The sequence below is a fragment of the Aulostomus chinensis genome, chromosome 18 (genome assembly GCF_037954235.1).
Source record: "Aulostomus chinensis isolate RoL2024-O1b breed Wild chromosome 18, RoL_Achi_v1.0, whole genome shotgun sequence".
Lineage (NCBI taxonomy): Eukaryota > Metazoa > Chordata > Actinopteri > Syngnathiformes > Aulostomidae > Aulostomus > Aulostomus chinensis.
The window spans coordinates 6,691,432-6,752,379 of NC_141337.1; the positions used below are offsets into that span (position 1 = coordinate 6,691,432).

Consider the following 60,948-nt stretch of genomic DNA (forward strand, 5'->3'; position numbering starts at 1 on the left):
TGTAATACAGGAGAATCACTCCAACGTCATTCTCTCCTTTGGGGTGCCATTAAGAAGAGAATATTCATAAGATCCTCCTCCAATAGCCCAAATTTAGAGACTTTTAACACGTGAAAATATCTCTCAGAGTGGTGCCTCCCCCACCAAGCAGTAGAACCAGCACTCAAGTGATAGATCATGTGATCATGTATATTTAAATGTGTGAGAAAGTCAATATATAATAGCACCATATACTATTAGTGGGTTGATTAGGTGCAGTACATAATTCAGCTGAAAAGAATCGTGGGTATTATACAGTTTCAGGGGGACATGGCTTTTGTCCCCAATTGCATATCATCTCCAATTAACTGGTTTCCAGTTTGTGTCCCCAAACTCAAAGTGTCTTCCATCACACATTAAGCCAACACCTAAATAACCAAAATTAAACCCAGGAGAAGGAGCAGCTAGATCACCAACACTAGCATTAACTAGGACCTGTGCTCATGCAGTTACAGACGCCATCTATTGGTAGTAGTAAATATGAGCATGATAAAGTAGGAAATCCCATGACATCAATAAAAAGTAAGAAATATTCCTACAAGGGTGTGACAGGAGCAGTGGACCACAACACCCCCAAACACCTACACATTATGCACAACATTTAACAGTAGCAGCTTTGTTATTAACACTGATTTAAGCAGTAAATCCAAGTAGTTCAGAGGCAGCACAGTACAAGAGCAACACATTTAATTGCTGTGTCACTCTGGGAATCCTTAACATCCTGGGAACTCAGGGAACGAGTTCGCTCGAAAAAAAAAAAAAAAAGCTGAATATCGCAGCAGCTACACAGAACAAAAATACCAAAGAAAAAAAGAAAAAAGTGACAAGTTATGGAGATCAAATCTGGGAAAAGTTTTTGGAAATGGTATGGTATGGTATGGTATGGTATGTAATGGTACGGTACGTCATTGGTTTATATCCTGGTTTTTATCCTGAATCCGGGTAAGCCTTTTTGAATTTTTAAAATTTTAGACGTGAGGGATTCTGTACTCAACGCCTGTGACAGTGACCCCTGTCAGAATCAGCCAGTATTGAAGCTCCTGAAAAGGACACAGTAGAATAGATGAATTTACAGAATTGTAATATCCTAATTCTCATTGAATCCTAATTGGTAAATTCTACAAGAGAGTTTATGCTGTTTTCCCATTGATCTCCCGTCTTACTGCTAGTTGTAACACAGAGGGTACCTGTCGACAGAATCAATCAATCATCAATTGGCTTACAGCACTAAAGAGTCTCATTTTATTTTGACCAAACAACAGAGGAAACAAGGCTTTGCAGGAAAAGAAAAGCAATCCGTTTGCTCCAGTGGTTCACGCTAGATAGATGATTCCTCCAGGTAGATTTTTTTTAGTTCAGCTGAGCTGCATTGATTTGGCAGCATCGGGTGGATGTCACACATGCACTGAACAATGCTCAATGACTTTGCTATCCTATTCCCATTTAAATTGCCTCTACGTTTCCTTTCTGACACCTGTTTAAATCAATGCCTTCCTCTGCAGGTCATGGGCTGAATGTACTAAGGCGCACACCAGCCGCCTCTCAAATCCACTAAAATCAACACAATAATTGAAATATTTTCAAGCTGATTACACCGAAGCCCAGGGCTTGGATGGTTGCTAAGAGTATGCTCCCTAGTTGCTAGGGGGAGTAAATCATCTTGCATTATTTGATTTTTGTTACTGATATGAAACTGCTAGTCCCTCGATTAAATGTCTCACAGTCAAACACCTTGGGGATGGACAGGAGAGAAAAAATAAAATAGTCGCTGCGAACCTGTAAAATAGCATCTCTAACTTCTCTTTTCCACTGGGCTTCAACACAAATCTATCTGCTTGTTTATGTTTGTTCCTGCTGAAATAAACAAAGCTCAGGTTCCACTTTCATTGAGGAAAAATAGAGAAGACAGTGGAATATCCAAAAGTCCCATATCACGCTCAGGTTTGGTAAATCACAAGTAACACATCTTCCCCCTCTTATCAAAACAGATCGTTTAGTCAAATCCAGGATTTTTATTTCTTAGTAGCGGGAGCAGTGGTGCTGTCTGGTAAATAATAGCCAGTCAAATGCAACAATGGAAATATTGACCGGATAATATACTGTCAAAAACAATTCAAGGGTAAACTAAGAACCATTCAGGCAGACCATGCCTCCAACAAGGAGGCTACAGAATACAAGCACGGGATCATCATCATCTGCCTTCTTCACATCCACCAAAAACAGGTCCACCGGGTCACCGATCAAGACCACGATCCATACCATCTCCAGCAGCTAGCGCATGGCTTCAACATATTTCATCGAGGGCTCACTTAACTGGATATTGAACATTATATTGTAAATTATTCCTCTGAATTACAGATTCATAATGCAATCAAGATTATTTCCGAAGTTGAAATATTGTTCTTTCAAACATTTCAAGCGTACTCAAGGAGTTTAATCAAGATTCCTCGATGTGGTACCCAGAAGAACATCGCTAATAACTTCATCCTGTGAATGGCTTCAGGATCCAGGATCTGTGTTGATTCAGATTGTCTGCAATCACTTGTTCTTTGTAATATTACATATCTTTCCACCAAATTTAATCAAATTCTTTGTATGAATTTTCTTCTCTATCACCAGCTATACATTCTCTGGTTTAACAATATCCATACCATCCAACGGAGCTTAACACTTAGCACATAGCTTCAACCAATTTCATCAAAAGCTCACTTGTTTGTGAATACTCCTTTTTTTCTATTTTTTTCTTGGAAAACAGGTCTTTGGAGCACAGATCTGGAAGACATTCAAGATGATAACCAGAATCAGACACATACCCCTTTCAACCAGTTCGCACTGACTCAAGAAACTGATTGAATGAGTCTGTGACACATCCAGAGGAATACCACTGTGAGCAATATCCTACCAACGACTCCTACCAGACCTCAGGATCCAGGATTTGATTCGGGTTCAGCAAATTCATTGAAATCTGTTCATTAATTCCTGAAATAACAAACAAACAAACAAACAAACCAACAAGCGGATGCAAGCCGTTGATCCCAGTACCCCCCTGATCGCATTGAATTGTAAGAATCTTGGAAAATCCAATCATCTTGGAGGTAGACATCTTCCTCTGTCGGGTTTTATATTCAGCAGAACTTTTTGCATGCTGAGAAAATGAAAAATTTCTCCCCAAACAGCTCAGTTGATTGTAACAAGCTCTAATATAATTATTACCCTCCTTCAGCCTTTAACAGAAGAGGCCACAGTCTACTACACTTCACTCTTGGATCTAATGCTCACTGATTACAACTGGACCTTCACTCTCATTCCATTTAATATTAATACTGCATTGAGGAGGATTTTCTCCAAAGACTTGTCAGACATTGAGGGCTGCTCCAGCCGGCCTTGTCAAATGAGATCAGTGCTCACCATAATGGTGAGGTCAAGTGGAGGGGCAGCCTCTCAACTCCATAACATCCTGACAGCGAGCACTATATTATGCTCTGTAAGTATGAAGCGCATAAAAGTATGTAGTCCTACACGTTATAAACTACAGATGCACTTGACGCATATCCAAGGTGTGTCGTATCATTAAAAAAGTGTCAACATAATCCCCCAAATGGGTGTCAGTTAAATTAATCTACTTATGCTACATTAGATTCTATCTATCAAAGGACTAAACTCCCGTGGAGAGAATACAAGCCATTTAACAATATTCCTTGACCTCGGCTATGAGCTGGCTCCTCTGTAGCCAATAGGAGAAGGCTGGCTGACAGCTCCACTAATAGCAGGGTGAGCGCTGATCAGGGCCTGGCTGCTAAATAAATGCCTAACCGTGGTCCAAAGTCCCTTCATTAGCTGGCCATCAGGTCTGGCCCGTGTTGGATCGATAAAGCAGTCCCTCTCTTCTTTTATTTACCAACTAGAACATCTCTTGTCGCTGAGTTGTCTTTAAACTGCGCCGCTGTTTAACTGCTTTATTCAGCCTCTGTATGAGGCCATCTGGTCCCCTGTCCTGTAAGTCTCTTCTAAAGCCCAGGCCTGACAAGCAAGAGATATGTCAATGCAGTCCTCAACACAAAGCAACATCTGCCATGCCTGACGCCCACTATTGTATGGCCATTTAATCTGTCCCCCTCCTCCCCTTAACGGCACACAACAGTTCCTGGTATTATGTTTTGCCACTCAATTAGCATTATCATCCCGCTGAAATAGAAGCCAATTTACCTTTAATGACGTGATTGTTAGATGAGTGACAGCAGTCGGTGCTGCCACTATCGCTAGATAAACGGAGGACTGCCCTTGTTTTCCTGACTGGTCGTGCAGAGGGCTGGGAAGTCAGAGCCAGCCAATCACGACGGCCTGACTTCACCCCTTCACCACCAACATTGTTTCCTCCAGTTCATAGAGGCAGTGTGCTGGAAAATTGAGTCCAGATTCATTAGGTTTTCAGTGTGCCGCTCGAGTCAGTTAAATTGATACATTTCCTAACAAAATTGAAGTGCTTTTGTGGTGCCTGCGGATGGCTGGTGACCCCACTCGGCCCACTGAGCAACCGAAGCAAGCTGATGGATCCATTAGACCGCTTAGACTGCTTATTCCTCTCTCTCCATCTCTGACTGACACTGTAAATCTGAACCAATTTCAGACTCTAATCACCATTACAAACCCCTTCCACTGTCCATTTGTTACTCTGCTATTCGAATACACTACCTAGATTGGTTCAGAAATACCAGTTTAGAGGGGCCCTCCTGCTTTCCCATGGTTAAATGGCTCATGACTGCTGGTCCCTTCTCTCAGCTGAAGCAGAAAAGCTACGGTAAGAGGAGGGTGTGTGTGTGTGTGTGTGTGTGTGCGTGTGTGTGTGGTTGGGGGGGGGGGGGGTGTCTCTAAACATACAGTGAAACAAAAGACGTCAAACAATTCCCAAAAGATAAACTGGAATTAAGAAAAGTGATAGATAAATGAATAAATACGAAGGGAGGAAAAAAAACAGAGTGTGAAATTCAGTGAGATGACAGACAGGCCTCAAGGCCACACTGCCGGGCTGTGGTAGAGGGGTGTCCCTTGAATAACAATCACCGTTACACCTCCAAAACATTTCCTCATCCACTAGCCATTTTTACTCGAGCTTTTATCTGCTCAGTCAACCGCACCGCACTAGCGAAGCGGCTGGAGGATATTATTTCCCTGTTGGCCTCAGTCATATAACTCTGCTTAATATGCACTCTATAATTTAAGAAACTTGAATTAGAACCCGAATATGCCTTGCTTTATATTATCTATCTAACCTTCAACTTTGTTCAACTTTGAATTAGCGACTCTGAACATTTACACATAACAGGTAAAAATGCTTGAAAAAAAAAAAAAAGTCGAAAAGTAAAGCCTCACATGTATTATTCATGGCCTTAAATCATAGCAGTTCAATTGAAGGGCTTACATTGAAAACCGGTGAGTTCACCCGTCAGTCTCTACATCTAATTAACTGCTGCACCTCATATCCTCTAAGAGCAGTGGAAACTCATTTTAATTGATATTGAGATGTTTATGCCCTTAGAAAGTAATTAAGATTTTCAATTAATCCTGTCTTATTTCTGGACATCTTGGTTCTGTGTCCTTGAGCGTCCAGCGATTAATTCCCCAAACCTTCTCCAAATGAGGGAACTTCAATTACTTTGCACTGAATCACAGCCCTGTGACTGACCTCCGAGGCTGCATCATCATTTGAATTAAAGGCAATACAAACCCAATTAAATCATATGAGGCTGATTAAAAACAACACCTCTTTGTACCTCAGTGGATGTTTATTCCATCTCACATGGTTAACAGAGGCGTCTCCTTAATGTTTCCTGAGGGGGGTGTGTGTGTGTGTGGGGGGAGGGGGGGTATTGGTGGGTTTAAAAACCAGCTGCTTTCAGGTTATCAATAGCAATCAATTAAAACAGCGTTTTCACAGAAACTTATGTTCCCTTTGGGATTGGAGGAGCAGCATGTGCCATTTGTGCTGACCTCTTCTCACTCCCCCATGTCTCCATTTGCTTGCTTCCTATATTGCATCCAAACATGCACTGAACTACAAAAATGTTTGCTCAGACGATAGGAAAAAAAAAACAAAAAAAAAACAGACACGGACTTTATCAATCAACTCAAAACTGTTTGTTTCTTATTCCCAGATATACCCTCACTGATAACGGTAAAAGGCAAGGCCTGATATGAAAACATAATTCATCTTCTACAGTATTTTTATACCACTGGAATGACATCTTCCCAATCCTCAAATGTGTACATACAATATGATAACACTCTGACTGTCCAAACCTCTATTGTCATGGCTAGAATAAATAATAATTTCTCCTTGCTGCCCTTGCAGGGCTGTTTTGCTCACACACAGAATCACCTGCCCATCTAGGCAACAAAAAGCCTGCTTGGGGATTATGGTGACATAATCTTAGCAGTGGCCTGTGAGTCGGGGGCTGAATGGGTTTGAACCCGCTATGCCATGCTGAGATAACATTTGTCACCGGGGTTCCTGGGTGCCCTATTCATAGATTAGTGGACTGTCGCCTTTTCAGAATGTGAAATGGCTTTGGCACTGCTGCATGTTTATTTTCAAAACCTGCGCCTCCAAGGATGAGGAGAGCATCTTGTCCTTTTCTCGAGAGCGCCACTGCTTGGCCTCGTACAAGCGAGTGGTAATCAGTGCTCTCTGTTGTCTGTGAATCAACAGTCAATACTGAGGGGTCCGGTTATATCTTGTTTTTACTCAGTGGCTCTCAAGAGATGATACGTGATATGTCTGAAAGACTGTTCTGTTTTTAAGCAAAAGCAGCCTGTTTTTATGTGTCCTTCAAAATTGCACGACGAACAACACTCAAAGTTCTTTTAAAGGGATAGATTGGCATTGGTGGGGAATGTGCTAATTGCTTACTCAGCAGACTCAGATGCCACTAAAGACAATTTATAATGAGACAAACAAACCACTTAAGGAATAATGAATAGAGAAATAATGGCAGTTGTGTGACACATACAGTATTTCAACCCTCTCACCAAAAGGCCACTCATCTGCAGATCAAACATATCGAACCAAACATGCTGTCGCACCGACAGAGCACCAGATCTGTCGACTGTACTAGTGAGAAAAAAAATAGATACAGAAATCCCGCCCTAAAACCCCTCAGAGACACATGATCAGAAGCTCTTCTCATTTTAAAACTTGCTGAAAAGTTATTTTATAAAACAAACGCCGGCCAAGCGGGATGCAGAGACGTTTCTACCATGAAACGCTGCAAAAGCAAATAGTTCAAGAACAACCAGTGGCGGGGGGGGGGGGGGGGGGGCATTTTATACCTTTTTTGCGGTCAAAGTCATTGACTTTTCAAGCAATTTGTTTGATCAGATATGACTGGTGCATCTACGTGTGGTTTTTAATGTCCCAGTGACCAGCAACAGTGCCATATTTTTCAGCCCAAAATAACTGCCCCAGACATCTGCAGTGCAGTGGCTGGCCTAGAAGGACTTGATAGCACTCTTATATATGTCATTTAACTGGGAAGCCACTCACCTTAGCTCAGACTAAAGACTGGAACCAGCTTGTAGACGTTGCCAATAAAGACAAACCTACCAGCGCCTCTAAAACCAGCACACGCCAAAATGTTGCATCTTTGTTTAATCTTTAGGAAAACTGAATTATTTTGACAGCAATTCATAATGGGCTATTTGGTAGGCTTGAGTAACGTCACCTCTGGTTGCTTGGCAACCACCTCCCAGCAAAGAAAAGAAAAAAAAAACTCCCTGCAAAAAGTCAGATTGTGCCTTTTGTACTTTAGTTTTATGTAGATTTCACCGCTAAGATAAATGTTGTTAATTAGTGAGATTAAGACACGAACCAGAAAGTGATGTTGTTTTGGTTTTGTTGTTGGACAAAGTGAGGAGAGTTGTTTTCAAGCTGATCTCCTGCTTATGGCTTCATATCATTTAGAAGTACATCAATACAAGAAGTTTCATCCATTGAAATTAATACAGAGGAAAAGATTTAGAGATGTTTCCCCACCACTGCATCTCTGCTGTCCCTCCCTAAACGGCTACTGTTTATTACTATTTGAGCACGCTTCAAGGGATCTCTAATCAGTCCAAGCGGCCCCCACAGTTAGCATTTATAGAGAATCTTTGCATCACAAAGGGGTGGGATGTGTAAATGAGATGTGACATTTTATTTGTGCGGGGCTACGCAGCAAATAAATAAATATCAGTCCATGACAGACAGAGACTGCTGGGAAAATCTCCCCGACATTGCACTCGCTGGTTAACTGTCACACCATTAAATTGTCTTTCACGTTGACATGTTGCCTTCTGACTGGTTAGCAGATGTAAAAAAAAAAAAAAAAAAAGAGGAAACACTTGCCAAACAGTTTCCAAGACCATGGAATTGATATCGTGAATCATATGTGACAGTGACTCTTCTGCCCTATAATTGATCTACATTAAGACTACAAGGCTACAGCCTGTGATTGGAAAGCGAGGCACATCATGAGGCGCTGTGTATCCCTGACTGGCAGCTGGAGGAGTATATTCTCGCACTGGAAAGATTACATCTTCAATTTTACCTGGGGTGTATAGACCTCAGTGGGCCAGCAGATATCTCTCTATAAGTGGGACCTTACTTATTGCTCTTTCAAGTGGTAGATCTATCCATTCACTCTAATTAAATTGAGCTTTTTAATCTGGTTCTTCTAATCCAGAGTCAAGTGTGTTGGGACTTGGATGATGTGATTTGAAAGGGAATACTCTTGATTCGCTGAAACACTGTTATCTCCTCTCTACTATTGAAATAAATTTGAAAATGAGGTTTGTGTACTTAAGTACCTCACACTTAGATGACCTGAGCTGCTTTAGCATACAATGTGTTCCAAGTGAAGTAGAGGGGTAAAAGCTTGGAATTAGCCTCTTCAAATGAAATGAATGAGATAACAAAAAGCAAGAATTGCAGAGAACATCATTTCTCGCAATAACAAACAAATGTTGCTTTATTATCTGGCATCATTTCTGCCTTTTTTTTTTTTGAAACACTAAAACTGAAAATCCCCGGCCTTGCCAATTTCAGTGACATTATTGAGGGAGAAAAGTCAAATAAATAAACGTTAACGAGCAAGATGAGCTCTCCTGCACTCCTAAAATCCATTAAAAGTAAGCCCCTCCATCTCCAAAGTAGTAAAGCATCAACCCTCATATATACAACATCCCGCTGTGGGAATCCATTCAGTTTGGTTTTAAAGATCCAGATCATGAAAAGGCTCGATAAAGCTTGTTCTGGCTGAGCATCAAGACGTAGGGTCTCACCTATTTTCATCATGATCACCCTTATCTTTGTTGAGATGGACTCCCTTGGCTACTCAACGGCCCGCTGTTTAACCCTGGCTGTTCAGCACCAAACACAAAAAAAATCCCACTCGGAGCCAAGGAAGCCTGTTTGTCAGGGATTAAAGGTATTTTCCCTGCCTTTGTTGCTGCATCCTTATTTGGCAACAGCAGTCCTCTAATTCAGGTCATGGCGCGCGCCAAAAATGTAGGCTTTTTTCCAAGTTATAAACCTGTGTAAATCGTGCTGGACTAATTTCAACAAAGCCAACCACACAAGGGAGAAAAATAAAAGAAGAATACAAAACATAAAATGGTTGATATAGGTTGATATACACTGTTGATATCTGCAAAAATCATGAGAATTAAAAGAAAAAAAAGTCTGGTTGAGATCAAAACTATGGGAGACATTTGCAAGGATAACTGAAAAGAACGAGACGATGAATATATTTTAGGCAATTACCTCAGAGAGCAAAGTTCCATAATTTAGGTCTGCCAAGATAAAAGTAATCCACAACACAGAAACTAAAGAGCTGATCTCCTAATGGATATTTTAATCAAGTCCCTCGAAAAGAAAGAAAAGCCTATTAAATTCCAATTTTAATTTATGAATAAAGAAATGATTTTGCACAGTAGTGAAATTACTGAAGGCATCCTGCACGATGTTGTGCTGTGTTACATCAAAATACGTAAATGCAGTTGGTGTTTAAACAACTTTTATTGAAAAATATACATGTTTTGACCCGAATGCTGCTTGTGAAACAGAGAAAAATGTTTTCCAAAGCCAGTATTCATCAATATTTCATGGAGGTATAAAAAACTCAATAAGACCTGCTATGGGTTGAAGTGTTGTCACTATGGTAACAATATATCTAGTATATTTACATCCATGCCCCCCGTGGGAACATGCAGGTGACCAACCCCAAAAGGAATATCACAGTAAACTAATCATGGCTAGCTCTGACGCCAGCATCTCTCACGCCTCAGTGTCCCAAAGTGGAACCCTCTCCTCCAGACTAATTGCCAACTTTAGCTGTGCTGCGCACATCCACCGAGACATCGCTCAACATGTCTTCAACGCTTTATTAACATTTATAATAAAAGAGATCATCATAGCAGGGTTTTTCTTTTTTTTTGCTCTCTGGTCTGGTAACCAGGGATCTCTTCTTAAGCCTCGATTTGCATCACAGACGACATCAATTCAACCACCCTGATTCCATCTGTTTAGGCTAACATGCATTACTGCTAAAATGGCCTAAATGGATGTCTAAATGGCAGCTTGTAAACAAACAGCAGCGGGGTGGGAATGGTCTTTGCTACAGAGTAAAGCACGACACTCTGGGGGGTTGCAGATGGGATCTCGCCATAGTGACAGGATGTGATCAGAGACATCCCTGCTGAAATCTATCCAGGTTACATGATACCCACCGCAATGGAAGACAGAATTTATATATAAAACTGTGTTGCTGTTGACCTCAAATGCACGCATCCTACAAAACCAAAACAACAGCAATTCAGGCAAAGACGTAACAAAGCCAGGGCCTTAGAGAAAAGCAGGATGATGGTAGAATATGTGTGTCTTCTGGTGTGTATTTGTCTACGTGAGGCCAAGTGGGAGATATAAATGGAGAGATGGGGGCTAAAAAGAAGGGAAATGACAGAAGAAGGAGAGGAAGTATTGGGGTCATACTGATGGACACTGTGAATTGAATGAACTCATCTTTAAAAGACGCCTGTGTATTTTCTCTTTATTGAGAGAATAGCCATATTAACATCCTGTTCTCTTTGCGAAGTCGAAGCCATATCCGATGATGATTGGGTTTGGGAAATGCTCTGATGGAAAAAATAGAGCTCATTTCATCCACATCACCATCTCACATCACATTGGCATATGCGGCTCACTGCTCCCCACTTTTGGCCAAAATTGAAGAGCCTGCACAGAGGAAAATAAATAGATGGTTGAATAGCAATGGCCTCTGCCACTGAACCTTTTATCAGTGGGAATCTAACAGCCATGCCGTTTCAGAATTTCAGTTTAGCTTCCGATTACGGTATGTCCCGGCATTTTATTCCCTACATCTCTATGCTTCATAGCCTTCAAACACTTCTCGGTAACTGCCTATTATCCAACAGTTCCACTCCACTGACCCTGCCAATAAAACTTTTCATATCCTTATAAATGAACTCAATTGCCGCGTTCTAAACATTTACACTGCACTAACAGATCATCTCCACACCTTGGAATTGGCTAAATTCCCTTTTCCTTATGAATATATAGGAGGAGATTAGAGATATGATAGCTTTTCAGATTGCTGCACCCAGTGAAATTAGTTTAGTGAGCATTTACAGACTAAATTGGAACCATTAAATAGCGGATTGAATTGATGGCACATTCATTGTCTCTCCATCGGTATCACTGTAAAATCAATTAGCCGTCACTTTTCCATTCTCAATAAAGTATGATTGTCAGCTACGGATGAATAAAGAAGACCCTGACAGCCACTCAGACCAGAACACCATGTGAAAACAAATCTGTATGGGCCCGGAGCTGGCAAATGTGATCTGTAATTGTGCAAAAAGGAACAATTGTCTTCATCAGTAGGGCACTATGCATAGGATGGGCCATTAGTTTAAAAATATACCACATCAAGGCGATATTGATGAAAATCTGCAGCAATTTTTCAATGCAAGGATAAGCTTATTGAATTTTTATTATTCATGCAGAAATGCTCATTATTATTTTATATTGTAGATAATGGGAAGGTCTCCTTCAATGGATGGAAGAAGTGCGATTCTGTGACATGTCACAAATGAACCTGTTTAGATTGTTCAAATGGTCACCCCACTACATGATGTAGGTCTGCATACACAGCAAAAACAATACACTCGCGCACCAGTTTATTATTGATACTCCTAGGTAATACTAATATAGTAAAATAGAACCCTTCTGCAATAATTCTCCCTTTATGGAAAATAAAATCTTAAGATGTTATTCCTCTGTCAAACATCAGCATGTGTCTGTCTTTTGTTATTTTGATAGTAGGATACTTCTAAAACACCACTGGACAGTTTTTGATGAAATTTGGTGGAAAATGGTAATATTACACAGAAAAGGTAATTAACCTCTGGACATGATCAGGATAAAACTATAGATCCTGGATACTGCAGGCTGTGAAATGGTTGGAGGAACAACTTTTCTGTGCCTGAAGAATGATCTCGGTTGTGTTCTGGATCGGTGATTCAAATTCACGTCATATATTTTAATTGAAGAGAAACGTTTTACGCTTCCAGAGATGGAATGGATCAAATTCTGGATAGACATATAGTATTTTGGCGATTGGGATGAACATTTTACAAAGGATTCAGATGATACTATGTTTACATTCTATAGTTTTCTTTTGGGGCTGTGCAGGCTGAGTGATTTCCAGTTAAATGTCTTTCAGAAATGTCGAGTTTTTCTATTTTAACTTGTACATATAATAATTACCCCCACGGAGGGTAATATGTTCTATGGTGCTTGTCTGTCTGTCAGCAGGATTGCACAAAAAAAAAAAAAATTGGGGTTGCATTTCACCAAATTTGGTTGAGGGGTTTCACATGGGCCATGGAGGGTGCCGTCAAATGTCGAGGCAGATCCATTTTAAATAGCTTGAAATGGCATTTTTCTACATTGGGTGTATTATTTCTGTTTCAGTTTACGCTCTCCGATGCCCTCCAGTTTCCTTTAAGATATAGAGGTGTGAAATGATTGGGAAATGAAAAGGCCTGAATCTTCACTGAGTCACTCATTCAGATTGAAAATTGTGATTGAACATCCAAGTCTGTGCCCTGTATATGAATTAGGAACATGTCAGTATAATGTGGTAGAGCTCAACAGCCACAGGGATTAGAGGCTCCAATATGACCATTACATTAAATCCTCAGTTCTCTCAAATGATTGAAAATAGATGAAAATGTATAACTGCGCATCAAGTTAAGGTCTGTGTCTGCATTCGTTTTGTTAAGGTGTAGTTAACTCGTTGGAATGCGAGCGTACAGTTTATCGTCACAACAATAAAATTCTGGTTTTCTGACACGTGATATCCATCTGACTGTTTTCTCAATCCATAAAGAGAATATAATTTGTTTGATCAAATGTTTTGTTTGTTTGATGCTTTCATCGGCAGTCAGCTGTTTGGTCTTGGCTGCAAATAAAACAGCATTATGTCTGTCAATTTGCCAGCGGCAGCGCTAAGTGTCCTCTGAGATCAAGACTTTCATCTAATATTTCCTTGTAATGAAATCAAATAGGGTCTCCCAGTATCCCTCATCACACGGCTTTGTGCTGGGAGAGCCTCTGCTGACAGCTGAAGCCCCCCCCCCCCCCTTTATTTTACTTTCTGTACAGACTAACATATGAACATGCATATGAAAATTACCAGAGGCAGCACAATCACATATGTTATTACGCCATAGATGGCACAATGGAAACAACGCCAGTTTTTCATTAAGCCATTTTGTTGAATTGAGAGAACAGCTGAAGTGTTTTTCTTGATTGGCCAACAACAGATTAAAACATTGTAGCCAACATGATGAACGGACTGCAAATAGTGGATAAGTTTTAAGGTCTGCCAAAAAAAAAAAAAAAAAAAAGACGAGCCAGGGCTCCAAACCACAGATGCTAATTATGCAACTTTATCGTTCGTCTGTCATTTTAGCATTGAATTTTTTTGACAAAATGTACCACATTATTTAAAAAAGTGAGGCGAGAATATTGTTTGACACCAAGAAAAAAAACCCATTTTTCTTAGTCTTGAATTTGACTTAAAATAAACATGGGAAAAATATGTTTCGCCAAGGCCAATGAAGATCTACACCTTTTCATTCCCAAATAATCTCACAGCTCTGAGAGTCCTAAAGGAAATGATTATATGCAGCTAAAATGCAAGCCATGCTGGGTAGATGATTAAAAAAGATGTGCCATAACATTTACAGGTATTAAATTCACTGTCAGGACCACATTGCTCTAATTTATATTAAAAATAAATAATGAATCCTCCTCTCCCTGCTGCAATTACTCTGCTGTTCATTGTATTGGCAGAGGACTGGTTATCTCCACACAAAGTAAAGGGCTTTAGGATTCTCAGATGAAAGGTGAGATGGAAATGTGATCCAGTATTATTGCTTCATGGTATCAACACTTCAGCTTCCAGTATATGTACTGATACATAGTAGATGCTCATCTCAGAGGTAAATATTCTGATTTCATGAATACAAAACGGTTTTTCACAATAGGCAGGGTAAGAATTCAGTCTATATCAATCTGATTCAGCGACTATTCTGCACCCTTAGAGGAGAATGAAGGGATCCACCACCAGCATTCAGATACGAGCTCAGTATTTGGTCTGAGCAAAGGTATAATAAACCGCCTGTGTATTTTACAGTTGGCCAATAGGCGCTGAGCACTCAGGTATGGTGTGAGATTGACAGTGTTTAAGAAGGCAGGCCAAGCAGGGTCGGAGGATGTCCCAGGTAGTAGATCAACCTCAGACCAGCAGAGGAGCTTTTTAATGTTCAGGAAGTAAGTGGAAGGTGAGAAAGGCTTAAAGGAAGCTTTCTCATGAACTTGCCTGACCTAGGGGAGGACTGTGAGGGAGGCCTGAGGTTTGGGTGCAAAATAAAAGAAGAGGAAAAAAAAGACAGATGATATTTTGGTAGCAGGTGGGGTGCTGCTCTGTCCACAGGTGCTGCACAGATGCCTCAGAAGCAGAGCGAGCACCAGTTATCTGGGGACACTGGGACACTCCCGAGTCTCCGGATCCAGTCTCACCCACAGCCCTGGCATCTGCTCAGCAATTCTCTTGGAGTAATTAAACATGGCACTGCTACGGGCACATGATGGATGCACGGAAACAAGGACTGAAATTTGACTTAAAGGATTCAGTTGCATCACATTAGTTATTTATTTTCATCATAGTTTGAATGATATTTCGTATGCAGACAAGAGGTCAGGCCCAGCTGTTCCCTTCCGAGGAGAATTTTCCCGACTATTTCAAAGGGATAGTGGAGAGTAAATGAAATGTACGAGGAAATGCTGTCCAATTGGTGTCATAATTGCTATTTGGAGGATTCATAATTACAGAGCGCTGCCATCAGATAAAGGAGTGCAGATAAAAAGGAGTTGGGCTGGTAATGGAAATCTGTTTGGAGAGGAATAGTTTCTAATAAGTAATTTTGCCTAATAAACTATAACCGATTTAATCTCCACCTTATCAGGCCAAGATTTCACCACTTTCAGTTTTAATTGGCTATTTTGTAATCCTGATTCCCAACAGAGCGGATGGTCTGTCTCTCTCTCTGGAGACTTAGCATGAAATCAGTTTGAAACACTGTGTCAATCTCATTCTGAAGTGGCCATCTGGCCAGTGTACAGAAGCTTGGGATGGCATGCTGAACTATGGGGTCTCTGTGAGGCAATCAACAGCAGATTTACACAATGTGTTAATGCAAATTTGATAGAGACTTCCTATCAACCGCTTTAATCTTCCATGTGTTCTCCGTGTCGGCCCGGCTGAAACCTACAACACACCAGGAAATCATAGTCATCGAGAGGGAGAGAAAATTAAACTGTCGGGTTTCAGGTCCAGGTCATTTTATTTTATTTAAATAAATGTGTCGTGTATTTATCATGAGAGAAATAGCAGTGAGAGGAGGCAGCCAAGTTTCAGACATGACAAAAAGCATTACCACTATGCCTTGCAACACCATAAACGCTAACTAATGTTAGTAATTTCTTTATGTGCAGTAATTAATTACTGTACATCTGATTATTCACCCTACTTATGAAACTGTAACCTGATTGTTGACCCACTTGAGCGTTTTGCTTGAGGACATAACTGGTCATTACACTGTAAAACTAACTGCTTTATGACTGAACTAATGTGTAAACGTTGGTTCAACCAGGCTGCTCAAGTCCACTCACAGCCAATCGGCTGTTTACAAAGGCCTTCCCCACCAATCACGGATGTGCATGACTACAGGATGACTTCTTTAGAAGCAATGACACGCCGTCTTCCCCAGTTCCTCCTGTAATTATTCCACCAAGGAGGTAACGTGAAGGTGTTTGTTTATCTGTCTGTTGGCAGGATTTCACCAAAACTATGAGGCCAATTTTTAGGGAAAGGTGGTGCAGGAGGTGTAGCATGGGCCAAGGAAGAGTCCATTACATTTTGGAGCCCATACATTCAACAAAAAATGGCCTCAGTGGAGGTATCTGCTCTCTGAGTACCCTCTAGCTCTATTTTCATGAATAAATAAGCGAGATTGTTTTTAAAAACCTCAAGTGTCCCAATTAATCCTTTCAAATTTCTGTTTAGCATGTGTAGTAATGGTCTTTGTGATGGGCTAAGCTGCAAATGAAATTGCCCTTCGTGGGATCAATAAAGTTGTCTGAATCTGAATCCATTTAAGTTTCCTTCAAGTAGTTTTTATATGCTTTCCCCATATCTACCTACTTTTATGTATTGCTATTAACATCATGTCTGCTGCTGCTGGTTTGAGAACAAAGTTGCTGCTCAACACACTCATACTTCCAAACCCAGACTTTTAGCAGAAGTCACCCAAGCATCTGCCATAGGTAGGCTTCAGCTGTAACGAGCCTTTTAACCGTTTGTCCCAGCAAACACCAGTAATGCGGTGATATCTTGGAGACTGATATCATTTTGAGTCAGTACAAGTGTATAATAATTTCATCCAAAACATGATACAATCTTCTGTGAGAGAGTTGGCCAGTAACGTCTGTGTTGGCTTACAAAATTATGTCAAATCCCTCTATTCATTAAAGCAGAATATATAATACAGGGTCATTGCAAGGAATTCTGGGATGCTTAAAAGAATATTGCTCTGGGCCCCGTTTAATTAATTCATACACCCCACTAAGATTTTTATGTTCCCTCTCCAGCTGTGGGCCCGTGATATTATCCCCCACCTTTCATCGCACTGCAGTTGCATTGGGTTGGATGCATTGAACAATCTTTAATTTCAATTAGGGGAATATTATGTGTTTTAATTGTTTTCATAATGAGAACAAAATTATAGAGCTTCTAGAGATGCCAGAACATGTAAAAAAAAAAAAAAAATCAGTATCATAAAACAAGCTCATACTTGGCTTAGGTGGATTATTAAACTGGCATGGTATGTGTTTCTCTGTGACACCTACGTTCAGAACACACACAAAAATAAATGAAATATAATGTCACATGCTTTTATTTATCTAACCATGTTGTGTTCTCTGAGGAGGAACATTTTCTTGGTTTTGGAGAGAATGTTTCAGATTAGATTGGAAATATAAAAAAAAAACGTGCATTTCAGTGATGAAAAAGAAATAAACTGCAGTCCAGCAACATGGGGAACAAAGAACTGCCAAAAAGCCTGAATTGTGCTTTTTCCAAAAGTGGAAAAATGTATTCTGAGCACCAGAAATGATCCTGACCGTTCTGGCAGTGACCTTTTTTTTCCACACCATTCACTATTGAAGGGCAGGTCAGTGTGACATCACAAATTTCGTGGGTATGGAAAATCCACCATTGTTTGCAGAAATTATGGATTCTGTTCTTTGACACAATACAATAGCACAAACAGAGACACAGCCCTAAAACTATATTCATAAAATTGGTTTTGTTTGTATTTTTTTTAACTTATTGGTTTTGTTTTGTTTTATTTTTTCCTTTGAATATGACTTTTTTTTTTCCTAAAAAAGAAGTGGGAACCAAAAATCAAAGTCGTGATTTTCTACAGTATAGCTTTACATAGCCATTAAAGGATTGAAGTTGCAGAGTTCCCGAAAATGCCAATACATTTAACCAAACAAAAGCATTTTGTATTAATGTTAAATATTAGCAGCTTAAAAAAAAATCTAAAAAAAAAAAAAAAAAAAAAAGTAGATTGAGTTGCAAAGGAGCGCAGTCGTCTTATCCCGCAGCCTTTGAGGGAGCAAGAAGTTATTTCTTCAGGATTTTGCGACAGGATTTTCTCTGATTACAGTTGATTTCTTTCATTGTTATTTATTAATAGCCCACCATGTTTCTGTATCTGTTCATTCACCAACAAGAGAAGATTAGTTGTAGCACTAGAAAACAATGTTGCTCCTCACCAAATGAGCATTTTGTGCTTTTGTTCACATGCAGTTAATTGACACTGTTTGTGTTCCACGCTTCAGCCCTGTCAGGTCCTTTGTTGTGTGATAATGCAGCACTACAATGCCACTAGACCAGTCGCATATGCACCACCAGTCTCTAGTGGGGGTAATTGTTATGTAAATGATTATTAATGAACTACCCTCAGCCACCGTTGTTGGAGATGCAGCAGGCCAACAGAGGACATTCTTTCTGTAAATGTAGTTTTATTGACAGAGGTGGGAGACTTGAGACTTGCTTGACAAAAACTGCAAAAAGACTCATCTCGACTTTGTATTCATGAGTTGAGACTCATTTTAGACTTCAGTTAGATTACTTAAAAGGACTTTATAATAATGATTTTAAATATTTCAAGATATTGGATTTTTTTTTTTTTTTTACTTTTGAAACATGATGCATGTGAACCTGGTAACCTGGCAACCACGTCCCAGACCAAGGAGGGCCAGAGCTTCAAAACAAATAATTTGTTCTGTCCTCCTTTATCATCCTAAACTAAAACTCATTCAAGCCTATCAGACCTATGCCAAACAATACCTGTACGCCTCAGAGCAACATGGTTTTTTTTTTCTGTGCAATCTAGTTTAAAGCTGGTCCATACATTCATGCAGCCTTCTTCGGGGACAATTAGGTGTGTCTTGCCATGATGTGCCGTATCGTAACATAACATATCGAATTGGATCACAAGTATGGCATTGTACTCTATCGTACGGTGCTGTACTGAATTCTGTTACAAGGCACCACTGCTGGTGGAGGCCGGCTTCAAGGAAATGTCAATGACAAATATTAAGTATAGTGTCCGCAGGTCAAAAGAGTGACAGGACCACCATCCAACTTCCTCCATCTCGATAAAAAAACCCAAAAAACACAAGTCTCTCTGCGGCAAACTCACTGGCTGGTGAGAGAGAGAGAGAGAGTGAGAGAGAGAGAGAGAGATTGCATTTTATTGAGAAGACTTACTACAAATGTAGAAAAAGACTGAGGGACTGTGGCAGATCATTAGAGTCGTGAATGACTGCCACGTGCTTGAATCTCCCCACAGAAACTTGCTGACAAATCAACCGATCTAAAAAGCATCATGAATGAAGGCAAAAGGACCTCAGCATTCATAGCTGGTTTGAGAAAATGACAAACATTCCCTAAACTTACTTGAAACTATCTAATAAATTAGTTTAACTCATGACATCAATATTTGTTCTAATCAGTTCAAATATTAAATGCATTTTTTGTTGTTGTTGTTTTTCAACACTCAGAACATTCCAAATTTTATTTTGCTTTCATTAGTTGGACCTCTTAGCTTTTAGGTACGCTCAAATAGTTTTGGTCACGGTGAATTCTGAAGTAATTAAAACAGTCAGACGCACACAGAATGGTTTTTAAGAAAATTACAATATCATATCTGTGTAAGACAGGGGACTGAATTTCTATGAATGGCTAAGAACAGGTAAATAAAAACCTTTGATTTCATTTCAGCTTGAGTGTTTCTTAACAAAAGAGACGTGGCTAAAGAAAGAAAATGGATATCAAAATGGAAATTTCCCTGGCTGTTTAATTGGATGCCCACTTCTACTCAACTTATCTTTGCAGTGCAACTCATTCAATGGAAGTGAGCATTTCCAATTAGAGAAAATAACTTCTAGTTTCAAAACTATGCGTTTTACTGTGGTGTTTAGTTGTGATGGGATGTACCAGGGTAAACAAATAAGACAGTTTAACTCCACTTTGCTGTCAAATTTGTTGGGTTTATAAGGCATATGTCATTCCGAATCACACTCATCTGAAAAATGTCTGATAACGGAACATATTTATAACTCAGAAAAATCATTCTGGCACCAACAACCACCCTGGAGATGATCTCTTCGTGAGTCAATATGGCATGAATCATGATGAGAGACACTTTAAATGACACACAGTTACAATCTTAACAACACTGCAAGCTGCATTAAGAACAAATGATTTCATCCTGTATAGCCTCAGAATAATGGAAAGAGACCCGACATTATTGCCCATTTGTTCTAGGAAGCTACAGAGACTGACAGTAATCCCAGCTGTCTGTAAAATTGAAGCAATAAAAAACACAAGCAGTGGTATCAAATTTCGCCATGGCAATGCTCTTCAAAAATATCGATCCACAAATAAACAATGATATACTTGATTGTTTCAGTAAAGATTCCTGGACTCTCTGCATTCCCTTTGTTGTTCATGAGAGAGACGTTACACCAACGGTGGAATATGACCTCATTTGCTGAGGAGACAAAATTTAATTAACAGAGCAAACTGCGTCTGCCTATATGCCTCCATAGAGACTGCAGAGGAGGGGAAATACCTTTAACAAATACCTAGAATACACTCTTGAACTGATACTATCATTTGTTTATCAATTATTCACACTAGTTGTTCTGAATTCATGAAGAACTTATTTTCTTCTACGTGACGAATTCAGTAAAAACACTCGCCACATTCAGTTGCTACGGCTAATGGAGAACCAAGTTTAGCAACAGCAAAACTACACAAAACGTCCCTTTACAAACACCCAAACACAGAGTAAAATATCATCGAAGTGTTCTTTATATAGTCATATTCTCACGACTTCTCAAACACTTTGGATTTGAGCTAAAAAATAACCCTGTTAAACTAGTTCCAGTTGTATGCCCATGCTCTGTTGGAGGCGCTTGCTGGCTATGTTGTCCCCGATGAGTTGCCTATTAAATATGGTTCTAGCTAACCTTAAAATGACACATCCAAGTGTTTTGTCTGTCGGGGATTCACAAACAGGTGCCGGGGGCTCACAGATGTTTGTTTTTTTCGCCTTATTTCTTCACGACGCAAGAATAGAAAATGAGCTAGTCACATACTGTACATTTAGTAAATCCTGGCCAGCAATGACTGACAACAGCAAAACTGTCACACAAAAAAAACCCTCAAGTGCACCATCAAATTTAATGCACATCTTCATTATCTGGCCACCCACGACCACTTTGATTGAGCTTAACACCAATATAAAGCTCATGTTATGAACAAGTTGTTTCAATCGCGTGCTTGTTTACGGCAACCCTGGCTTCTTTATACTCAAATTACAGTGTTTGTGCATTACTGCGCTTAAGGCTGGATAAAGAAAACAGGTTTTGCTGGAAAATGTCTTTGAGACTCAGGAAAACAGATGTTTTCAGTAGTTTTGCCATTTAGTTTCAAGCTAAATACTGTATATGCAACTATTCTGAAGTCTCAAATAAGTATTACGGGGGGGGGGGACTCTTTTTTGAGCACAAGACATCTACATGTGAGTCCTTGAAAGGCAAGATACACTGTTGGTGTAAAGTATCACTTTATCACTTAACTCTGCAGTTCAGAAAAAAAATACTCTTCTTCCTAATCACTGTGACAACCTCTCATGATATCATGGCCTATTTTAAGGCTGCTGTCTTGATCTGAGTTAGTGGATTGGCTACTGAACTTTAAGATCCACGTGAAGCAAGTGGAAGCATGGCCCTCAATTGTTGTCATAGAAGAGAAGGTAAATATAGTCACAAAAAAAGAAGAAAAAAAAAGGACTGGCCCTTGAACAAAGGCAAAGCCAATCATGTACCAAAATAGACATTTTCTTCTTTCTGTTTGGCTAATTGGATGGTCACATTTTCTTCACATTTGCCCCTATCACAAACACACAGTGTGGAATAATGATGTCTGATTGAATAAATGTATCGCTTTTGAACTTTTCCAATGACAACACGTGCTGTCTTGACCTTCTGCTGCCTTTGCAGAGTGCAAACGTCTCACAACTTGTGTGAAAACAACACGTTTTACGGAGAAAGTAGCAATGATGCTCTACACCTTTAAACAAAGAAGAGTTAACTTCACCGCAACTCTTCTGTTTAAACAGAACTTACTTTTTGGCTCTGGAAATTTTTCATGCGCTCGCAAGAACAAATAAAATACACAAGGAAAGCTTGGACTTGTTGAAAAATAGAAATAAAAGAATAGATAGCCCCGCTAAATGTCACCATATCTGTTTTTCTATTCTTAGTCTTTAATGCAGTAGCATAATTGGTTTCTGTGATATTAGTTGCATAGCTAAAGCAGCATCCCAACTTCAGTAAACAATTTTAAGCCTAATTTGGTGTGAGACATGACTGGCCCAGTGGCAGTGTGCAACTCCAATTACGATAAGGATTAAGCACATGCACTCAAATGATAGAACAAGATCATGTGCAAAGATACACATTAATTGCAATTAATTGGAAGAGCATGACACCCTTCCTGCAAAAGATGATGTTGCAACACATCATTAATAACCAAAAATAACAAACAACAACAACAACAACAACAACAAAAACAACAACAACCCAACAACACAGATTTCTTCCGGCTTCCTGCTTGAGAATCTGCTGATTTGGAGTTCACCACATTGGTGGTCACTGTCTGTACCTTCTGGCACAAAAATGACCAAGTTCACACACTGATTAAAAAGTGTTGATGTCAGCAGTCGTCATAACGTGACAAGCAAAATTAAGGGCAAAAAAGAAACAAAAAAAACAACAACAATTTTTTTATGAATTTGTTTGTAATTGTGGTTCATAGAAGGTACAAGGTGGCATGTGTAGACATATTTAAGGAAATATGTCCAAGCTCCACATCTAATGAAATAGATCTGAATGTCTGGTTGAATTAGCATATGAATAATGTTAGTTTGGTGGCTTTTTTAAAATGTACTTTTAGTTCTGATGTGTCAAATGCCTGTTAGTTTTCTTTATGTTTAGTTGAGGTTTGGTGGACTAAAACTATGAGTGGTTTAGTCTATCACTGTTGCCTTAGTCAGAGGAAAATGTATTATTTTATTCTGGTTCTAGTCAATGAAAACCGAAAGCTGCATTTTGAATATGCCCTTAAACTTTTGTTTTACTCAATCAAATGTGAAAAACGACAGTCAACATTTCTAGTCTAGTTTTCAGTGTTAAAACTGGCGCCAGATGCAGCGCCCACTTTGATCCTGATAGGCTGCCTTGTTTCATTGAAAAAAAATTCCATGACAAATGTAATTTTCACTTTAGTGTACAAAAAAAAAAAAAAATGGCTTCAGAGATGTGATCGTGATGATAACATATGTTGAATCTGTTTGCCTGCCGACTGTCCAACTGTTAGGAGAGATGATGAGATTAATTAGGAGTGGGATGGCTACTGAGGGAGAGATGAAGCTGTCATTATACAGTAGGTGTTGAGTAATGATGACTGTCTCGTCTGTATCCTCGCCGAGCTGTGCTTTTAACTCTGACCCAATTAATACCCCAGGTAAATAGGCGCCTGCTGTGGTCACAGGCTTATTCCTCCTGAGATCAGCGGTGAAATGAAGCTGTACATTTTATCTGTGCATCATGGTTGGAAAGTCAACTTGACAGAACGCGGGGCACTTGATAAACAGTCTATCTAGGGCACACACTGTATAGCAGGTCTCTCAGGAGGGCTAGACAAAACCCAAGACATTACATAGAAACCCAAAGCAAATTATCCTGACATGGATGAAACAATAGCAAATTGGACAAATGATATAATTTGAGTCCTATAGGCCCCAGCAGAGTCTGGTTGTTTCTTGCACTCGGAGGGATTTAGAAACAAGAATAGTGTTTGATGGTATAGGTCAGGAAACAAAGGTGACTCCCTGCATGCATGGTTTCCAGAGTAGGAAGAAATGTCATCCCTGTGCAACATCCCTGCAACAAATGTATTCATTATTTTGTTCCTGTTTAGTAATGTGCCTCACATGGAAGGGATACTGCTTTCATTATTCAGGTGTTTTTCCTTTGGTCTTTGCTCAAAATACAAAGAGATTTGAGGGATTGTTGAAGGAAGGGAGGGGATCTCTCATTTTCTACACGAGTATAAATCTTTCTTTTATATATTTCTGACACCATATGTGCACCAAATACCACCCATGCTGCGGCTTAATAGATGCTAAAAAAAACACGTGCGTAGTACACTTTTAAATTCTGCGCATGTTACTCAGCTGATTAGACATGATTAACTAAATTAAGTGATGTAAATGTGACTTTCCACTTAAAAATCAATTACATTTTTGAGAACAAAGGTGTTAGATGTTCAAGGGGATGAAGAACTCTGGGGTTTTAAAATGCCTCCACTACTGTATAGGTGTTTCATGGTAAAGAAATGGCTGGCTGGTTGATTGGTTGGTTGGTTGGTTGGTTGGCGGCGGTGGTGGTGGTGGGGTCTTAGTCTAGACTGAGTGTGCACTTTTCAGCAGGAGGGAGCTGCAGTGAGTCATTAATCACCTGCCACTGACACTGAAAACCTTCTGCCCCTCATAAGGGCAAAATAACCTCTAACAATGAGAGGAAATAAGTGGCCGGAGACAATGGGATATTGCGTTGTAGTTTATGTTCCTCTCATAAGCAGCCCAGCCAGCCTCAGAAGATGGAGCAGCCATTCGATGCAGCTGCCTGACACAGCAGCGGGAGGGACATTACCTGGCCTGGGAGAAGCGGCCTACAGATTCAAAGTGCATAGTGGAACGCCCGCCATCTCTCACAATGAAACTGACCCCTTTGTAGCATCATTACATCACCATTTGAGGCAGGCAAATGTGGAAAACAAGACATTGCGACGGGGAAAGTGTCGTGTTAAATGGCACGAAAAGCGTTAAAACGTTCAGCTGAAATCATTAGGCACAATTCACCGTTGCTAACATGACACCCGCATGTGGGTTTTTTTTTTTTTTTTTGGTCCGTACTTTTTTATTCATTGCCGCTATCAAAGATGGGAAAAAAATGGTAGAGCGAGTCAGATCATTTTGGTCGGTAAAAGGTGTGAAACCATCACTTAAAAAAAAGCCAAACAACAAGAGAAGTTAAATGAGCAGTGTGCAGCATATGATGTTCATATAATCATTTTTTTTCAATCCAAGAATGTTTTAAATCTTCTGAAATGAGCCTTCACTCAAAGACCTTACGCTGACAAGAGACTAATTGATCGCTCTATTGCAACATTGTGGCACCGCAGTTTCTACCATTTTGGACTGAAAATCCCAAATGGGCAAATATGTGGTAACTCATCAAAGAAATGAATGACGCTACTTTTGAAAGCGCTATTTCTTCTTGGTCATCTTGCCCTTCATTCATAAATGTTATTCTGTGCTCTGTCTATTTACACGTTCCGTCCAAAATGTTTTCCTCTCTTGAGCTTCTATATTCTTCGCCTAAATCCTCTACGTTACATCACCACAACAGTAGCCCAGAAGGTACAAACCACTCACATTTTCTCAAGTCAGAATAAGTGGTTGTTTGTTTTGTTAAAATTTTGAGAACCCAAATGTTGACATCCAACCAAACCGGAGGCAACACAGGGAATCAAACCAGTGGCGCTTGCATTGGGAGGTGATGCCATTCATATCTTTGTGACGGTACAGGAAGTTACGTGCAGGACAACTTTCTGCTACTGAGCAACTCCAGGAAATCCACCTGGAAATTACAAATCACTTCCTTTAAATTAAATACGTACATCCCGTCCTCGGATGCGGATGCCGCTTAATTTTTTTTTATTTCAATCACCGCAACGCCAGATTCTGAAAACATATTTGCATCATAATAGTTATGACACGATCAAAGCATTTCATTCTGATCAGACAACAGAGGCGAATTACATTCCACACTTATCATGTCCCTTACCAGTTAAGTCCATATTAGTTAGCACAAACAGCTGTCACCAGAAAACAAAAGGGCTGAGTTTGTTCTCCTCTCTAAATTATGTTGTCAGTATCATCATAGTGAGCTTCTCCAGTGAGAATAAACTGAGGAAGGGGTGATGACAGACTTGACAGCATGAGACACCGGAATGATTTTAATGGAGGACGTTCTACTGCAGCGAAAGGGAGAAAAAGCTTATTTGATTATAAATCCTCACAGTCTAAAGTCATTTCATTCGGTTGGAGGGATGTTATTTCAACATTTGATCAGGTTTAAATGTATTAAACTTCATGTTTGTCACAGAAATTTGGGACATAAGACACGTGTGATTAAAACAAACAACAAAAAGAGAACACCTAAATGTGACCTCCAGTGATTCCGCACATTTGCATCGCAGATCTCACCGAGGCCTGAAGCTGATTGATTAATAGAGACAGAGCATGCCAAGCCCTATCAAGGCCCCTGCGCAGGTTAAGTGGTGCTAAGATTGTTTTATATAGTCTGTGATTAGAGGATGAGGCTGCTGAGTTTGATCTTTTTCACTTCTTGACCTCCTAATCACTGAGGGTCTTTTGATCCAATCTGCCCCAACAACTTCAATCAGACACACTCCTGGGAGTTTGAAACTGTCAGCTTAGTAAAGGAAAGGAAGGAGCTGTACATTTCCAGGATTAGTAATTATGGGAATACATATGCAGGATAAGCATTTTGTTATCAATTGGGTTTTTTTTAGGGTGTTTGCAGGAATAATTGCCATCATCAGACATTTTTTGCGCCGACATGTAGGATTCAAGTTGTTGTATAAGTATCTGGGGTCATTTGTTGTCATCGATATAACATCATTTATTGTGTAACCTTAAGTAAAACTGGATTTCAATATCTTCTAAACATCTGAAGTTAGAATATATTACAGTTTTTGGGATATAAAGCTCTGCTTCTCCGTTTCAGTCAATCTTGACGTAGAGGTGGGTGACCCAACTGTCGGATGATATTTCACGATATTTTTCACGGTCAAAGAGTAAAATATGAAAATCATGTTTTACAGTGTCTTTATTTGGCCTCAAATCTTTGTCAGCACAGTCTTGAGGGTCATGCATAGACATAAAAAATGGTCTTCTTTACTTATTGCAATATAAAAATAGAGTTAGAATTTGATTCACAAATAATCACAAATGGGTTCACAACTCCAATCCCAGGATAAATGTATGAATATGCTTGGAAAAAAAAACAACTTTCCATCTGCTAAAGAGCAAACAATGTTTAAGTAATACATCCATCCATCCATTTTCTACCGCTTATCCTGTTAAGGGTCATGGGGGGGTGGAGCCTATCCCAGCAGCCTTTGGTCGAGAGGCGGGGTTCACCCTGGAGGGGTCGCCAATCCATCGCAGGGCCAACACATATAGACAGACAACCATTCACACTCACAGCCACACCTACAGTCAATTTAGAGTATCAATCAGCCTCGTCCCCTCTTGATGTCTTTGGACTGTGGGAGGAAGCTGGAGTACCAGAGAGAACCCACACAGGAACAGGGAGAACATGCAGACTCCACACAGAAAGATCCCGAGTCGGGGCTCCAACCCGGAACCTTCTTGTTGTGAGGCAACAGTGCTGACCACTGCACCACCGTGCCTCCAACAAAATATATCTTATGGCACAATTCTCATTACTTTCAATTGCATTTAACATTACAGTATGTGTCAACCTCATATGAAACCGAGATAGCTCAAGTAGCTGGCAAATACTTAAAGTATTTACATAGTTGATCAGGTTTTACATTTTTCCTGTGATTTGCCTTGTGCAAAACTCTCCAGAGTGCCACATAATTATCAACATCATCAAAAGCAATTATAGATGCATAAATTAAATGCATGTCTACATCCCATTGTCCCCTTGCATAGTTGTCCCTTGCACTGATAACGCGACATTAACATTATAATGGAGAGGGAATAATGGAGTTGCCCAGCTGGGGTTAAAGGGACATGACAATGAGTGTGACTGCCTTAGTCTGAAGCTTGGTGCAAAAATAAAAAAACAAAAACAACCTTCTCATCCTATTCAAATGTGGGCGTGTCGAGTCAAATGAATCACACACGTCATGGCTGCAGAGGCAGAAACAGAAACACAGCTGGAGGTGAAACCTGTCCAAAAAGCCACAAACAGTTGCATCTGCTGCTGTAAAGTCAGTCTGGAAGGAGTCAGTTGAATTAAAGCCTGCTTGGACTCTCCAGGATAGTCCTTGTGGTTGGAAGTGGGCCCAACTGTCATTATTTGAGAAGAGCACCACAGGTCAGCTCGTTTGTCATTCACTAAGGGAAACACAAGTTGTCTTTTTTCTCGTTAGTGCTCGTAGAAGTAGTTCTTTGGCATGGGAGGGATGGACACGTTCCACACAGCAAGAAAATTAACATCATATTCAATAATATGATAAGAGTGAGTGAACAGAAACTGCTTGCTATTAAATAAAATAATTTCTAAGCTTCGGGGAGAGCCAGAATGTTTTCACTTGTTTTATCATAAGACCACATTCCTCCATGGACCCTTAAAAAATAAAGAGTTCCAAAATGACAATATTACTAACTACTAACTACTGAAATATTCAGACACGCTCCAGTGACTTCAAGTTTCTCATTATTTGGAAGAAAAAAAAAACAGCTTTACATTGGTATTTGGCTGGATGCCAGTTCTAGAAAGAGTTTGTCACAGGGTAGCAGAGTGACCAAGTCGTACCACTGGTGGTCGAGTGATGGTGGCGAGGTGTTTTCCACATGCTACGTCATCTGTGGGCGTGCAGCGACTTCAACGGGGGCCCTGTTTGTTTTACAGATTCGCATCGGCAATTAAAATCTCACATTTCTTGAGATATTCCACTGTTCTGCAGTGTGGTTTTGCGAAAAGAACAGCGATGGTTTTATAATTAAATAAAGTGCAGCTGGTATAATATAGGATGAGCACTGAAGTCACAGGAAGTCATATTGTAGACACACTGGCTCCCTTTGTGACATAGTAGCTACGTTTTTCCAAGCACTGACCATACACGGTCCAGCCATGCGCGGAGTTTTTAACACGAATGAAATGAGGAGTTTTCCAACATCTATTGATACTGTGATCTAAAACCTTTATCCTCAATCAACAAGGTGCAATAATTGTCTCCAAATCCTTCATCGTCGTCATTACGTTAGCCCGCTGCAGTGGCTCACTTTGGGCCTCTTTCCTGAACTGCAGCTGACACACCAGGCCTTCTCCTCCTCAGCAGAGACACTCCAAGAATCCCTGGCAGCTCATATATCAAGGGAGATCCTCACAGCAGTACTCCTCTTCCTTTTTCAATGCGCAGGGTAAGTATTTTAATTAGTTGGCTAATTGTCTAAGTAATTGGAAGACAACTTAGCTCAAAGAGTAATCAATCTCTACAGGGCTGTGTTCTATCACATCAAAGGATCTGTAATTAACACTGCAAACCATGGGATGGTCTTTGACTAAGCTCAATAGCGTGGGAGTGTATGATCACAGATAACACGGAGGTTGAGGGGATGGATCTGGGAGGCCTCCGATGAGCATGGAGAGGTGTTATCATTTAGACTCAGACCCAAACACTTAAAAGACAGAGACGGTTAGACCCTCGAATACACTGACCTGATGCAAGAGTTGCACTCTGTAAACAAAAGGCAGATGGAGTGTGTGAGCCCGCGCGTTCAGGCTGACATGCATCTCAGCATGCCTTTTTGTTCTTTGAAATCCTGTGAAACAATATTTGTATTGTAAATAAAAGAAACGTCTTACTGCAGAGCTTGAATGTTCAAATGTGCATCCCTTAAATTTCCCTTAAGAATATCTGTTATCTTGATTTGACAACAGAATTGGCAATTCATTAAATGTTTTCATATACCGAGTATCAGTTTCACTTTGCGGCGAAGCTCACGCCAGGCGTTAAAAAAATTACACATTTGGGATGAACAAGACTAATCATGTCTCAGATTCATCCATTTGAGGCCCCTTAATTTCCCCACTGTAGAAAACAAGACGTATAATGAACAATTATACATAAAGTCAATTTCAGTGTTGTGCAGAAGACTTAATTAAAATTACTAATGAAAAAAAGGACTGCTTACAATGTGGAAGTTTACTCATCAATCTTAAAATGCTTTGTCCTCATGGACTGTAATGAAAATGACCTAAATGGCAACACACTCTATTTTTCTGTTTACACACAATCATTATGAATAAAATTAGTTACCACAAATGCATCGTGTTTTTGACATAATTGGCCAAATTGTGCGAGGAAACAGCAGCTAAACATCAATACCATTATATTATTTCAGGACCACATATCACATTATCAATTAACGAATGTATTAAAAATGCACAAGTAACTGTCATGCTTGTGGCAGCAGCCTAAAATGGATAATTATGATGAAACGTCCAGAGGAGAGCAGTCACTGCAAGACATGATATTCCCTGAAGTGATTCCCCCCCCCACACACACACACCACCACCACCACCGTCCCCTCACTCCCTGCCGCAAGGCACAATCTGCACCGTGGCACTGACAGATTGACAAATAAGGTTAATAAGTACTTTCCACCTCTCCTAAAGGCTAATCAAATATTAATCCTTAAGGTGTGGTCAGCAGAAGAAAAAACAACAAACAATTGGAAGAGGGGAATTGATCGAATTGATTCTCGCTGGTAATGCTCCGGGGTTGGAGAAAGGGAGGAGGTGTGTGTGTGTGTGTGTGTGTGTGTGTGTGTGTGTGTGTGTGTGTGTGTGTGTGTGCGTGTGTTGGGGGGGGGGGGGAACTGTGGGAATTCATTTGAGGCACAGAATGAGATGGACAAATATTTGGATATAAGCGCAATTTCACTTTTTAATCCATCTCCACATTCTAGTGGCTCCGTGGGCAAAGTTTATGTGCTGCATGCTCAACGTTATGTAGGCGTGAATCTCATAGGTGGCCCCCCTGCACAGAAAAAAACAATGTTTTTATATCACTCTCCATTGCACACTATAACCCTTTCAACATGAATACCATGAAAACGGTCCTTGGAATCAAATTTAATAAAAAGGCAGAGAGAAAAAAATGGGAGAACAGATAGGTCAATAAAATATTTTTTTTAAATTCCACATACTGTATATGCCACCTTGTGCACACAAGGCCAAGATTTTTTTTTTTAAATGGACCCTTTCAAAAATATACTATTAGTGGCAAATTTGCATTTTACGCACATCTCCTCACCCCCTTAAACAGTTTTCACTAATCGGAAGCCCTGGGACATCTCGAGGCCTAGTGGACCATGTGAGCGGAGCCACACACTCATGTACTGATAGGGCAAAATTGGATCCAAGTGAAAATGCAAAGACGCTTATCAAGCGACACTTCCAGGCAGTGCTCTCCGCTAGAGCATATGTCAACATCATTTATTAGATGTGGCCAGGGACTAAATTATGTATGATCACAAAACGAAAAAAAGGGGGGAAATAGGATCACACACAGCAGGTGGATAGAATAATATTTGGAAAGAATATGAAATTATTAAAGGAGTTCCTTAAAGGGGAATATTTGTTAACATTAACTGGTGGATCATTTATAAAGCTGGGAGGCTATCATACTGTGCATCTCAGAACTGGGTGTGGGGTTAAGTGAATATTTTATTTGCTCCTTTGTTTTGAGAGATCATATCCATTTTACTACTTACACTCACGTGCCAATTCATTGGGTACAGCAAAAAGCAATGTAACATCCCTGGGAAGAAATCAAGAGGATTATAATGGTCAGTTATTCGTGATTTTGAGTTTTGGAGGCTGTACTATGTGGTAACGTTGAACTGATTTAGACTGACGGGTGTTTCTACTAGTTTGTCATTGCATCTGCGAGCTCAAGGGGAACAGTTGGCTCTAAATTAATTCAAAGAGTCTGGTTTAAGACCTTTTTTTTACTTGTAAAGTGTCGTGAAATAACTTCTCATGTGATTTAGAGCAACACAAACAAAAGTTGATTGACTAATTCATAAAAATGGGAGGGACGGTTAACAGCAGCAAAAAATCGTAGCCTCCAAAGAGACTTTGAAGTCATTCATTTCAAGAGTCTGACATATTGTTTGTCAAACAGGATAGAAAGGCGGGGAATGACGTTCGGATGAATTTGATTGGACGGAGAAAAGTGTGCGTATCCAGGCGGTTTCCACATAGCTCAAATTTGTGCTCCATGGAGTTGCTGAAGCAGTCCTCTGTAAAATAAATTCCTTAATCATAATCTGGGGCCGTCACATATCCCACTTTCCTCAACATTAATAAATTCAAGCCAGCAGGCCTGTAACCATGATATTTGGAGAAAGAAAACAGATCTTGAGGTGGTGAACAACCAAAGACACACCGACGTACCATTTTGATAGCAAGCTTTTAGACATACATGCTGCTACAACTATTGATGGATTATTGCTTGAAAATGGTTTAGCGGGCAGCACGCTTTGTTTTAATACGACAGTATTTTGATATACAAACACAGAGAAAATGATTATTTCCTGCATTTTTCTGATTTTGTTAAATAGGTGCACAATGTAACAAAACTGAACTAAAAACAGCCTTTTTTATTGACTTTAAACACACGTTCCTCCTCCAGATTCAATAAAAACGGCACATTATAATCCTTGTGAAAGGAGGATTTGTTGCATTCGTGTTACAGGTCTATCTAATATATTGGCAAGCGAGTGTCTATACCAATGTGTACTGATACAACAAGGAATGAATCACACTCAAAATTATTATTTTTTTTTGAAAAGTGCATGAGGAATTTAAAAGCATGTTGACTGTGTTTCCGTCACTCCAGCCAAATATATACTAAGTAGCTTTAATATTGCCAGATGAGCAATCTCTCAAGCAAAATACTCTTCAGAGATACTATGTAATTGACTCCACATCTAACAGTATGGAACAAATCCCACTAGCAGAGGGAGTTGACAAATTGCATTAAAAACACTCAATTGGGCCAGGATTGGATAGAAGCTCATGTTCCTCCTTATCCCATTAAACATGAAACAGTTTAATCTCTAAAACTTGCTGACATATGGGAAAACGCTTAAGCGTACAGCCTGTGTTTGATTTGTAGAAGAAAACCAAGGTGCAACAACATGGCCTCTGAAGTGCCTCTGCTTGTAGACAGGAGCAAGAATTACCTAAACACAGGAATAGCATTGTTTTAATCATTTAATCGCACGCTAAGAGCAAAACACGCATGTTATTTGTTTCAGCCTCCTTAAAGTGGGCAATATTAAAGAGCCTCAAACTGTCAAATCATCCAAGTTTCTCCTTCAATAGCTTACCCGATTTGAACATGTTCCGCTTCTTTTCATGACATGTAAACAGGTTTTGACATGGGTCTAGTTAAATGTGTAAGACATGCTGGAAAAAAAGGGGAAGGGAAATGCCTGCACGAAAAAACCCAAACCTGTCAACACACAGTATACCTGCTTTAAATCTGTTCCCCATTTCAGGCAATCTGTGGGAACCAGGCCTGTGGAGTCTAATCCTGTTTTCATCCGTACCCCCCAACGCCCCCCTCATCTGTATCACACTTTCAATTCCACTTGCTGGTGCCTTTGTGCGATTTTCATTTGATCTCGCTTTTAAAATTCAAAATCTATTCAAGGTTTTTTTAGTTGGATTCATGCTGTTGCCGTGAAGCCCTATTTATGTTCTAGATTTGGAAGTGCAAATCAAGAGTGTGTGATTTAGCGGGGAATGGAAGTCCAAAATTCCCTGGCATCACCTTTTATGATTCTGTAGGTTTAAAATGTTAACAAGGGTGTTTTAGCAAGCTGATTTGTGCACTACCAGTATGCTTCTGAATGTGTTTGTGTTTGTGTGAGTGTGTGTGTGCGTGTGTGTGTGCACAAACCTATAATCATAGGAAAACTTAGTCTTTGAACATAATAAATGTATCCAGAGAACAAAGAACTATATTATTTTTAAATCCAGGGTCTAGACATACGCTGCATCCTATATTCGTATCAAGCACATGAATGCGCTGCTTTGTATTTTCCACACAGAAAATATTCTTAGATCTTTTTTTATTTCTGCATTGTATGTCATTTCATCCCTACTCGAAGTGGAAAAATTGTACTTTAGATGATCTAATTTCTTCTTTACTGCCAGCTTTTTATTATTTCTTTTTGGTTCATGTTCTCATACTCGAAATTCATACTCAATTTAAAAAAAAAACCACAGAGCCAAAGTAAGGAATAGCAAACAAAAATACTCCGCCACCTAAGAAGTTGCAACACTTCTTGTCAGCTTTTCACAGCTTCTTCACTTCAGTTAAACTAAGTGAGTCCATGTGTTCTCCAAATATGGACAAGCTATGCTCAGAATCTGGACAACAGGACATGTGGACGTGAGACGCGATGCACTTTGTTTTGTTTTTTCATGGTTTTACCAAACATGCAGGTGTACATCATGACGCGCTGCAGCTCCTGGGACATTGGTGACGCTCCCTCAGCTTACCCATGTGCCTGATCTTCACTCTCTAATGTTTCAACAAGCTTCAGGATTTGCGGCAGCATGTGACAACAATGAAGCGAAGCACCGAGATAAGAACAGGTGATATTTGGCCTTGACGGTTGACGATACAGAAGAACCTTTGGACAAATGTCAGCATGATATTTCATGGAGGAGGAACATCTGCATGAACATCCATCTTGGATTATTTGATCAAAAGAATAAAAAAAGACTTTATGTCCGTACGCAACATAAAACAAACATCCAAGACAACATGCACTTTGGATTTCTTTTTTCCTTCCGAATGTTACGATGACAAAGACGAGACAATATCAGTATTGACCAAATTAATAACTTCCCTGTTGTGAAGGATCTCAGGGTATCCAAAAGAAATGAATACAAACTTGAATAAATTCCTATGAGCAACTTATGCAAAGAAATTTAATATTGAAGCGTCGACGCTGCAAATAAATGGTTACTTCTGCACTCAGATACGATTTTATAGAGCACGTTATAGAAACTCCACATTCATATTCCTGAATCGTGGACATTCACATTCAAAAAAGGTACACTTGGTACACTTTTTCAAATGTCAAGCCATAATAAACAACAGAATATTTTCAGGCGTATGTCCCAGTGGTCGAGGCATGAGCTTCACAGAGGATATGTGATCATGTTTGTTTGGAATACAATAGAAGTGATAATCATGTTATAGGGAAGCAGTATATCTGCTTATCAAAGAGCAGTATTGGCCTACTCCATGCCCAATGAGGGATTTAGGTAAGTATTATTACCTCAGCCATAAAAAGCTCCACTTCCTGTGATTATCTGACAAAAGGTGCTGACAGACACTCGCTGTTGACATTTCTGTTGATATTGGCGGTGAAAAGGACAGCAATGGCAGGGACTTACAGTGCTTACAGGACACTTGTATTTTTCTCTTTGTCAGCCTGTGTTGCAGGACTTAGCGCTATCACCAACAGTTGAATAAGCGGCGGTACTGACCTGTCGTGACAGACCAGGATCACACATCAGGGTTGTTTTCTCCTCCAGTGTGGTCAGGCCTGACACCTGGAACAGCTGAAACATCACAAATGCAAAATGTAAAAGCCCCATTGTGGAGCAGCATGTCAAAAAGTAGCATGTGTAATGGATAATGGATCACGGTGTCACTGTTTTTCACGTCGCAGTCTGATCCCGACCTGATTGGTTTCTGTTAGAACTTATTATTAGACAGGCCCTACTTACCATAAAATTACAGGTGAGGTTAATGGCAAATAATTTGTTGCATTAAAACCACAGTTTTTGCATCTCCCTCACTTTTTTTTTTTTGCCCTAATGGATTTTATCTCAATATTCTCTGAAAGCATACATAATTCTGTGTGAAACCAAATCTATTTTTCATGAATACAAAGTAATATTAAAAGCACAACTTAAGATACTATGAATTAATAATTTTGCATTACTGAACATGAAAAATGCTCAATTAAGAATACTTTTTCACGCCCTCCTGTGTGGCAGCATAGTAGATGATATATGCTCTGGGTCTCAAACAGTCCTCATGAACCCGGGAGTTTAGATGATGCAGTGGCACATTTGGAAATATCTGTAGAAAACATTACCAAAGACAACAATAAATGCAATTCACTCCACAGAAAAGCCCTAATCACTAAAATACTTACTAAATTTTCATCGGTGTGTCTCAGACCTACTTCTTTTTAAAAATAGCAAAGTTTCTCTTCCCAAGTCACAAAAGGCCCCCTCTATAAATAATAATCAGTCAATGTGTGCATAAATAACAGTCCAGACAATTTTTTACTTCCCCTTTCCAATTCACTTTAAAGGTTAACTGGTAAAGATACATAGAAATCACTAATAAATAAATCACTCTTATGCACATACTATTGAAAACGTGTACTGCAGATAAAGACTAACCCTTAAAAGACTAGGACATTCTGCAAATATGGATCTCCTGTGCTCGTATTATTTATGGTATCATAGTAATGAAACAATGAAGGTGCATTTGCTCATCTTAGTTTTCCAATGACGCATTTTTTTGAACATCAAGACTTCAGCTGCACAGGAAATACTTTGCTCAGAAGGATCGTCCCATTGCTAGATGTTTTGATGATAAGAGAAATATTCCCAGAATGATTTTTTTAATCTGCAGCTATCTAAGTAAGGTAATAAAATATTAGACAGTCGCATTTCTATGGCATGTCAGCAGGCTAAATCATGAGGAGCCATGGGTGGTTGGGTGGTGCAACACTTTGCCTCCAAAAGCTTTTCCTGTCTTTGGATCAGACAGATTTACACTTGTATAAAAGCCCTGTGGCGTCAATGTTTGCATGCTTTATTATCTGCTATACATATATTATATATCCTATATACCATATCCTGCATAGTCTGACACCAAGCTTTCCCTTTACCTGAGCAGAAACTGTAATGGCTGTGGCACTGGCTTTTCCCATGACATTTGGAGGTTAATTTGCACTGGTTTCATGGTCATTTATCGATGGACGGCTCAGAAATTAACATTCACCACGCTTCTTATTGACAGAAGTGTTTAATAACCCATCAAATCAAACAGGATAGGCAGCCAGGAAGTAGTTCTGTCAGTGCAGAGAAAATGTGCTCCGTTCTAACAACATACTTTTTTTTTCTTTTTAGTTTAAAGCTGCGTGATGATTGAGCTCACTGAATTCATTTTAGTATGACATGCTATTGGATTTATGGCAAGGGAAGCTTTGCGGTAAATATTCTGTAGAATGCCTGATGTGTGTGGAGGGATTTGCAGATGATGAACCTGCGTGAGCTGCTTTGATCCAGATGAACCTGGTCAGTGTGGTCGAGGCAGAGAGGGAAAAAGGCGCAGCACAGATTTCCTTTAATTTAACATATTTACCGCCTTTCTCAACTGTTATATCTTGCTTTCACCTATGCAACGCGCTCTTCCCTGCACACCGCTTGAGATGTACAGCATTTGTTACCTTTCACATCCCTGTACTGCAACTTTTATCACATCCCTCTTAACTATTTTTTTGTGCTTGAATGAACGCCGTTTTTTTTTTCTCACAGGCTGCAGAGGAAACGTTGAGAACAATGTACACGAACACACTACATCTGGAGAGCACAGACGAAGTGCTCAGCTGTAAAAAGCCTAAAGATTTTTCTTGGAAATTAGTTCAAGACCATAAAATACATCGCGCATGTGTATTTTTTTCTGTGACCTCCCTTATAATTCCAAGTCTCTTCCCTCCACCCTTATCTTCCTCTAACCACTGTTGTGTTCAAATGTGTATAATTTCACATGCACAGATTCACACGACATGTCACCAACTCGGAGTGAAATATACTTATGTTCAAAGGAGTCCTAATGTGGAGTGATGGGTGGGCCTACAGTAGCGTCAGAGCCGTTGACACACAGCTGTCTTTGCTGTAAATCTTGCAAATCCACTCAAGAAAAAAAAAAAAAAAAAACCTCTTGAGACTTCTTTGAGGGGTAAATTGCTTCAGCACTGAAAGTAGTAAAAAAAAAAAAAAAATTGCATGTACACCACTATTGAGCAAATCATTTTAGTCGATTGCAGCTCCAATAATGAAGAGAAATTCTTTTAGATTATATGTGCGTGACCAAATGTAAACAAAAGTGACTTCCAACGTATAGTCAGTGGACAAGGTTAATCCTGCAGGTTAATAAATACAATGCATCCTGGCTTTAATAGCATGCATGGGCTTGTCAGGGTTCCTTTATCTGCTTTGTCTGCACTGCTGTTATATAATTATATCATTGCATTTGTCATTTGTGTTCACCCTTGGGCTGAAGAACAAATTAAAGCACTGCTTATGTTAGCTTTATAAGCAGTATGTCTGCAACAAAAAAACATAACAAAAGTTCATATTTTCTGTGTAATGAGTGTTCCATTATTTATGCTATAAATTATGGATGAACTTGAGCAGACCTGCGCAGCCCCTGAATGGGATGGCTTGTAATCAATCCTTGTCTGATGGACCTCTCCAACAAATCCTGGGGAACTAACTGCTACAGTGTAATAATATTAGCTATTATTACCTGCACTCATGAGCTAAATTTCGCTTTCAATCACAGAAAAATTCATTGTGAGTAATTTGGAGGTAAATATAACGGTATTGTAACTGCGGCGACTTAAAGGTTGTGGCGACAGAGATTAAGCAGCACACTGATTTATTGTCATTGAAAGCCTTATTGAGGCAGATTGTTAATACTTTCACAAAATACTAAAGAGAATGCACGTTAAATGACAGCATCCTTTGGATTAATACACTTTGTAACTTCACAGGCAGCAGCGTAAGCACTGAGCTGAGATAGGGAGGAAACATTATTCATGGTGTTTTTCATCCTAACTCTACTTTATTAGCTTATTTGATTCCCCATTCTCCTCATAGTTGATTCAATACATTCCCTATTTGCATAAAACTGTCCGGTAAGATTATCTTCACTTATTCGATCTATCCTAAGAGTCACCTTGTTCAGGATCTTATATGAATAATGAGATTTTAAATTGGAAGACACTCACACAGAGAATGAGGCATTTACAGTTAATTCATCTCATTGAGTTACATTGCTTAGAGGTATTGGAGGGTTTAGATTTTCATTCAAGCATCATATTTAACAGTGTCTGCTTCACCCACTTTACTGCATTGAAATTTAAATGGCCTTAGCCTGACAGATCCAATATTGCGACCCACTGTTGCTATTTTCCTGGGAGCAAATACATTGTCAAAATCCGTATATTCAGAGAATGAGAAGGCAAAGGAACAGCGATCACATACAGCCCTTCACCTCTGTGGCTTCCCCAAATATTTCAAGCTCTTTTCTTTATTTGCCTATTTATAGAAAACTGATGCTCATCTGAATGTCGCTGAAGGGGGGGGGGGGGCTTTTAAAATGGCTTAAAAATGACAGTTCAATAGCATCACATATTTCTGTCACACATGCACTCACAGTGATTTGACAGAGAGAAAAAGAGAGAATGAGAGAGTGGGAAAAGAAAAGGGGGGGAGGGGGTTAATTGGCTTTTTATGACTCCAATTAAATAACATTATGCATATACTGGCTTAACGGCTTATATGTGGCCTCCATTAACAATGTCCTCTTGATTGGTTCTTTGGCTTAAGGTCTCCTCCAACTCAGTCAGCGCTTGTCATAGTGTTTAAAGCCATGTGTAGAGAAAAAGCTTGTGACAGTAAGAGATTTGATGTGAATAATTTAAAACTACAAATCTTGAAGAGATCGGTGACCCATCAAAGACACAACCTACCGACGAGAAGGCTTGAAACGCTATCTGCACGAGATGACAATTGAATAAAATAAATCTCATCATTAAGGCCTTAGTGCGTTATCTTGAAAGCAAAAGAGAGAGAAAGAAAACAAGCATCTGCCTGTCCTGAAGCGGAGCTCCTGAGGTGTTAACTAATCTCTGGTGGCCAGTCGATGCACTGCCTCCTCTAATTGCTCCCTGTATTTCAGTCTGGTGTGAGAGCAGCCATTGTAGCGGGCGCCCAGTCAGCCCCCAGAGGTCTCACACCTTCATTATCACTCTTTATTGCAGAACCTTATACCGGCACTTGGCACCAAACAGCCTGCCCGTTAAAAATAGAGCCTTCTCCACTCCTCTCCTTTTGGTGGTTTCAGTTTTAATTACTAACACAGAGCCAAAGCCAGAGTCCTCAGCAGGCCCTGAGTTTTTTTGTTCACTAATTAAAGCGAGGATGGAGTTTATTGAAGGGACCCTGACTCTGCTCTCTCATCTATTATTAAGAGGGCAAGACAAATCATTTTCAAATTTATATGCTGAAACCTGTCCAGGGACAGGAACGGGGCGGTAAAGGTTGGGGGAAGGTGGGGTTGAAATGGTGCTGAACACAAGGGAAGGTGGTGTATACGGGGGATCCAGAAGAGGAGGGATAGATGCAGAAAACCAACTGTTCTAAAACACAAAAGAAGGAGGTACAGAGGATCAATGCTAAATGCTGTACATGTACAAAGTTCCTGTGATGCTGCACACCTTAATTTTCATCATTAAGGGATGAGAGTCCGTTAGCCCTGCTCCGGCAGTATTAGAAAAGATAATGGCATTGATTGGAGGCCCCCCTCTGTGTGCTCTGTGTAAACAGTGGGCAAAAATACCAAAACAGCAGGGTGGTAATGTGAGAGCACAACGTCCAACCAGATTGATGTTCCTAGTGATTCACTAACCCCCTCTGTCTAGCATTCTTAATTGTCTAAACAGCCGCGACCCCGACAGCTGCACAGGTACCCCAGCGAAAGAACAAAAAGACAAACCTTCAAGCGGAGGGATGGGCGGAGGCAAGACAGCTGGTCACAAAACGTCAAGTAGAGCGGGAGAGACTCTTGAAACAGTCAAGTCTTTAAACACTTTTTAAACGCTTCGATTTAAAACGCTGAGATGAGGTCACAGTTTGCTTGTTCCTGTGTAGGAAAAGGTTCTATGTGATATCAATAGAAACGTGTCGCCTGTAGCTGCACGGAACGCTAGAAAGGGTTTTTGAAGACTAAGTGAAATCTAAAAAGCTGATTAGAGTGTTGCATAAATTCTAATAGCCTAGTTTTACAGTTTTGAAAATCCTTTTTGCACTCAGAGACATCAATGCCCTATAGCTTAGCATTAGCAGGAATGACACCGCTGACTCGTATACTTTGAAATGCTTTTGTACTAATGGATGTTTTGTCAAATTGCCGCCATACCAAGGCTGTAGCCATCATCATGGAGGAGGGGGGCACTTCTCTTTACACTGAACCAAAGAGAAAATCACCAGTAAATAAGTGGTTTCTTTTCTTTGCCATGACATTCAGGACTGGATGCTGACCTGAATGGATGGGGGAAACACTGATGCACCACTTGTGCTATTCATTCTTCCAACTGTTATTTAAATTCTCACTGCTCTAAAACTATTTTCCTTCTTTTCCAAGGCCAAAAAAAATAAAAAAAAATAAAAACTCAGAGGCTTCATTTCCTGATAAATACAATAATAGAGACATTAAGGATCCATTGCCGGTCACTGGGTGAACATGTGGTTAATTAACTTTCCAGGTAATTAGCTATGATAACTAACATTAGTGATGGTTGATTGATTTGCACATAATGATTGGCTCTTTTTCACCAAACCTTCTGACCTTTTAAAGCATGTACTGGCTGAAGTGGAGTGCAACAACATGGTCCAATTCCAATTCACCCATTGGCCCTATGTTTTAGCCTAACCCCTCCATTTTGTATGTTTGGGTGTATTGTTCTATCCTGAGATTTAGGGATCGGGTGAAGTAGCAGGGCAGGATTTTTCAGTCCATTCACAAACATGAAGGGAAATCCTCCTGAAAACACAGTGAATCTGCAGAAAGATGGAAAGAAAACTCCAAATATATTGTCAGTTATTTGATGATAATATTTCATCCTTTTTTAAAAAAATCTTAGTTCCATGTTGTTTTCGTGTATATACACAATTTGATTTAAAACAAGCTTTAACAAAAAAAAAAGGAAAAAACAACATTGTCTTGAAGCATTGTTCCATTCCACACAGGAGTCGTAATCGGGCCTCAGTGTCCACTCAAGAACTGATGGAAGCATTAATGGATCCCAGTTAATTTGGATGTTATTACATTTAAAAATACTGAAATACAGAGGGAGGATACCGATCATAGAAACTCCACTTGGACGCTTTGATACTGGTGGTAATAATAATGTCAATTTGTTAAGATGAGCGATGATTATATTCCATTTTCATCTGATAATTGGCCACCTATCTCAATAGAGATGATTCTTTTTAATTTTTTATAATATTGTGATGTTAGGAAGGCATCTTTAGCATATTTGAATATTGGCTGGATGTGTCCCCACTGACTATATTTTACAATTATGGCATTTCGCTGTATATTAAATTGGTCTGTAGCAGTCAGTATGTGGAGTTCCCAGGCTGGAAGACCCAACTGCAAGTGCAGCAGGTCCATGTGGAAAATTAGCAACATACAATTAGAGAAGGAAAATCTTCATATCTGGTCTCTAACCTTTATAAGATGAGGTAGAGTGAATTGAAAAGGAGAAATAATGAATTTAGCCGGTTGGAGAGCAAGAGAATCCTCCCTTAGCCTAACAAGCAGCTCACATCCTCAGGGCAATTAGTCACTGTCATATGAGGGCAAATGTAGAACCTTTTGCATGCTTGTTAAGTAAAAATTTACACAGAGGTCACTGACATGTAAGAGAAATGCAGTGTAACCACTGAGCTATGGAAAATATCCAGAGTAAAATAAGCCAGACTTATAATAAATCTGTATGTGTGTAATTTTAAATGAAATCTAACTTAGTCAAATTAATCAAATACACAAGACGTATTTATTCATAGCGTATCTGCAACAACATTTAATGGCTAAAAGCTGCAATTAATTCCTTCAGGATAAAACAGGAAATGTTTATCTGTGTGACTTTGTGTTGCCGAGTTCTAGATTATTTACAAATCATTTATTATTATAAGCAACGATACAAAAGCAGCCCTCTGGCGTATTTATTTTCAGATTTTCCTCTCAACTCTTGCTGGAGCCTCACACATCTCCATCTGAATAACTCGGTCCAATGCTTCATAACACCAAACAGATTCTCAAGCAAACTGAAGAACAAAGTGAATTTCACAGCCGTTCAATGTGTGATTATTTAATTTCACTATTTCTATGCATTATAAATGTACATTTCATTTCAAGGTGGATTTTTCCAACACATACAGGAAGGGATATATAGGTCAGAGACCCCAGTGCCTTATCAGTAATTCGCCATTGCCTGGTTATTAAGGACAGCTTAGGTGGAGAGGGCTGGAGTACCAGGAGGGGTTAAGGTGAATTGATTGCCTGTGGACATGTTAAACATGACCCTGTCAGGCCTCCACTCCACTCCTAAAATGCACCAACCTGTGCACCTCACTCCAAGTAATCAGCTGTAGAGGCTTTAATAAAATTCAGAAAGCCCCAAGAACTTCCCCCGAGGGACTGTACCAAGTTGGAAATAATCGAAACCCGCGGCGAGAGACATTTGCACTGTGTTACCGTAGGAGGCATAACAAAATGCCTGGTGCTCTGAACCCTTAAAAAAAAAAAAAAAAAAAAAAAAAAAAAAAAAAGGTTTTTAAGGGGGAGAGGGGGAAAAAAAAGTTGTGGTTTTCCAGCGTAATGAAGGCTTGTTGTTATTCACTGTTAAACAGATTGGAAAGTAATCAGCCAAGTGTCTGTTCCTTCGCTGACTGGGTTCAGATGCAGCAGCTTGCAGCAGAGGGGCAGTGGCAGGGTAATTACGGGGTAACTTGGGCTCAATCTGTCTGTGGACGCCCTCCCTCTTGGAAGGGGGTGTTTCCCTTGATTAGCCCGACTCAGGGTGAAGCCCCTCTGCAAACGGCAGATTGAAGTTCATCACAGGGGTCTCAGCTGCCAGTATGTTGCAATGAATTGCTTGCTGTAAGAAGGTGTTGACAGGAGCAGCTGGACATCAGAGAGTGATGAAAAGAAAGGGAAATTCATGGAGAACCCAGACAGAACAGTCCACTGGGGAAAAGACAGGGAATTGGTCATCTAGTGGTGGAGAATAGAACTGCAGCCATTGTCGTCCAGCCCAGGGGTGTGTGTATGTATGTATGTATGTATGTATGTATGTGTGTGTGTGTGTGTGTGTGTGTGTGTGCACAAGTCATATTTGTTTACGTGCAGAGTCAAATAATCATGTGAATTCTTAATATTTTACTCCATGTTTTCTTTTTCTTTATGTCATCTCTCGGCAGGAGGAGCGCGCACCGTCTGGAATTCCTGCTAGAAAATGTTCGATACACACGTCAAACCTTGTTTAACATCCAAATGATAAATAATGACATGGGGCAGGCCTTTAACAGTGGCTGGCAGTGACTCCAGGACCCTCCACACACGTGTGTCTATTGTCTGTTAAGGGCTGCTCCTTAGCTCAGCAATGGTGACTAATGTTAGTGAAATAAGAAATGTGTGTTGTGATGAATAGAGATGGTGCCCTTAGGTGAGGACGGACTATATTGGTGTGATTCTACTATTCACTATATTAATGAACTGCCTTAAGGTGCAAATTAGCTTTTAATGGGTGTTACTTTACAAGCTTACCACACACAACGCCATTTCACTCAGTGTTCCTCCTGCACTTTTTAGAGGGGAAAGCTATTATAATTTGTGGTCTTTTTTTTTTGTAATGGTGAAATAAAAGAGAAATACTAGCAGCAAAGAAAAATGTGTGTGCATTTGGTTATGACACCGTGTTTGGACTCTGTTCCCTCGGCACTTGTAAAGTTACATTTTCGTCTTCCCTCCCCTACGAAGCCAAAACCTTATCACTTACTGCTCTTTAGCAGCAGGCAAGGGACTTTAAATGGCACTTATCAAACTAATTTCTTTGAATTTAAAGCCCCCCCCCCTTCCAGTCAAAATTAAGTCATTCTCCATGTTCCCACAGTTGAATGATTGAACTTGTAGAATGATGTATGTGCAGACAATGGAAGGCTTCTTTCATATCCATCGGTGAAAGTTTTGATTTCATCTGTGCTCAGTGAGTAGGATTTGTGACCTCACAAATATTCATCACAAGCTGCTGCTGGTGGAGAAATCATGAAGTAACAACGGTTGCTCCAGTCAGCTATCATTCCAATCAGTTGTTGGACTTAATCAAAACAATGTAGATACATTGCTCAAGACGTGCTCGTCACTTCATAATGCATCTCTATGTTTCTCTTGACAGGACTATTTTTTTCTCCATGTTGCATGACAATGTAGATATTTAAATGACACAATCACCATAGAAACAGATTCCTTTTTGCTGCGGGTGCATGCAGAGCACATGACACCAGCATGGATGCCTAAAAATCACAGTTAATGAGAACGGCATTCTAAGGGTGTTGATGTAGAAATCGCCATCAGTTGTCCGCACAAACAGCATCAGAAACATATAAGTGTTTTGTCAAGTGTTTGCTTTTTTTGGCATACATTAACACATATGTGGAGGGTCTTTAACAGAAACATTGCGAACACAAAACTGATTTTAAATGAGTGGTTAGAGAGAGAAGCTGCCTACCTAATATGGCCTCTTAGTCACACCAGCCACTTCATAATTAGCTGCCATCATCTCTGAACCCCAGAGAAGGAGGGACAGGCTAATGATTAATGATAGAAATGCCTGGAGACAACAAAAAAACAAAAAAAAAACAAAACAACAACATGTCATCCTGTGTCCCTGATGATGCTTCTGTGATTTTTACCCTCCTCGAAGTCAACAAAAGATTATTTATACACGTAGAAAAAGGGCAGATTTACTTGGGAAATTTCTGAAAGGAAATTAAGGATCGTAAATGGGACTGTTTCTCCAGAATCAGACATTGATGAGGGATTTTTGACACATATATCGGCTGATGGTGCAAAGCCCACAGGGAAATCTGAGGAGTCTGTCTGTACGTGAGGCTGTATTGCTTTTCCCCCCTCAATGCTTAACTCCTCCACTGAATCTCGGAGCACACTGCAAAATCAATTGCTTTATTGATCTATAACTAATTAGGCGAAGATAAATGGTTCAACTAAACAAATACAGGCTCTATAATGAGCCAATACAGTGCATGACATATTAATTGAGTTCTGCATAATATGGGGCTGCCCTCTTATTAGAGCTCATGTGGCGTTCAACAAGAGCCAGAGCGATGTGTCTGTACAGATGATGCTCCATCAACACTGGAAGAGAAAAATCAGTTTAGAACAATGGAATGGAAGATTCATGCACCAGTGCAGCAAGCAGGCTCCATGTTAAAGCAGCTTCTCGGTTGTGAGCAGTCACCAGCGATCAAAGGCTAATTAGTTTCAGCTGACACAGGGTCTGGCCCTGGGGTCAAAGATCAGGACTGATGTTATGGAGATGATGGTGGAAAGAGGGAGAGAGAGGGAGAGAGAGGGAGAGAGAGAGAGAGGGAGAGAGTTGAACCAAATCCTCATTAGGCAGAAATTGTTACTTTAAAGTCAAACCTTACACTAAAATTAACTGAACTAATTTCCTAGCTAGCAGGGTTTACCCCCCAAACGATTGGCTACATACCTTAAGGTAATGTCTATGTCCCTTAATGATGTCATTACATCCTTTCAAATAATGTTCATAAAAGATTAAATGTTTACAAAAAAATTAAAATGTTTGAACGGCCGACGATCAAACATTCTATAATTTGTTGCCTCGACAAACACTTTAAAAATGTTTTCAGAATGTTTTATCCTATTTTTAGGAGGGTTGATCTCAGAAAATAACAACAACATCAAATCAAAAACACTAACAGGACAATACGTGTATTATTCCTAATAAGTTTTAGAGCAAAAACATGCTGGCTGTATTACACAAAACGGCCACTTGGACTTCAAACCCTTTACTTAGTTGAAAGTGTTGGTTAGCAGTGAAGGGGCTGGGTTTTGTTGGATATGAATTTTTAAACTTTTTTTCCCAACTATTTTAAAGATCCCTCACATGGATTAAGCCACCTTTTCATGCCCCCTCATGAAGAACTTACATACATACATGCAAATATTTCTTATGTCTTCCACCAATGAATGTGACCACAGTGTTCTAGAATCAAACTATGCACATGCATCATTCAGCACAGTGACCCTCAAACATTAAAGTACAGGAACAGGAAGAAAACCATTTTTGGACTATAGAGGAACTTTAAAAGTGAGTGAATATTTAGAATTTCTCTGGATTTTGTAAAATTTGTTCCTTTATGTTTAGTGGAAAATTCAAAAGACAAAGATGGAACACTGAACTTGTGTATTTTCCCCCCAAAAGTCCATTAAAAGTCCACTAACACTTAGGTTTTTACATGTGGGGTTGATAGATAGGGGCTCCCTCTACAGGCCGACTGCTACGTCCAGCAGGCAGACAGCTCAGTCTCTTCTGACAACATGCTCCCTCCTAAAGCTTCATTTGTCATAGCAGATGTTCAAAACTATTTTCCCTGGAAGCCTAAAATCTGAAGAAGTAAATTAATATCCCCTCCCCTCCAGTTATAAGTCCCTCAGACTCAGTTCATAGCCTGCACTAAGTGCCCTTGTTGACTCAATTGGATTAGCGCTAATATGTAAACACAGGAGGTAAGAGGAGTAATCCTCTAATGAGAGCAGAAAAAGTGAAATAAATAAGTTGAAATGCCATGCCTCCCCTTTAAAGGAGGCATCTGTCAGGTGAGCCGGATATGTATAGATTGAGAGCAGGTATTAAATTTGGACCAGGGGATATTCCGAGGCAAACTGTTGTGACCGTTCAGTGACAGCGTAATTACTGGTTCGTAACTTAGTTGGATAATAGGAATGCAGCCTCCAGGGGATAAGACAAAGACCTGTTAATTATTAAAGCTTACATCAGCCAGGCACTAGAGAGTTGCAATTATTAATGTTGTTGTTCTTGTTTGTGCTTAAACACTACCTTCACTGTTAATTTGCTCATTAAGCAAAATGAGTGATTTTATTAGTCTTGATTTGGTTTGGGGTTTGTTAAACATACCAGGGCTCAGCTGTCCTTATTTACTGAGGGATAAACACTCCTGGCAGATGTGGACAGGTGATGGGATTTATTTCCACAGAAACATCCCAATGAGTCCTATTTTCTCCGATTAATTATTTTTTAAAAATTCCACAGATTTACTCTTTAGTCATACACAAAACTACGGTCTGGTGCACTTTACCAATTTCCTGTGGGAGAACTTTTTTTCTTTATTTTTAGATTTAATCACATAGTTTAATGTCACTTTCCCCACTGACAAAAAGTCACTCACAACTTAAACATAATATTGCACTGCGCTCAAAATTAAACACGTCTAATTAAGCAAATGCGGTACTCAGATTTTCCTCCCCGAAAATGGTTTCCTCGCTATAACGTAACGCCCTCTGGTAAAATGAAAACTCCGTTGCATACATTATTACAGCTCAAATAATGAGATGGTTATAGCACTGCAAACCACCAAGGTCAATCTGATATTATTCCTCAAACATTCCAGAATTTCTCTAATCAAGCAAATTAAAAAAAACAAAACATTCATGTTATGATTTCAACTTGTTTCTTTATGCTGTTCAAAGCAGCTCCTTAAACCCTGATTGAGGGTCTAAGCAAAGTAGATGATGCTCGTGCTAAACCCTTCGAGGCAAGTTCTGATCGGTGATTTGGGGATTATAAATCAAATTGGATTGATTGATTAAATGCTGTCTTAGATTTTCGCAAATTTCTCATGTCCACACTGTGGCTGCGTGTGAGAACTCCGCTTAGATCTGTCTGCTGAGCCTCTGAGTGAGGAGAGAAAATAATGAGTGTAAATGCTGGATGTCACAAGTGACTTGTATGACTTCAGTATTTCTGACCATTTCAGACATTTCCATTTATGGTCACGTATGTCTGTTGTTCCTCATTTGCTGAGCTGTTAAGGATACAAAAGCAAATGTACCTATTGTCCAATTTGGTACAAAACCAGATGAACAGTTTTTTTTTTTTTGGAAAAAAACACAAACGTAAAGCAAACAAGCAATTATATTTGTTCACTCTCACTTGTGGACTAAAACCATATGCAGCTTGAAAGGGTGTTCTTCTTCCTAATGGGCCCCGTGGGGACGAAGGGGTTAATTGATGCAGATGTTGATCGTTTTTACACATGATGCAGGGAGCATCTCCCCGGTGGCTCCTATTAGAGGCAGTTTTAATGAAGTGCTAAACAGAAGGCTTTCCTACAGAGCGGCCCGTCCTCAGGAAAACTCTGCAAAGAAAGCACTTCACAAGAAAACACGGTCCCCTCAGTGATTTTTACGACAAATAACTGAATCCGTTCTCCAATCGATGCTTATTTCTCGACTTATAGAAGCTGAAAGGACACAACATGAGAGAAAGTCAATCAGAGATGTTGCTTGCAGCGCGTGTGTGGGGTTGTCACCTAGCGAAAAACTCTCTAGGATTGAACCTCTTGACGGCATTTCTCCTGATAATTCTGCTATAACTTCACCAGTATGCTGTAGATGGTTTGGATTTTTTTTTTTTTTTTTATATTTCAAACGATTATTTTAAAGGATATTTTCTTTTTTATTATGAATCGATGGTTTCAAGTGTCAGAAATTACAATAATTGTATAGAGCCATGCAGAAAAATATATTTTCTGATATCGTGAGATTCAACTTGCTCTGATATCTTGATTGATTTGTGCCCATTCGGGAGATATAACTAGGCCCTTCAGTTTAATTAGTTCGTCGCCAAGAGTTATAACTTGTTCCCACAATTTGATCAACTTTTGGCTACAAAATAATAAGGTAACACGTTCTCACAGTTAAATCAGTTATTGGCCATGCCCTTTATCTTCTTCACTCAGTTATTTTGTGGCAACAACATATAACTTGTTCCCAAAATTTAATAACAACAAGATAAGAACATAACTTGTCCCACGCTTCAATTAACTTGTGGCCAAAAGATAGAACTGAACTATAAGTTGTATTTTCACTATAAGATATAACTTTCTGAAATGCAGCCATGAATTAATTAAATTGTGGGGAAAAGCTCTATACCATGGGCACAAATTTGCTCAATTGTGGGGAAAAATGATCTCGTGAAAACAAAAAAATTGTAAGAACAAAGTATATAACATGAGCACAAATGAATAAAATCTTTTGGCCATGTATTTGCCTCTCACTGTATGGCCTCAAATTATTGCTCTCTCTAAAGCCACTCCAGGGCTCTGCACAATAAAATAAAAGAGCAAAAAATTAGGATATGCGTATAGGCTATACTGAACTCTACATGAATTTATTTCCTAAACTATTTTCATCTCTAACATTGCAACAGGAAAAAAAAAATAATAACCACATAATATGTGCTAGTCAATGGAGGTTGGTTAAAGTGATGGTAATGTAATGGGGCTTCTCACGCAGCGTAACCAGCCCATAGTCACTAAATTCTGCTCATTAAAATGACAAACCCAAACACACAGTTACTCAGGCGTGATCTTCAGCTGTGTATGGCATCTGGCCCTGACGCACCTCCACCCCCAACTCCCCAGAGGATCACACACACATACCGCACGCACACACATACCGCACGCACGCACACACATACACACACACACACACACACACACACACACACACACACACACACACGTATACACAAGGATGAAATTTTAAAACAATCAACAATCCTTTCATTTCCAATTTAGTCACCTGCCACAGGCTCCCATTAGCGTTCACCATGATGTAGTATCAGAGGTTTATAAATAAGGACAGTGTCTCTGTCCCCCCTCACTCTGAAGGAGTTTTCTCCATTCTCCCCAGTCAGCTTTTCACTCCATACGTCAGCCTCTTCCATCCTGATTATCAGGAGACACCAATTTCAAAGAGACATCTTAATAGTGATGTCAACGTATTAATTAGAAGTGTTAATGAGCTAAAAGCAACCCAAATTAAATTAATGCAGCAATAGACAGAGAGCGAAATTAGCTTCAATTTCTGTAAATGATTCTGAAGTGTGCACAACATATCAGCCTGTCTGAACATTCCCATCCCCCAAAGCTAATCAAGAGCTACATTGCAATTAGCTGCTTAATTAAAGCAACACTCTGCTTGGAAAATCCGGCACAATTAAGTAATGGCTGTTATAGCATGAAGACAGACTGTATTTTTCTTCTGGAGGAAAAAATAGAAAACAACATATTCTATCCCTAATGGCCTGCAGGGGATTGCGCCAGCCAAGATGTGCCAAGATGGAGAGGTTTCTATCTCACGCTTCAGTGGGGATCTTTGCTCCAGCTGGAAGCCTTGTGAATCAATGACAGCGAGGCAGATCAAACTGCCGTGCCCAGGGTTGCTAAGACGTCTGAATTGGCACTGACTGAGGTGACTGTCTCCTAATCACCAGTTCTGTTTTAGCAACTCGATGGCTTCCAGTTGGACAGAGGAGCTCCAGACTATTGACACTTTGCACATATTCCAGCACTGGACCTGTTACTGATCCCTGTGGCTGTGGACACTGTTGTCCTTCAGTCCCTGCTGGCGTGGCTGGAATAAACCAGCAATGAAGAACAAACAGAGCCGGAGGAAAGTCCCTGCAACTATCAGATATCCATAATGAAAAAAAAAGCTAGTTCAGTGGAATATTATGGTCCAATATAGGCTGAAATTTAAACTGACATCGTATTGTTTGAAGGGGAACCCACGAAAGGAGCATGGTGACCCAACTGAAGTCATTTAGAAGAAAATATCGAGGTCTCACTGAATAATGCTTTAAAAGCAAGCATGCTGTATTTATTGGTCAGCCTGTCCCGCAGTATATTCATGAGTAAGTGGCGATGCCATCTAGTGGCCAGAGTAATTGTAACCACATCCATTATAAGTCAGGTAACGTCAGAAAAGTGGAGAAAAAAAAAAAACCTGTACATGGAAGTTGAGGGAGCGACAAATGGATAGACAGAGACTTCTTCCTGTTTCCATCAAACACTGTGCATTTGAACCAAAATTTTGATCTTTTCTCAAAACTATCAAAGGGCTTTCATCCCTAAACTAAAACACAACGTGCTAAAAATGTGTCATACCAGAGGGGCAGAGCAAACTACGAATGTAAATGTGTCGGTTTGAGGACTTTTTGCCTCACAAATATCTATTTTGCAGTTAAAATATTATATCTTAGTAAACATTCAACCTCAAACACGTCTCATTCAAGAGATCATCTTGGCACGAACGAGTTCTTACACACTGTCGGACTTTTTCAGTCCATGGCGTCCATTTGATGTCAGGACTAAGACATTACAAAAAGCCATCAGGCTTTGCTTCCCAGCAGTAAAACTAAAGTTAAAAAAAGGGTGTAAGAACTCATTCGTGCAGAAGATCATTTCATGATGACATCATTTAAAATCTATTTCAACTTGAGATTCAAACATTTCATTGAAGGCATTCATGAGGCTGTGGGTGTTAGCCGAGCTAATGCTAGAGCTCTTGTCCCTGCTAAAATTGTTGAGTGAAGGAATTTTGGAATCACGTTCAGATAACGCCACACACCTTCATTTTTTTACAGCATGCTATTTCGCTTTGAAAGAAGAACATTCTGGGAAGATACACAAATCTTGCTGCTGGAATTTTTTTTTTTAACAATTATTCAATGGGCATGGTACGACCCAAAAGCTAGCAGTGGTATTCTCAGAGCGCTTCTAGCTGGTTACCCCTGAATCAAAGTCTACTCCTGCCCCACAGCTGCTGGCAGAAAAATGTACTCAGTGCTGTTTCGTCAGTGTTGGAACAGCAGTTTTTTGAGTGACGAAAAAGTGTAACTTCTCAAAATCTTATTAAGTATTAACACATTTGACAAAAAGGCACAATACGGAGTTCAAGTGAGGAACCCCACTGCTACTCGGTTACTTTCTGTTTTAAAAGCGCCCGACTGAGTGGTGAGCTGTGATTAACAGCCTTTTCGGAGGTGGAGTCCAGGGACCGTGGTGTAAACACCATCCTTCAGCAGGTGTAGGCCACAGCAGAGCATATGCAGTCAGGTAACCAGGCTGCTTTGCTCTACAGAGACTCCATTGTGATGGTTTCCCTGGGCCTGCTTCTGCTGGGAGCCAGTGTCACTCACAAACACCATCTGCCCCAAAACAGATTTGCTTGCTAAGATTCCTTATCAGAGGGTCAAGGAGTGGTGCTTTCTCCTTCAAAAAAATAAAAAAAATAAAAAACACCTGCTGAAGACGTGATGAAGGTGTTTTGCACTTTGTTTGTTTCTCATTCCGTCTTTAGGAATCTTCAGTGTAAACATAAAACAGTAAAAAAGCACCGTGAGATGGCTCAGACCCTACAGAGCTCCGGGACACCTTTCCCTTTGCTATGGAGAGGAGAAAATACACCTGAAGTGTTTAAAGCTAAATTAGCTTTTCAAAGACAATAATTAGACTTCTCCCCTAAAGGTAAATTACCTGCTAACCAACTGAACTGTGTTCTAATTATAGGATCTTGCCCATGAGCCATCGCCAAGGATCCCTTTTTTCCTAGTAGGAGGATGTAAAACATATTCCAAAAAAAAATGTAAAAGTGGTAAAGCCTGGAAGAATACAGAGTGGAAACATGCTCCCATTTCTCCGTAACACAGAGCTGAAATACTGATGGATCACTTGGAAAACTGCAATAACCTTTAGAGGATTTAAACAAGATCATTTCATACAGCAAGCAGATGGCAGCTATCGTTGCTTATGTGCATTTTGACAGTGGAGGTTGACTGAGCAACACTGGATGGGTGACAACTAGGTACTTATCAGTGCTTTGCATATTTTGCAGTTGATGTCATGACACTGCAAATTGATTTGTAAGACTCACAGTCAGTAAAAGGATATTGAATATTTACTCTCACCATGTAATAAAACCTATCATGTCTGTGATGGGGAGGGTTTAGTTGGCCTTTAGGTCTAGGTAATTTCTCATTGTTCTGCTGGGTTGAGTGCCGAGCCTCCCGCAAGGCGGCACTGTGGCTGTGGATGGCTGCGGAGCCACACAGCGAAAGGGGCCACACATATGAATTCATCAGCCGTACTGATAGCCCGCCACTAATTAATATGTAAATTTAACATTGTTTGTTTGCTGCTGTGTCAAACTTTGATGTGACGCGCAGCTTCCAGGTTAAGAGATTTAGTTTAGATTGAGGGCTGGAGACCTGTCACGTATCCCAACCAGCCTGTAATCAAATATTTTATTTAAATACATCGACGACTACTCTTTCTCTCTACAGCTCAGAACCTGGGAGACAGGCTCATGATATTTTATTAAGCCAGAGTAATTGAGAATCCCATCAAAATATGTAATTAAACACTTAAGCATAATTATCCATCGCAGTAGGAACCGAATGAATTAATTAAAAAAACGTCAATATATCAATTTATTTGAATTCCTTTGTCCCTTTTCTACTTGTAATAATTAACATTTTAATTGCCTTAATTTGGGATGAGTAAAAGAAATTCACACTTTATTCGACACCAGCAATAAAGCCAGACGTTTGAGCTGGTGGTAATATGTTGAAAATGATGATGGATGTTAGCGACGTGCAGCTCATTGCAGCCAAGAGATGGGGGAAAAAAATAAAATAAAATAATCACTGAAAGTCGAGGATTGATTGGGTGTGCGTTCACTTCTGAGATTTTGTGTGTGCATCAGGTATTAGTCGTGTTGTGAGGACTTAAATCTGCTTTCCTGCAACACTTTCAGCAACAAAAAGGAAGTCCCCTTGACGTAAACAGTGCGATATTCGCATTTGTTTGAAGGGTTCAGGTCGTCAACATAACGTCCTCTGAAGCTGCAGAAACAAGCCTGTGTGTGTATATGCAAGTGTTTGCTTGCTTGCCTGCCTGAGTATATGTTCATTATCAGCAGGCTGCCTGGGTTTGATGCATACCTGGAGAGCAACTTAATATCCTCAGGCCACTACTACATGTCAGGCCACGAGAAAGATACACACACAAGACAGAGGAATATCTCTGGCCCCGGTGGAGCCATTTACCTTTCTCCAAGTAGGTTCAAGATATTAATTAAGATAAATCTACCTCAATTCACACATTCTGCCATCTGCCTATTTATCAGAATTATGTTAATCATTTCTGTAGGGCAAAAGAATTATTACCCATTTCGTGCGTAATTCATATTAACATTCAGAACTAAATGATTTTGCATTCTGTTCCATATGGACTCGTACACCATGACATCTTTTCAGCATGCAGTTGTAAAAATAAGAGACACATTCATAATACTCACACCACATGACACCGTTCTCCCTCTGCTACTCACACAAACAATATGGAAATGTATCTATTCTAATTGTACACAGGCTCTCAGGATTTATTCGTCATGATGCAAAACAATAATCTTAATGATCCTTTTTGTTTTTTTTGCAGGGGGGCAATAAATGAGCTAGTTAATTAAACTCTGAGGAGATAATTAAGACGGGATGGCTGCTTGATTCACTCCGGTCATTCTGCTATTATCTGGCCGACAGGTGGCACAGGCCGGCATCAGGTGACTGCTCAGCCAACAGAAAGCACCATATGACGATGTGGGTAAATTTCATAGCATCCCCTGGTGAAAGACCCTCCGGTGCACGCACACACACACACACACACACACACACACACACACACACACACACACACACACACACACATACACACACACGGCACATATACTCAGCTGGACTGTCTGTACAGAGTTGTTGCAGGGTGGAATCTGAAGCTGTGTGGATGCTGTTGGTACGTCCGGGTCAGAGTTGGAGGGCTTGAAGGAGAGTGCCGGGGCTAAAGAAGGGGCAGATCATACTCCTGCACAAGCCAAAGACTAATGAGGGTGAGGATGGGGCCAGGCGATGCTATGTGATTAAATTTAGATCTGGAGGGAGATCTTGACCCATGGTGGCCTACGTCTAAGTGACATTTACCCAAGAGAAACACACTGCAGCTGAGGCTTATTAACCTTTTAGAGATCTAAGCGCTGCCTCCTGTCTTAATTGGCAATCGGATTATTAAATAGATCAAATTCAGAGTGATTTGATCAAATGAGGTCTACAATGTGGGGAATATTCTTGAAAGGTCCAGTCTGCGTCGATGTGTTGAGGGGCTTAAAGTAAATTGCCAGGGAAAATTCTCAGTCAATTTATAGGTATACAACAAGCATGACTGGGAGTAAGTCATTGAGTTAACTGTGAATTTGTCAGTGGTGTAGAGCTCAAATCAGCTGCTAAGAAATAAAAGTCACAGCAAAAATCTGTGACAGGAAAAAAAAAAAAAAACTATAAAATGTGTTAACTACTTAAAACTGGACCCTCATCATTTGATGTGCAAATGTTTCATCCGACCTCCTGAGAAGTAATTCCTCACTTCTGAAGTGGAAATTTCTTGTATATTGTTCAAATTTTCTCTAATTAGTCAAAGTAAATAAAAGGCAGAATGAAAAGGTTTCCGTGGATGTTTTTATTCCTTACTGGCTTCTTCACATGTGCCGAGTCAGTTACGTAAGTCTGTGTAGCGTTGTGTTATATAATGGAGTGCAGACCTGTGACATTTTTCTCTTTCTGGTAAACCTTTATAAGTTTTATAAGCTGATTGTAATTTAATCTAAAGGTACTTGCATGCTATAATGCATTTTACTATTAGTTACATTTGACTATAGTTAATTTTAGCCAAAATCAGAAAAAGGGTGGTCAACAAACATTTTCGGTCTATTTTTGTCAGCAAAATTAACAATTAGTAAGACTTTGTTACACCCAAAGAAACTCTTTATACCCCAGGTAGAAATCCTTAATCCAGATTTGTTTTAGTCTGATTATTATTTGTTGACACAAGGTTCATTTACTCAGTGAGTTTAATGTAAACTAAGGAAGATAATGGGACTGAGTCAAATATAATTAGTACAACAGACATTGCCTGCAGCTCTCTCTAAAACTTCTGTCCGTCTTGTTGATGCCGATATTCATTCAGCACCAGACGGCCACTTTTATGGACTTCTTACAGTCAGTTAAGATGACCGACAAGCACTGGGAACATTAGTTCTGTGCCACAAGTCCCATACATCAACTGTCTTGTGACGAGTAAGGGAGGGGATCAACATATTCTAAATGAGCAGACATAATCCCACTGAATGTGGAGTTAAGCCATTTCATAATTAGCAGATTTTCTAATGTATGCCAGGCTTTAATGACCTTTGCAAATGAGAATGGTTGTTTGAATTTCCATCCTTCACATCGTTTTATCCCTGCCATATCTGCCTGATAGAATGAGTGCACCAGTTGATGATATGCATAAGCTTAATGAACAAGTGCACACACTTCTGAATGGAAACTGATGGGCTCAAGCCAGGGAGATTGGAAACGCATTTCCACACCTTGCATATTATCATCATCATGACCATAAGTGGTGCCCCTCTGACCCGTTAACAATGCATTTTAAGCCTTTTCCTTCAATTAGGTACACTTCTCACTCAGACTTCTCTCATTAAATCGATATTATCACACTATAGCTTTAAAACGTACATACTAGACCTGTATAGCATTGAAGCCTTTTGAATATAGAAAATAATGGCATTATATTTTTGTTATTAATTCAGGAGTGCAGATGACTAAGAGAGGATTGTCTCTGTGGTCAGATTCAAGTTGTAATACAGTATTCCTGTGTATCAAACACGAATCTGACACCACAAAGCTGATCTGACCTACAAGCTCTCATATAAGCAGAATTCAGAGGAAGAACACAAATTAAAGTCGTAATTTAATTACATTTTTCAAGCCTTGCTTGGTACCATCATGTGACCTACATGTTATGTGATTGCCGCAGTGATTAAGATGGTTTTATGAGTTAACCCAACAAATCTGAGCAATGCCTACCTCTGTCCAGGTCATGTGACCCGGCTTTGCCTGCCTGTGTGTGAGCTACATATCTCAAAATGGTAGGGATGGATTTTGTTTAGATGAAGGAACTGAAATTGTAGAACAATCAGTTTGGTTTTGGAATTGATCCAGATTAAATAATGTAATATCTCTTAATTAGTTTAGTTTGGTTTAATTTATTAAGATTATTTTGAATATGTAAAAATATAAACAATAAACAAACATCCTGTTTTACTTTATAAAGGACTTTTGATGCATTGCTTAGTCAGTGCTTGGGTTTCAAATAAATGTTTTATTTAAATCTGAGAAAGTGTAGTCTATAAACACATAGCATGTAGACACACATGTGGTCTCTTGTACAGGACCAGTCTTGTGATTCAACGCAAATGTCCACCTACCAAAGTCTCTGGGAGTTCTGAGCGCCACAGGGTGGACACTCTCACCGCCATCCAGGCAACTAACAAACAATAGTCATTTTAAATAAATGACCAAAATCAATGTCCCACATCAGCTAGCTTGATATTTAGAACCTTTTTGCAAACGCATCAACAGTCTTTGAGGGAATTTTCTTTGGTGACTCAACTCGGTCATCCCATAACGTCTAAGTTGCTAGCCGGACAGTGTTTCCAGGTACACAACATCTGCACGTCAGCCAAGTGCTCCCATAAAGATTTTGGATTGGTTCTGCAAAACAGATTTTCTTTTCAAAATCTCAGACCATTTCAAGCCACTGCAAGCGATATTATCGCAGTTACTGTGTCTACTAAGGCGTCACCACAGGAAATTAACTTCTGTTATTCGTTATTGCTTCATTTTTCAATGAAATAACTGATATACTTACAGTATAAGGCACCCGAAGCTGGTCGCTGTGCTGTTCTCAGTCCGCTCCCGAGTGAATGAATCCCTCTAAGAAGCTTTATTTTCCAGCCTGAGACTTCAGTCCTTGCACATTATGAATCCACAATCATTGTGATTGTTCTTTGAAAGTTTTAATCCTTTTTTTTTGCGCTGAAAATGCTCGCGCACCGCTCCGTTCGTTGTTGACGCCGCCATAATTCATCACATGACCCTGTCCACCAATAAGAGCTGTTACAGGAAGTTGAAGTAAGAGAAAGGGGTCCTGGGTAAAGGAGTTAGGTTAGCAAGCAGAAACACTGTATCGAGCACTTAAATGTTACCACAACATGAATATATGCATAGAAATACAACATATATAAATACATATACACTGATAAAAAAGAAATAAAATGTTAATGTGCTTAAAAATACATTTTGTTTGTCTTTCAAGTTGAATGAAGGAAATTTAAAGGATTTATTCTTTAATGGCTTGTCATACTTCTGTACTTATGTTGGTAAGAGTATTAAAAAAGTAGTGTACTCTGAAATGTATTACTCCTCACAGAGATTAATACTGTAAAGTAACTTATTTCTTTCAAAGGATTATGTTCTACATTACGTTTGGGAGGCAACTTGCCAAAAACTGGTGGTAACGTCTACACCGGCAGCCACTGAAACTGCAAAAAGAAGTCCTAGCTAGGTTAAACTGAACAAAGATGAAATATTAATTGCATGTAAGACATTAAAAAAATGGACCGATAAATTTGTTGTGATCAGCAAGGAGGGACATCAATCCTAACCCTCAATGATCCCTTTTAGGATGTGTAACAGCGAAACAAAATACCAATACTGATGTATTTAACAAAGTCACATTACGAACTCATACGCCTGGCAGGAAAACACACGGTGGGCTCTGCTAAAAGCCTCCAACATTCATAGTGGCTTTAATGCTATCATGCCCTAATCTATCTGGGATTTCACGTGTGTTAACACAGCTACGAATGCAGACAGCAAACACTTCTACAGTACTACATAAATGTCTCAGTATATTAACTTGACAATAAATAACCTATTCAATTCCAGGGATTTGCATGAGAAACGTGAGCATTAGCGAACACAGACAAGTCTTCTGGCTGTCTGCTGAGGGGAAGGATGGCTTCAAACATGATCCTTTGTCAGACGGGATGCGAGACACAGACACACAAGCCTCTCGGTTTTGGCAGATCTGGGCTCACAATGCCATAGATTAGTAACAGCCTGACCACAGAGCTGAAATAAGCTAATTGCTTAATTAGCTGACCCAATTCTGTAAGCTTCTTTTAGCATATTAACAAGAGCTATGTAACAAATAGTTGTGCATCACAGAGGCGTGTTTGTTTATGGAATTACAATAATGAGGATCAAATACAAATACGCACGGTCAATGAGTGAGGCTGAGGTGCAGTTTATTCATCTAAAACTTAATTCAGCTATTGTTCCATGCACATGCAAAGGATCCTGGTGGCCTTTTGTAACTGACACCAATTCTGCTCTCCTGTGTTTATGTGTTGTTCCCCCCTTATTTTTGTTTTTATTTTGTTAAACAATTAAGCTGCTTCAGGGAATAGCTGACCGCCCTTTCAATATTTCCGGACATTTGAGCAACGTGGGACAAACGAGAAACGGAAGGGGGAGGGAAAAAAAATCGTATTAGATTGAATGATGATTGAAATTGATTAATTTACATTTTCTGCATGCATACTTTACATACATGATCTTTGCTCAGCACGGAGAGTTCTGGGCAAAAGAGTACTATTTGTATGAGATGAACTCATCTATATGCTAATTCATTGGCATCTAGACCTGCTTCATTTCTTCCATACAGGACTGTTTACCTATTAGCTCTTATAGATGCAAAGGGAATTGGAATATTAAAAACCAAAAAGCGAAGGAATACAG

At 39.8% G+C, this 60,948-nt stretch overlaps 1 long non-coding RNA gene across 1 annotated transcript; it reads right to left on the minus strand.

Moving 5' to 3' along the window:
* Positions 1-10,938: 10,938 nt before the first annotated feature.
* LOC147244873 (uncharacterized) lies at positions 10,939-59,210 on the minus strand. The gene is made up of 3 exons (XR_015110167.1): positions 59,015-59,210; positions 35,735-35,809; positions 10,939-11,305 (listed from the first exon to the last, which is right to left on the minus strand). It is a non-coding gene; the product is annotated as an uncharacterized LOC147244873 (long non-coding RNA).
* Positions 59,211-60,948: the final 1,738 nt, after the last annotated feature.